The 72,089-nt window shown below is 39.8% G+C and overlaps 1 protein-coding gene across 7 annotated transcripts; it reads right to left on the bottom strand.

Annotated features, from left to right (window-relative positions):
• Positions 1–34,759: 34,759 nt before the first annotated feature.
• PGBD2 (piggyBac transposable element derived 2) lies at positions 34,760–68,632 on the bottom strand. 7 transcript variants are annotated; one of them, XM_070246787.1, is made up of 5 exons: positions 67,765–67,954; positions 64,224–64,418; positions 63,837–63,927; positions 40,465–40,528; positions 34,760–37,224 (listed from the first exon to the last, which is right to left on the bottom strand). In XM_070246787.1, the coding sequence occupies exons 2-5, from the start codon at positions 64,311–64,313 to the stop codon at positions 35,463–35,465; spliced, it is 2,007 nt and encodes a 668-aa protein (XP_070102888.1). In that variant the 5' UTR covers positions 64,314–64,418; positions 67,765–67,954; the 3' UTR covers positions 34,760–35,462. The 7 variants fall into 7 exon arrangements, with proteins under 7 accessions (XP_070102888.1, XP_005604259.2, XP_070102890.1 ...); XM_005604202.4 differs by lacking the exon at positions 64,224–64,418 and having other exon boundaries at positions 67,886–68,632; XM_070246789.1 differs by lacking the exon at positions 64,224–64,418 and having other exon boundaries at positions 40,431–40,528; positions 67,886–68,025.
• Between the last annotated feature and the right edge of the window lie 3,457 nt (positions 68,633–72,089).

Below are 72,089 nucleotides of genomic sequence, written 5' to 3'. Positions count from 1 at the left end.
CCACAAAAGATAAAGTGGAAGTAATCAAAGCATAACATTACTAAAAATCATCATTAACAAAGAAAGACAGCAAAAAAAAGTAACTATAAAACAGTCAGAAAACAATGAAATGAGAATACTTCTTACCTATCAATGATTACTTTAAATGTAAATTGATTTAATTATTCAATCTAAACACACCAAATGCTAAAATGGATAAAAAATAACAGATCCAACAATATACTGATTATAAGAGATGTACTATAGGTTTAAGAATACATTTAGACCAAAGTGAAGGGACAGCAAAAGATATTCCATGTAAATGGTAAGCAAAAGAGCTAGGGGTGACTATGCTTAAACACAGTAGGCTTTAACTAAAATTTTTCAATAGAGAACAACAAGGTAATCATATTATGATACAGAAATCAATCCATCAAAGGATACAACAATTGTAAACATATATGAATGCAACATTAGAGCATATAAATAACATTAACAGAGCTAAAGGGAGACATAGACAGCAATGCAATAATAGTTCAGGACTTCAATACCCCACTTTCAGCAATGGATAGATCATCTAGACTGAAAGTCAATCAGGAAACATTGGACTTAAATAACACTAGAGACCAAATGGATATAATAGAGTTATACAACTTTCCATCCCAAAGCAGCAGAATACACATCCTACTCAAGTGCATATAGAACATCGTCCAGACTAGATCATATTTTAGGGTACAAAATGAGCCTTAAAAAATTTAAGAAGACTAAAATCATACTGATGATTTTTTCAGAAACCAAAACAGGAGGAAAAGTGGAAAATTCACAAATATGTGGAAATTAAACAACCACAAAAAATAGGTCAAAGGAGAAATAAAAAGTGAAATCAAAAAGCATCTTGAGATGAACAAAAATGAAAACACAACATACCCAAACTATGGATGCAGAAATAGCAGTTCCAAAAGAAGTTTATAACAAGCAAAACCTACATAAAAAAAAGAAAATATCAGAGTGATGTCAGCATAGTGGTGGAGTGAGCTCTTCCCTCACACTCTCTTCCAAAGATACAATGAAAAGTCATTCATAAACCAACAGAGGGCATTCAAATAACACAAAAGATGTCTGAGAGACCCACACAGCCATAATTTTGAAGGCATAGGTGCTGGACCCCTGGGAGGAAGTGGAGGGAGGTAAGGGGATCTCCTCTCCCTCCCCAGAGCAACCCAGGGTGTGGGACCTCATGCATCTCTGAGAAAAGATGGGGGAAGGGTGGCTCTCCACGGGAACATTTTCACTCTCCAAGTTCCCTCACAGCCTGAGGGAAAGCCCCACACACAGGTGGCTAAGTTATTGCCAGGATATCTTCATCAACCAGTACCACAGCAGAACAAATAACAAGGGCAGAGCAATAAGGCCCCTGGGATTGCACACAGGAAAGAAAGTGCCCCTCCCCACACCCAGCACTCTAGCTCAGCTGGTCGGCCAGAGTACCTGTACGTAAATTAGAAAAGCAGCAGCAGCAAGAGAGTGAGCTGGAAATTGCAGATGAACCCTGTAAAAATACATTCTAAGGACAGGCAGAGATGCCAGGGATTGTGGTGGGCTCAGAATACACAGCTCTTGACCTGCCCTAGTGCTGGCAGGTGGAAGCTGTGACCCGATACTACCACTATGTGAAAGCACAAATCCACGTCATCAAATAAAATGAAGAAATATATTAATACTCCAGACCAGAAGGAAAATGACAAGCACTCAGAAATAAATCCCAAAGGCACAGAAATATACAATCTAAATGACAGAGAATTCAAAATAGCTATCCTAAAAAAACTCAATGAGTTACCAGAAAATACAGACAATTCAATAAAATCAGAAACTAAATTAAGGAACAGAGGGAATTACTCACAAAAGAAATTGAAACTATAAGGAAAACAAATCAGAAATGTTGGATATGAAAAACACAATTGAAGAGATGAAGAAAAATCAGTAGTCCCTGAATAAAATATCTGATATTATGAAGGACAGAATTAGCAGTCTGGAGGACAGAAATATACAAATGCTTCAGATGGAGAAGGAGAGAGAAATAAGACTAAAAAGAAATGAAGACATTCTCTGAGAAATCTCTGACTCAATTAGGAAATGCAACATAAGGATTATAGGTGTCCCAGAGGGAGAAGAGAGGGAAAATGAGGAAAAAAGCTTGTTCAAAGAAATAATAGCTGAGAACTTCTCAAACCTTGGGAGGAGATGGAAATACAAGTAAAAGAAGCTAATAAAACTCCTAATTATATCAATGCAAAAAGACCTTCTCCAAGACATACAGTAGTAAACCTGGAAAAGTCAATGACAGAGAAAAAAATTAGGGGCAGCAAGACAGAAGAAAATAACTTACAGGCTTTCAGGGTATTTCTTAGCAGAAACCTTACAGGCTAAGAGAGAGTGGAAGGATACCTTCAAAATTTTGAAAGATGAAAACTTTTAGCTGAAAGTACTGTCTCCAGTGAAAATATCCTTCAGACATGATGGAGAAATAAAAAGTTTCCCAGATGAACAAAAGCTAAGGAAGTTCAATGAAACAAGAACCCCCAATAAGAAATGATCAAGAAGGCCCTCACACCAGGGAGAAAAGGGTTTACAAAGCCTTGAGCAAGGAGATAAATAGGCAGACAAAATCAGAAAATTGCATCTCTCTGTCAGAACAGGTTAGCAAACATTTAATTATAACATTAAAGATAAAGGGAAGGAAGGCATCAAAAATAAATATAATCTCATCATTTTAACAACACACTTACAACACAAGCTGGAATGAGTTGCAACAACAACTTAGAAGGGGAAAAGAAAAGGGATGGAATCAGTTTAGACAGAGGATTCTGTCTAAGGGGCTATCAGACAAGGGACTATCTCATCTATGAGACTTTTTATAAAAACCTCATGTTAACTACTAAACAAATAGAAGAGACATAAATGATAAATACAGAGAAAACTGAGAAAATCATCATAGAAAACTACCAAACTGAATTGGTAGTCTGAAATACATGGTATGGGAAACAAGGGAAATAGAGAACAATTGGAAAATGAGTGATAAAGTGGCAGTATTAAGCCCTCATATATCAATAATAACTCTCAATGTAAATGGATTGAGTTCTCCAATCAAAAGACACAGAGTGCTGGGATGGAATGAAAAAACAAGACCCAACAATATGCTGCCTCCAGGAAACACATCTCAGTTGTAAAGATAAACACAGCCTCAGAGTGAAGAGATGAAAGACGACACTCCAAGATAATGGCAAGCAAAAGAAAGCAGGTTTTGCCATACTTATAAGAGACAAAGTGGACTACAAAATTATAAAGACAATGAGAGACAAAGAGGAACAGTGTATAATGATAAAAGGGACATTCCACCAAGAAGACTTAACAGGTATAAATATGTATGCTCCCAACAGGAGCTTCAAAGAACATAAAACAACTATTAACAAACCTACAAGGAGATATTAAGAACACTACAATAATAGTAGGGGGCCTCAACACCCCACTTACAGCAATGGATAGATCATCCAGATAGAAAGTCAACAAGGAAATAATGGATTTAAATGAAAAACTAGACCAGATAGACATAATAGATGTATATATAGAACACTCCAGCCCAAAACAGCAGAATACACATTCTTCTCAAGTACACATGGAATATTCTGAAGGATAGATCATATCTTGGGAAACAAGGCAAGCCTCAATAAATTTGAGAAGACTGAAATCATATCTAGCACTTTTTCTGATCCTAATACAATAAAACTAGAAATCAACTACAAGGAAAAAGCTGAAAATTCACAAATATGTGGAGACTAAACAACATGCTACTGAACCATCAATAGATCACTGGAGAAATTAAAGGAGAAATCAAAAAATATCTGGAGACAAATGAAAATGAAAATACACCATACCAACTCATATGAGATGCAGCAAAAGCAGCCCTAAGAGAGAAATTTATAGCAATACAGGCTCTCCTTAACAAACAAGAAAAATCTCAAATAAGCAAACTTAAACTACACCCAAAAAAATCAGAAAAAGAAGAACAAACTTAGCCCAAAGTCAGCAGAAGGAGGGACATAATAAAAATTAGAGAAGAAACAAATGAAACTGAAACAAACAAACAAAACAGTAGAAAGGATCAATGAAACAAAGAGCTGGTTCTATGAGAAGATAAACAAAATTGGAAAACTCTTAGACTCACTAAGAAAAAAAAGGATGAAGTCTCAAATAAATAAAATTAGAAATGAAATAGGAGAAATTAAAATAGATACCACAGAAATACAAATGATTATAAGAGAATACTATGAAAAATGATATGCCAACGAATTGGATAACCTAGAAGAAATGGATAAATGCTTAGATTCATACAACCTTCCAAAACTGAATCAAGAAGAAATAAAGAATCTGAATAGATCAATCACAAGTTAAGAGATTGAAACAGTAATCAAAAACCTCCCAAAAAACAAAAGTCCAGGACCAGATGGCTTCACTAGAGAATTCTACCAGCATTCAAGGAAGATTTAATACTTATCCTTCTCAAACTATTCTTAAAAGTTTAAGAAGACAGATCACTTACTAACACATTTTATGAGGCCAACATCACCCTGATCCAAAAGCCAGACAAGGACAAGACAAAGAAGGAACATTACAGGCCAATATCACTAATGAACACTGATGCAAAGATCCTCAACAAAATCTTGGCAAACCAAATACAGCAATACATTAAAAAGATCATACACCATGATCAAGAAGGATTCATACCAGGGACACAGGGATGGTTCAACATCCACACATCAATCAATGTGATACACCACATTAACAAAATGAATAAAAATCACATGATCATCTCAATAGATGCAGAGAAAGCATCTGACAAGATTCAGCATCCATTTGTGATAACACTCTCAATAAAATGGTATAGAGAAAAATACCTCAACTTAATAAGGGCCATATGTGACAAACCCACAGCTAACATCATACTCAATGGTGAAAACCTGAAAGCTATCCCCCTAAAAACAGAAACAAGACAAGGATACCCACTTTTCCACTCTCTCTTAGTCAACATAGTATTTCAAGTCATAGTCAGAGCAATTAGGTAAGAAAAAGAAATTTAAAATATCCAAATTGGAAAGAAAGAAGTAAAACTGTCACTATTGGTAGATGACATGATTTCATACATAAAACAATCCTAAAGAATCCACCAAAAAGTATTAGAAATAATAAAGAAATATTATAAAACTGCAGGATACAAAAATTAGTTGCATTTCAATACACTAACAAAAAACTAGCAGAAAGAGAAATCAAGAATACAATCCCATTTACAATCGCAACAAAAAGAATAAAATACCTAGGAATAAACTTAACCAAGGAGGTGAAAGACCTGTACACTGAAAACTATAATATATTGTTGAAAGAAATCGAAGAAGACACAAAGAAATGAAATGATATTCCATGATAATGGATTGGAAGAACTAATGTGGTTAAAATGTCAATATTACTTAAAGCAATCTACATATTCAATGCAATCCCTATCAAAATCTCCACAACATTTTTCACAAAAATAGAAGAAAGAATCCAAAAACTTATATGGAACAAAAAAGACCCCAGTGGCCAAAGTAATCATGAGAAAAAAGAACAAAGCTTGAGGTATCATACTCCCTGATTACAAAATATACTACAAAGCTATAGTAACCAAAATAGCATGGTACTGGCACAAAAACAGATGCACAGATCAATGGAACAGAATTGAGAGCCCAGAAATAAAACCACACATCTATGGACAGCTATTTCTTGACAAAGGAGCCAAAAACATACAACAGAGAAAGGAAATTCTCTTCAATAAATGGTATTGGGAAAACCAGACAGCCACATGCAAAAGAGTGAAAGTAGGCAGTTATCTTACACCATACACAAAAATTAACTCAAAATGGATTAAAGACTTGAATGTAAGACCTAAAACCATTAAACTCCTAGAAGAAAACATAGGCAATACGCTCTTTGACATCAGTCTTACCAGTATCTTTTGGAATATGGCTCCTCAGGAAAGGGAAACAAAAAATAATAATAAACAAATAAAGCTACATCAAATTACAAATCTTCTGCACAGCAAAGGAAACCATCAATAAAACAAAAAGACAACCTAGTTATTGGGAGAAGATATTTGCAAATCATATATCTGATAAGAAGTTAATACCTAAAATATATAAAGTGTTCATACAATTCAACAAAAAAACCCCAAACAACCCAATTAAAAATGGGCAGAGGATCTGAACAAACATTTTTCCAAAGAAGAAATACAGATGGCTAAGAGACACATGAAAATATGTTCAATATCACTAATTATTAGGGAAATGCAAATCAAAACCACAATGAGATGTCATCTCACACCCGTCAGAATGGCTATTATTAAAAAGACAAGAAATAACAAGTGTTGGAGAGGCTATGGAGGAAGTGGAAACCTCATACACAGCTGATGGGAATGTAAATTAGTGTAGCCATTATGGAAAACAGTATGGAGATTCCTCAAAAAATTAAAAATAGAACTACCATATGATCCAGCTATTCTACTTCTGGATATTTAGCCAAAGAACACAAAAACACTAATTCATGCATCACTATGTTCATTGCGGCATCATTCACAATAGCCACCTATGTGCCCATTGACAGATGAAAGGATAAAGATGTGGTATATAAATACATATATATACACACACACATATACATATATATATATATATATATACACATACATAGACACACACACAGAGCAATACTACTCAGCCATTAAAAAGATGAAATATTGCCAGTTGTGACAACATGGGGTGAACCTTGAGGGTATTTGCTAAGCGAAATAAGTTAGAGAAAGGCAAATATCATATGATTTCACACATATGTGGAAGATAAACAAAGAAACACACACATAAATACAGAGAACAGATTGGTGGTTACCATCAGGGAAGGGAGATGGGAGTAGCAAAGGGGCACACATGTAAGGTAACAGACAACTAGACATTTGGTGTGAACAAGATGTAGTCTATACAGAAGGTGAAATATAAGGATGTACACCTGAAATTTATATAATGTTATAAATCAATGTTACCTCAATGAAAAGAAAGAAATGAAGGAAGGAAGGAAGCAGGTGAAGAATTTATACTACCTAAGGATGTACTCTTTAGGATGTACTCTTGGCATAGGTGCAGACTTTTTACATCAAGGCAACACAGCAGAGAGCACAGAAATATATCCACATATATGGTCAATTGAATTTTGACAAAGATGCCAAGATAATTCTTTGGGAAAAGGAATGTCTTTTCAACAATGACACTGGAAAACCTGGATATACACTTTGAGAAAAGTGAACCTCAAACTATAACTCACAGCACACACAGAAATTAACTCCAAGTGGATTACAGACCTAAACATAAAAGGCCAAGCCATATATCTTCTAGAAGAAAACGTAAGAGAAAATTTTCACAACTTTGAGACAGGCAAAGATTACTTAGACTGAAAACAAAAATCACAACTCATAAAAGAAAAAAATAGTAAAAATTGATTTTAAAACGTTATCAAATTGAAACTTCTGCTCTTTAAGAGACTATTAAATACATAAAAATACATGACACAAATTGGGAGAAAATATTCACAATACATAAAGAGAGAGAGAGAGAGAGAGATCGATCTAAGGGTGTATATCCAAACAATAAAGCACTTACAACAATCATTTATAAGAAGACAAAATAAAACTAAAAGTAGGCAAAATATTTTAACAGGAACTTCACTACAAAAGACATAAAAACGTCTAATAAACATAGAAAAAGATGTTCAACATCTTTAGTTTCAAGGAAATGCAAATTAAAACCACAATAAGATATTACCAATGCTCATGAAACATTTGCAGTAGAGGGAAATTATATCTTCAAAGTACTCTCAAAAGGGTCAGAACAACAAAACAGGAGGAGACAGGGTAAAGGATAAAGGAAATGTGATAAAATGTTAACATTTGTAGAATCTGCATAAAGGATAAATGAGAATTATTTGCATTATTCTTGAAACTTCTCTAAGACTGCAATTGTGTCAAAACAAAAAGTTTCCAAGAATTAAAAAATACATAGGGCAATGGAAAAAATAAAATTTAAGAGGAAATATTCAATTGCTAACATGGGATTGGAAATAGAAAGGCTCCAGGGATTATAACGGCTACAGAGGAAGATTTGAAAGTCATATATGAGCATGCATGAAGGTAATTGGTTGAGTGATTCCTTTCATCCATTCACTCAGAAAAATATTTTCCATTATTTAGAACCTCTTAGAAAATACAGACCTTAGTGATAGAAAATATTAGAGCTTAGTGATACCTTTCTTTTTCCACAGAGATGAAAAATAAATGGTCAAAAAAAAAAAAAAGATATCACTATGCACTCACCAGAATGGCCACAATTTAAGAAACTAATAATACTTAGTGCTGGTGATGATATCATCAACTCAATCATTAATACGATAACTACTCAGAAAATTGCCCGTGTAGATAAACGTAGCCCAGACTACAGAATACAGTTTAAAACAGTGACAGCACCTACAAACACCTTGCTGAGCTTTATCTTCTTCCTATAATTCCCTTTAGCGCTTCTCCTCCATTTCTGGGTTTGGATAATGAATATTTTCTCAGTTTTATGTTATACACACTGCAAACACAGCCTCTAGATGAGTCCCTCCAGCCTCCCTTCACCCTTTGCCACAATAATGAGTCCTGGGCTGGGATAGAGGAGAGGCAGAGCTAAGTAAAAATGTTGGGTAGATTGTGGTAACCTGAGGAAAAGACAGTGATCTCATGAATGGTGTCTGATTTTCTTTGGAAAATAACTGTAAAGATTCAGACCTGATGATACAAAGTCATGCTAATTAAAGGATGAGGACAAGATGCTGCCAAGACATTTTCCCTTGAGGTCCTCAATTAGCAAAGAGTCTGAATTATGTCCATTCAGTTATGTGCTGCCTCTGACCAGCAACCTTAACTTATAGTCGCTCCTCATATTAATGATATGATGCAACCTGATCTGGGAAGATAAAATGAGCCTCTATCTGCCAATTCTTATCCCCTAAACCAATTCTTAGTCTAAGTTCTGACACAGGAAAGGAGAACCTAGCACTTTTCACCCGGGGCACAGCACTGATGACACCCAGGTTTCCAGGTGGCAACGACAAAGGGGAATGACAGAAGTTGTGAGGTAGCCAACTTTAGCATTTACTCTGGTATAAAACAACAGAAGAGTCGCCTAAATATTTCTGAAAAGAAATTAATCATATCGATACTTTAACAGTTGATTTGCATTAATGATAATCATGGGATATTGAATATAATTTTAATTATCTAGTATGTATTAACTCTGATGGGTCAAGCAAGTAAAATAGTCAAATCATACTGAGAATGTAGAGACACAGGGATGCCTGTATGGGTGGTTAATAAACAATGCCAATCTTCACATTCTGTATAATGGTTTTTATTTCATGGTATTTAGACTTGATTTTGATTTTCCATCTCTAGAACAGTTTGTCCTCATAAGTTAGATAATAGAGAAAGTTAAGTGTATCCTTAGGTACAAAATCTTATATTAATGATGGTGAATCTTATGAGCTCCAGAGCCTGATAAAATTAGGTTAAAGGTTCATCCCCACCACCTATCTACTCTGCAACCTTGGACAAAGAGTTAACTTTTCTACACTTTGCTTTTGACATCTCTACACTGGATGTATCAAGGGCTCCCCTCTCTGAGGACTGTCATTGTACTGAATGCAGCAATATGTGTGAAGAGCTGAGCACACTACCTGGCATCACTAGTATTCAATAAAGGAAGGCTAAGGATCGTCATTTTCTCTAGTCAACAAAATATGTACTGACACAGTGGGATCTACATAACTTTCTTCTAGTTTTTCCCCAAGTTTTATATTTTGGTTGATTTTTCATAGTGAGGTGAAAACATTAAAAATAGAATTCATTAAAAATTCTACCCAATAAAAATAAATATTACAACATAAATCAAAGTAAATTATCACCATATCATCCAAAATGTTAAAAAAAAAAAGTTGATTTATGAAAGCATAGTTGTGTAAGAATCACACCAGTAGGTCCCTTAGAGTTTATGCCATCTAGTCCAACAGTTCCTTTCTGAGAGAAAACATTTGGAAAGTCATGAGAAGTCCAAAGACATCATGGATGGGGCCATGATATGATTTGAATTCTTTCTGTCCCTGCCTCATCCAGGGTGAAGAGAAATGACAGACAGGTGTTCCTCCTATCAGTGAGCTTTTCTGACATCAAGGAGGGGGACAGCATTGTGCCCATGGATGGAGTTGTGCTCATGGATAACACCGGCAGGACTGCTTTGAAGCTGAGCACAGGCAAAGCTGATATCTAAGGAGGCAAGAACTGTACAGCCAGAAAGCCATTGCAGAGTGTGGAGCGTCCAATCCCTCTCCATTCTGCTGGGTTCCTGAGGAAAAGGCCGCAATAGATGGAGAAGTCTCATGAGGGTTTCTGGACACCATAACAAACAGCATTTCATTGGCAGGTGGGCCAAAAGGTGCCAGGACATGTTAGTTGTCAATTCTAAAACAGATGGTACAATAGAGACATGCTTCCTTCTACCTGGCTTTTTGATCTGACACACTCAAGGGACAAGTACCTAGAAGGAAGTACAGATAAAAAGGAGAGATTCAATACATGAATTGTGGTAACTGAAGAGGTAAACGTATTCTCTGAGATCAAACATGTATTAGACGGCATTGAAGCATTGTGGTTCCCTGATGAATTTCTACTCATCTGATCTTGAGACTCAACTAAGGCCTTTGTTAATACCCCAGGCTCTCTCCCAGCAGGTTTTGGTTGTACTTCAGAAATCTGTACTTTTCAGAAGTCGTCTTTGATTCTAATGAGCAGGTAACTTTGGGAAACATTATTCAGTAGGTAGAGTGCAGTATTGAATCAGATTGCCAGGGTTCCTTTATGGCTCCTCTGCCTTTGGAAAATTACCACGTGGAAATTACCATGTTGGGTTCATATATATTAATAAATGTTATGTTTTATTAATGGATTTTCCCCTTTATCATTATATAATGTTCATCTTTGTCTCTTGTTATCTTTTCTGCCTTGAAGTCTATTTTGTCTGATATAAATATGGCTACCCCCTCTTCCTTTGGTTGCTGTTTGCTTGGAGTATCATTTTCCATCCCTTCACTTTGAGCTTATGGTTTTTTTGAGTTGAGATGGGTCTGCTGGAGGCAGCATATTGTTGGGTCTTGTCTTTTAATCCATCCACCCACTCTGTGTCTTTTGATTGGTGAATTCAATCCATTTACATTTAGGATGATTATTGACATGTAAGGACTTAGTACTGCCATTTTATGTTTTGTTTCCTGGTTGCTCTATATTTTCATTGTCTCTTTTTCCTTGTGTTTCTGTCTGTCATATCAGTTTGGTGGTTTTCTGTGGTGCGTTTTCTCAGTTTGCTCTTCTTTTATGTTTCGTGTCTCTGCTCTGAATTTTTGTTTTGTGGTTACCACGAAGTGTGTATAAAAGGTCTCAGATAAATTAGTTCTTTTTCTGCTGAAAACATCTTCATTTTCCTATAAATGTTCTTTTTCCTCTTCCCTTTCTATGTTTTTATCATCGCAGATTATCCCTTTTCATGTTGTCAGTTCATTACCAAAGTGATTATAGTTATTTTTAATGCTTCCTGTTCCTTTAACCTTTGTTATAATTAAGTATTTACCAACCTATTCTGGTACAGAGTTGCAATTTTCTTGTTCTATTTATCACCTTCCTCAAAGTATTCTATACCTTTGCCTTTTTGTTTTAGGTAAGGAGGGCTGCTTTCAACAGTTCTTACAGGGTAGGTCTAGCAGCCATGAACTCCTGCAGCTTTTGTTTGTCTAGGAAAGCCTTTATTTGTACTTCATATCTGAAGGATGACTTTACTGGTTAGAGTATTCTTGGAAGATAGTTTTTATCTTTAAATATTTTAAATATATGATTCTACTTTCTCTTGGCCTGTAGAGTTTCTGCTGAGAAATCTGCTGATAGCCAAGTAGGGGTTCCCTTGTAGGTTACTGCATTTTTTTCTCCGTGGATGCCTCTAATATTCTTTCTTTGTCATTGACTTTTGGCAGTTTGATTGTCATGTGTCTCAGAGAAGGTCTTTTTGCATTGAGATAACTGAATGTTCTATTAGCTTCATGGATTGATATATCCAGTTCCTTCCCCAGGTTTGGGAAGTTCTAAGCTATTATTTCTTTAAATAAGCTCTCTGCTCACTTCTCTCTTCTCCTTTGGGATACCCATTATCCTTATGTTGCCCTTTCTAATGAAGTCAAATAAATCTTATTAAATATCTACATTTTTTAAAAATCTTAGTTCTCTCTCCTCTTCTACCTGTATCATTTTTACATTTCTATCTTTGAGCTCACTAATTCTCTCTTCCATATGGCCTGCTCTATTTCCAATGTTTTATAATGCATTCTTCCTCTCATTTGTTGAGTACTTCAGCTCCAGAATTTGTTTGGTTCCTTTTTTAGAGTTTCAATCTTTTTGGTAAAGTATTCCTTCTGTTCATTAATTTTATTCCTGAGCTCATTGAACTGCCTTTCTGGGTTTTCTTGTAGCTGAGTTTCTTCTGACAGCTGTTTTGAATTCTTTGTCAGTTAGATCACAATCTTTCATGACCATGTTTGGATTCTGGAAAATTGCTATTTTCCTTTTGTAATGCCATGTTACTATGGGTTTTCCTGGGGTTTGATGAGTTATTCCTCTGCCAGTGCATTTGTTGTAGCAAACGCTTTTCTTAATTAAGTATTGCTTTGTTTGCTTTGATTCTAACTATTCAACTGGTTGGAGATTAGAGGCTTTTCTTTCATTTTTCAGTAGGTGGTGCTATAGCACCAGTTTTCGGTTTTTCTTACCTGAGCTGCACGCACCTCCGGGCATCATTGATGCCTTGCTGTTGCCAGTGTTGCTGCAGTTGCTGGTTTTGCTGCCAAGGGCACAGTACTGTGGTGGGGGAAGGGGAAGGATGGGGAAGAAGGTGGGTTGATAGGGCACTGCCTCCACCATTGTCCAATTCCATGCAGACACTGGTGCTGCTGTGGATGGGAAGCCAAGTCAAGTGTATGCCTCCACTGCTGCTGTCAAGCTCTGAGCCACAGTAGGGCTTTAGGATTGTGGAGTTCCACCTCTGCTATTTGTCCATTCCCTTTAGTCAAAGGCACCGCTGCAGCCAGGAGGCTGGAGTCATGTGCATGCCTCTGCTGCTGCCACCAGGTTCTCTGAGGCTGAGAACAACTGGATTAGCCGCCATGACTGGCAGGGCAAGGATTGTGGGCACTGCCTCCACTGTACCTCCAGTTTGCCTTCTCTATGTGTTCCAGTTAACCCACGTTCAGATGTACTGATGTATGAATCTCTCCAGTGCCCTGGTGTATTGATCAATGTGGCCTTTGTTGAATTATGGATGTTTTACCTGTTGTAGACTGAAAGACAGAGACCAAGGGAGCATCTCACACCACCATGACAATGACATCACCTTGAGTAAAGTTTTGAGCTCCTTATTCTTTACTCAAAAAATGGAAAACATTTTTTCCTATTCTAATGCAAACATCTAAATGTAGTTGTTTAAGTGAGTGCTGGTTTCTTTAGTTGTTGTTGGTTGTCTTGTCATTTATCCATATTAGAACATGGAATTTACCTCTTTAGAACAATTCGTCCCAGCATGAAAATGTAAAAACACTGACAGAGAAAACTGAATCAGAAATGAAATATTACCATTTAATTAAGAACTTCTGTTTACATGTCAGGGACTGGACAAGGTTGGGGCACTCTTGAAACTGGCCCCCTTCTTCCTATGTCCAATTCAGCATTTCCCAAACAGTGTTCCATGCACCCTCTGGTCCAGGAGGATGTGAATAAACATAATAGAGGAAATCGGTTGAGAGGATAAATAAGCATGAAGAATTCTAGGTTTAAAAACTAAATAGTTTTATTTTAAATGGCAGAAATTCCCAAATTATTTAATATCAAAGGAAGAGATCAGAAATTGGTTTTAAAGTCTCTTCCCTAGGATCTGTGTTCTGAAGATGATCCTCTAGAAAATACTTAATTACTCTTGCTTTGTTATTTTAAAAATGGAGCAGTAGAAACATTAACAGCAAAATCTCTTCTGATTCTTGGCATTTTTTTCTTGATGCCTCAAATCTGAATGATTCCACCTACACAGCTGTTAGAAAGTATGTTCAAAAAAGTCCAGAAAATTGAATGCTTTTTTTCTAGAAATTTACCAGATATCCTGTTACATGTGCATGCTGACTGGCCAAGATAAAATTCACCCAGTTGCAAAAAAATGAGCATTTCAATTTAGGTTTATTAACTTTATTATTTTTTTCAGTTCTAAACCAAAACTCTTCTTTGCCCTCATTTTTTCTTGCCTCATTCAAATTCAGAGAGACGGTACATTTGATTTAAGACTTACAAGGACGACATTTTAGAATATCCTACAAAGAATATTTTGGAAGTATTTCCTTAAAAAGATGTGGCTTTCTAACACAATAGTGACAAACAGAGAATAGGGAGGGTATGGGAACCCTGAACAGACTGGTTGGACTAATAAGCACTAGTCCCAGACACCCACAGGCAGATTTGGCTAGTTTAGGCAGAGTTGTGAAATCCACAGCCACACTGATCACACCATTTCCACAGGCAGCCAGGCCTCTAGGTTGCCTCTAGATAGTGACTCCATCTAGAAGCAAGAGGCATGCAGGTCTTCCAGACCATGGCAGTTGTTGCTCATGAGGAACCCTTTCTTTAATGGAACACAAATACACGCTGTCTGACCAGAGATGGATCATGGTTTTCATATTGACTGAAAATTATAGCTGTCATCCACATGGAAGGATGCAGGCATTATTCCAAGCAGTTCAGTACAGTGGTAGCCCAAGTGTTATTCTCAATTTCTGTTGAACACCATTGTAGGTGGATAATTAACAGTGGATCACAAACCATGAATAGTCATCCACTCCAACTATCTTGCCACATATTTGGATTCAAACAATGAACCTCCTGAAATTCAGAGAGAGATTTGGTTTGGCTATTCATTTACACTTCAAAAGATAAAATATAAAACTAAGTAAAGAGTAGGAGTAAGGAGATTGGGAAACTAACCCTTCTTTTTTCTTAGATTAGAATTTCTTTGGAAGGGAAACTATAAATGGTCTCTAAAATAAACTTGAGCCTCCCTGAAACAAAAACTACTCTGTGTAGATGACTGAAACTGCCACTGCCCTTATCGCCCTCTTTCTCTGAAATGAGCAATTAGATGACCAGCACCCTCACTATCCAACCAAATCTCATCACTGAATATGGTAATTAAGTCACTGCTAAATTCTAAAAGTTCTAACACAACAATTTCAGTTCCTTTAACGGAATTTTTTTCTCCATGAATTATTAGGATTCCACCTCTATTTTTTATTATGATTTTCCCTCCTCTAACCCACAAGAAGTTTTGCCTTATTTTTTTAAGATGTTATTCCAACACCCCATTTGATTGCCTTGGTTTGGGTTCCCATTATTATTCCTATGGGTTTGAAGATTCTAGAAATATTTTCATCATAATGATTCCTCTTTTTCCTAATTGTCAGGAAAGTGGCTCCTGCTCTCTTATGTGAGATCGGCCAAATCACACTCAAATCTAAGGTAGAACTGGAATAAGCCTATCCCAGTCTTTAAATAAAAATACTGTACAATCATCTAGGCTAGAGCTGAGAAAATCCTGGTCTTCACATATTAACACTGAGGATTCCTGAGTATTTATAGCTAAGGGAATTTGAAGAGCTAAAATCAGTGTCTATATAGCTTTCTCAACTTCAAAGAAAACCTATGTGAAGCCCAAAGTCAAAGAAAGCAAGAGTATGCATTTTATAGTCTCAATACCAACCTCATCCCTACCTCTCTTTTCTTCCTCTGTCCCTCCCTATTCGTCCTCTTTCTTCATCCATCTCTTAATATCTCTGTCTCTATGTGTAGTTACCCCTCCATCTCAGGTCTCCCATGTCTTTCAGCATCCCTGAGCCCTTTCTCTCGCCACCTATTCTTCCCCTTCTCTCCATCCTCTCCTGTGTCTCTCACTGACCCTTCTCAATTATTTTGCTGTGTGTATCCTTTGCATTCCTTTCTCCAAATATTTTTGCAATTTTACTTTGCAACCCAAGTCTCACTTCTGTTTTAAAGTGTTGCAAATACAAAACCTAAAAATGTTTATGCTCATTGAATAAAGTTTTACATTTTTTATTCATTTTATAAGAGCAATATAATTGAGTCTTTTATATTTCTCACTTTAAGGAAAATAATAGCGTTTTAGTTTGGGGCTCTTTATCATTTTTTACTTTATCTTCTGGCATTTGGTAGTTAGAGAATTATTTTCTCATGCCTAATCTTAATCCATTCCCATGTCAACAGTTAAGAATGCCAACAATCCAAGCAATTTATCCTTTCACTGGAATCTCGGAACTGAAATCACATTCTTTACTTCTAGAAAGCTCTTATGTCCTGTCCTATCTCTGTTCTCATTAGGCAATATAAATGCTAAGAACTTTCTAATGCTGCACATTTACGGCACTCCAAGCATGAATGATTCCAGCTATGTAAATATTTGCTATGATGCAAACAAAATAGCCAGTCAATTGAATGAATCTTTCAAGCTTCATCATTACTTTCAAGTATTGTACAGCTAGAGCTGCTCAGTGATGGAACAAGCACAAAATCATCTGGGGAAAGGAGGATAAATAGTCCCTCGGAACTGCATGATAACTCAGACTTTCTATGAGCAACCGTTACACTTTCTCCCCAATTTTTCTTGCAGCATCTTTAATTTTGAAGGTTTCCTACAATTCCAGAGATGCAGTGACATAATTTTAGACAAGAAAAACAAACCCATCAATGTCAGAAAGGATTTGAACCAAGAAGTTAATTTAAAACTAGGAGGAAAGTCAAAGACTCAGAGTGAGGGAAACAGAGAAAGAGAGACTGAAGGAAGGAAGAAGGTTAGGGAGGTTGCAGATGTTTCCTCTAATTTAATGTAACACCAGATAACTTTCTTCTAAAGATCTGACACTGGAATTTCTCAGATTTAATATGTATGACACCAGCAACAAGAATGTAAATCAAAGCCCCTAGAGTTATAGTGACATAGCAACCAAGTTGCTGTCATAGCTAATTCTGCACACTCAGGCACCCACAGAGGATGCACCCAGGTGTAGACTGGCACATCCAGTCTTCTATACTCTTTGTTAACTCAGTCCCACCACATGTTGGATTACCAGAGTACCTGACATGCCTGAATAATGGCTGGAGCATTATCACAAAGATCAAAGCTGTTATTACATTCTTGGGGTTTTCCAAGCATTGTGCCAAGAACAGAGCTTCCCTATCCTAGGTTCCTGTGTTCACCAAACCAAGCAGCTATTTAATAAGAAGTGAAATGGACTCATCCACATATTCAAAATGTTGCCACACATTTGAATATACCTTATGAATATATATAATAGTGTCACAAGTAAAATGTATATATTAACAAAGCAAAAGTTTTGCAAGAATTTATAAAAGTACAGACTCTGGTTTTCTTTCCCTAAGCAAAGGATCTTGTTTTCCTTTCCATAATTTTTCAGGTGAAATTAACTAAGGCTAAAACCTGGGTCAAGGAAACAGAAGTTAACACAGACTTCATTTTCCAGAATTATCTTCTAAGGACTTCTTTGCTCTCCCACTACCACTCATCTTTGCAGGCTGTTTGAGTCACTAGAAACACGGTTCTGATCCTCCTACATGCAACCTGCACCTCCTCCCCTGCCCTAGCTTCATCCTCCACCATCTACAAGACAGCCTCCAACTTCTCAAGAAAGAAGAAGCACTCACAAAAGGACCGTGGAGCACATATTTTCTTTCATTTGGCATCTTACCAGCTAAACATTTCCTCTTGGCTCCTGTGTCTTCTGATTGATCTATGGCTAACTGTCACCCTTCCAAGGGTATGAGTGAAACACCGGCCAAGTGCTAGGTTAGAAGTGGCTTGTTTTCCCAAAGCTCATGCTTTGTGCCATATATTCCACTACCAGTCCTGCGGAGCTGGCTCATACTGACTCACAAGAACCAATTGTTAAATTTTCAATAATTTTGCAAGTTGGTTGTTTAACCACTGGTAGCTAAAAATTCACCATGGTGGAAGTATTTAGACCATGGGAACTGGTAAAAACTACCAATCAGGGCTTTTTTGTTTGTTTGTTTTGTTTGGGGATTTTTTTGAGAGCTAATTTACCAGCACATCATTGTCTCTATCTGTGCCTTGAAGGAGATTTATCATTCTGAAATTCACATCTGAATATACCCCTACTAGATACAGCTATGAATTTCAGGCTTTATTTTTCTTTTATAACTCAGATTCCTCCCACACTGAGAAGCACTCCCCTAAATGCAGGAACATAACTGGCTAACCCTTTCTGCCCTGCAGTGTGCTGAGCCCCTCTTGTCCAGCCACTGTTAAATCTCCAACCACAGAGACCAGCCATCTCCCGAGTGGAAACCACCACCTTTTTCTCTTTGATGCTATATTCACCCCCAGGTCAATATCCCTCATCTATCAACCAAGAAACAAGGAGCTGCTGACAGTTCTGAAGAGAGTATTAAACAAAACGTTTAATGAAAACTATAAACGCACATACTCAAGAAACTCAAATAACCTCAACCAACAGGAAGAAAGATGAAAACCATAAGGGTCATTATAATAAAATTTCTTAAAACCAGTGATAAACAGAAATCTTAAAGCACCCAGAGAGAAAAAGACACATTATGTACAGAACCAACAGAATAAGAATTGCAAGAGACTTCTCATCAAAAAACAATGCAATCCAGGAGAAAATGGGCAGATAACTTTAGAGTACAGAAAGAAAAACTTGCCAACTTAGAGTTCTATATACAGCAAAAACAACTTTTCCATAAAAAAGGTGACATAATGTTAACAAAATTGGCAAAGTAAGTACTCTTGAAAATAAGTTTTACATCCATAAAAGCAACGAAAACACTGGATATTTTTTGTCAGAATTGTGGAAATTAAATAAAGCCTTTCAGCAATCTGGGGAGCATTTATTTGAGAAAAAATGGCTGAATCTTAGTAAAAAAATTGGTGAGATTTCTGTCTTTTTAACTTGTTTACTCCTATCTTCCCTTCTGTTCTGCTGTAGCCTTAAAAACCAACAGCCTGTAATGAAGGTGAAAAATAGGAGCTGGGCAGTGAAGGAGCAGGACAGGATAGGATTTCCTTCAAAGCCCCATGCCCAGAGAATTACCATTATTTGTTCGTTGATTGCATGGAAGAGCCCACTAGCGATACTGTCTACATGATCTGACTCTGTGCTCATCCAGTACCAATAGGCCCCAGAAGAATTTGAAAAAAAAAAATCAAAGGCAATTGTAGAACATCACAGCTGCCAATGGTAATAGATAATAGTTGGGGGAAAACTGGCTGACCAAAAAGCTTAAAAAGAAAACATGAAGAATGAGATGTCCATGGCAGATTTGAAAAGTTCAAACATATTCCTGGGACTCTTGAAAGCCACGTGCATTCACAGGACTCTGTACATCCCCTGAGGTGTGTGCTTGCTCAGAAATGACCGGAGAAAGCCCTAAGCATGCACTTCTGGCTAACACTGAGGCTCAACACAAGCAGGAAGTGAACGCTGAAGTAGAGTTGTACACTGCCGGCCTGAAAGTTGAAGGACTGTCCCAATATGCAAACTGAGGCCCACAAAGAAGACTGGAAGTATTGGTTACAGGCACTTAAAGAAAACTCTCCAAAACATTAGCTGACCAATAAGCTACCTAAACAGACTTCAGTGGTGACTTATGAAAAAGAATACAGACTTTTCAAAGTCAGTTCAAGACAGTCACTAAAAACTAACAACAATAAGAAACAACTACAACAACAAACCCAGTGGACAAAGAAAAATCTGATGTCCCAATATTCTAAGCTGTATTATTTAAAGTGTCCAGTTTTCAACCAAAAATATTAAGTATGCAAAGAAATAAGGAAGTCAGACATATTCACAGGGCAAAAAAAACCCCACTCTACAGATCTATCTGTGAGGAAGCCCTCATGTTGGGCTTACTGGACAAAGAATTTAAATAAGCTCTTCTAAATAGATGTTCAAAGACCTAAAGGATATTATGTCTAAAAACTACAGAACAGTATGAGAATGATATCTAACCAAAGAGAAGATCAGTAAAGAGACAGAAATTATTAAATAAAAAATGAACCAAATAAAAATTCTAGAAATGAAAAGTACCATATCTGAAATGAAAAACTTACTCAAGGAGCTAAACAGCAGTTGATGAAACAGAAGAGTGAGCAAACTTGAAGGCAGATCAATTGGACTGTACAGTCTGAAGAATACAAAGAATAAAGAAAAATGAACAGAGACCTGTGGAATATCATCAAGTATACTCATATATGCATATGGGAGTCCTCGCAGAGAGGAGAAAGAGAAAGGGGCAGAAAGAATACTTGAAAAAATAATAGCCAAACACTTCCCAAATTTGATAAAAAACATAAATCAATACATCCAGGAAGTTCAATAAGCTCCAAGTTGAATAAACTCAAAGAGATCTACATGTAAACACATCATAACCTAACTATCAAAAGACAAAGAAACAATCTTGAAAGCAGGAAGAAGTGATTCAGCAGGTATAAGGGACTCTGGATATGATTAACAGCTGATTTCACATCATAAAAAATGGAGACCAGAGACATCATAATTATAGTGGTGTGAGAGAATCACTTTATCTCTCCCCTTCAGTCTACACTGAGTAAAATATCCATAACCCAACAAAGGCTGTGTTGTTCAACACACCAGGATGCCAGAGATATCTACACATCTGTACATAAAAAAGTCTGACGATGGGAGCACATACAGGAGGCTAAATGGGGGAAGAGTAGAGGTGATATCCAGGACCCTGGAACCCCAGCAGTGGCAGCTGACCCAGCTGCTCCTAGGCCCAGGGAAACTGACAGGCAGTGGCAAAGTCATGTGTGTGACTCCAGCCAGCTGGCTGCAGTGGCACCTGTGGTCACGGGGAGCAGAGCAGCAGCAAAGGTGGAGCCCCATGATCCTAGGCCCCTGGACACAGTTTAGACCCTGTAGCAGCAGCAGAAGCACACACAGAACTCCAACAACCCAAATTCAGTGACGCCTGTGACCACAAAGTAACGGGCAATAGCAGAAGCAATGTCTCATGAACCCAGCTCCCTCCATCCCCTTCCCTTCCCACCTCCATGGCAGTGAAACTTCCAACCCAAAAGCGGTGGAGCTGTTAGCCGTCCCTGTACCCCCAGTAGTGAACTCAGAGACCACAGTGACTCTGGCAACAGAAAGCCATCAGTGACCCCCCAGGGGCACAGGTGGAAATGATGAGTACTGGAGACACCACAAAAACAGGTGGTGGAAGGTGGAACGTGAAGATCCTCAAATATAGGCAGAAGGAGCTTAGTCAAGAGAATCAAAAAACTAGTAATATAGTGCCACCTACTGAAAAACAAACGAACAAAAAAGCCCCTAGTAAGTTTGACTCAAAACAAACAAAGCTGTGCTAAACAAGAAAAGTGTTTGCTACAACAAATGCACCAGCACAAGAATAACTCAGCAAGCACCACAGCAGCCATGGTAACATAGTATCAAAAAAGAAACTAATTCTCTAGAAACCAAACATAAAGTCATGGAAGGCTGTGATCCAACAGTAAAGAATTCAAATAGCTGTCTTGAAGGAATCCAACAGGCTACAAAAAAACGTCAGACAGGCAGTTTCAGGAGCTCAGGAATAAAACCAATGAACAAAAGGAACATTTTACCCAAAAGACTTAAACTGTAAAAAAAAAAAAAGAAAGAAATTCTGGAGCTCAAAAAATGAGATGAAGAATGCACTAGAAAGCATTGGAAGCAAGCAGACCATAGGGAAGAGAAAATTAGAAAGCTCAAAGATACAAACCTACAAATGATGCAGGGGGAGAACTAAGATTTTTTTTTAAATGTATACATTCAATGAAATTTATTTGACTCCATTAGAAAGAGTAACATAAGGGTAAAGAATATCCTAGAAGGAGAAGAGAGAAAGAAGGGAGCAGAGAGCTTATTTAAAGAAATAGTAGCTGAGAACTTAACCTTGGTAAGGAAATGGATATACAATCTATGAAGCTAACAGAAAATCCAGTTATCTCAATGCAAAAATTTTCTCCAAAACACATGAAAATAAAACTGTCAAAAGTCAATGACAAAGAAATAATGTTAAAGGCAGCCAGGGGGAAAAAACCCAATAACCTACAAGAGAACCCCTATTAGGCTATTAGCAGATTTCTCAGCAGAAACTCCACAGGCCAGAAAAGAGTGGAATGATATATTCAAAAGATTTAAAGATAAAAACTGTCAGCCAAGAACACTGTATCCAGCTAAATTACTGTTCAGATATGAAAAAGAAATAAAGCTTTCCTAGACAAAAAAAAAAAAAAAAAGAGGGAGCTCATTGCCACTACCTATCTTACAAGAAATATTGAAAAAAGAAGCTCTCCTACATGAAACAAAAAGGCAAAGGTATCAAAAGATTTGAGGAAGGTGACAAATGGACACAGAAGCATAAAACTGTGAGATTGCTGGGCAGGTGGCAGCATATGAGGACACTGAACTCAGCCTCCTCCCACGGACGCAACAAACTTACAACTACCCTTGGAACAATTACCCCTGAAAGAGAACAAAAAACTGGACACAAGAACCCTCACAACAATTTACAGCACTGACTGACGTGGAAGAGGGAGAAATACACTTCTAGAGAGGAAAAAGTCACATTCTAGCCACAGCACTTCATGGCTATGAGCAATCTTCAGGTACAAAGCTTTCCTGGAGGGGCAGGGGATCTGAATGGGAGAGCTTTACCACAATAAGCAGCTTTTGAACTCTGCACAACCAAGACAAGTGTCATAATATCTGGCTTTGTTGGCTATTAAAAACAATGGGGAACACCCCCAGTAAAGCCATCAAAAACAAGGAAAAGAAAATCCTTCTTTTAAAGGGCCCACACACAAATTCACCCATTCTGGAAAACAACACAAAATCACCAGAAAGAAAGGGACACAGTCCTTTGGCGAAAGACTCACTTGACAGGCTCTGGGTGTATCTCAGGGAGGCAGGAGTCAGCTGGAGCCACCTCCCCAGGGACTGAGGCATCAGCAGCAGCCATTATTGTGACCTAGAACAGGCGTGCTGACAAAGATGATGGCAGACGCCATTGGAGTCCTTCCCCTGACCTGTTAGCACAGGGGTTTGCCCCAACCACTAGAGCACAAATTTAATCCAGCTTAGCCAGGGCAAGCAGCCCATCCAAGGAACTGGCCACATCCACCAGAAAGTCCTCAGGCAACCTGTGGACCTGCATAGGCAGGGTGTCTGAGACCCCTACAGCAGGACAAGTGGGCCCACCTCTGTGAGGCAGGGCATACACAAGGGGCAGGTCTGCATTGGGGATCGTGTGGGGCCCTTGCAGAAAGGCGACTGGATCTGCTTCAGCAGAGAAGGGCATGCAAATGGGGCAGGACTATGTTGATGGGGTGCATGGGCCTACAAATAGTGGGGCTTGTCAGCTGCAGCACACTTATGCTTCTCAAGCAGCCACATAGGGATCTGTTCCACCTTCCAACTACTCCTGAAACAACTCTGCTGCCACACATGGGGCTGGCCCAACCCAGGTGCACTTTTAAAAGAGCTGACAAAACCATCCATACTTGTGAGCCCATGAGCATAGCAACCAGCCATTCTGGGGACCTAGTCATTTAACAGACAAACTGCAGAAGAAATGTGCTATTTAGACCTTGCACGCAACTGTGCTGGGGCTCCCCTCACCCAATAGTGACTGAAGGGAAAATAGCAGTCACATGCAGCTGAGCATTACAAACAGCTGGCCGGGGGATAGCCTAGCTTCCCTGGCACCTGCAGCAAAAGCAACCCCATCACAATAGAAGAACACACAGTGGACACTCTTGGAACAAGTGAACTGAGAAGAGGGAAGCACACTGCTCGTCCTCATAAGACATCTCATAAGGCCACATCTCCAAGATCGGGAGACATAGCTGATCTACCTCACACATAGATATAAGCAGACAGAAACAGGTAAAATGAGGAAACAAAAGAATATGTTCCAAATATGGGAACAAGAAGAACTCTCAGAAAAAGAATTAAACAAAACAGAGATAAACAATCTACCTGGTAAAGAGTACAAACTAATAGTCACAATGATGCTCACTGATCTGGGGAGAAGAAGAAATGAACACACTGAGAACTTCAACAAAGAATTGGAAAATATAAAAACAATCAATCAGAACTGAAGAATACAACAAGAGAAATGAAAAGTTCACTAAAGGAAATCAATAACAGAGCAAATGATACAGAAGAACAGATCAGTGAGCTGGATGAAAGACTAGAGGAAATCATCCAACCTGAACGGAAAAAAGAAAAAAGAATTAAAAAGAATGAGGACAGTCTAAGGGACCTCTAGGATAACATCAAGCATACTATCTAATACCTGTATTATAGGTGTCCTAGAAGGAGAAGCGACAAAGGGGCAGAGAATCTATTTGAAGAAATAATAGCTGAAAACTTTCCTACCATAAGGAAAGACACAGACATCCAGGTACAGGAGGCACAGACAGCACCAAACAAGATAAACCCAAAAAGGCCCACACGAAGACACATTATAATTAAAATGTCAAGAATTAAAGATAAAGAGAGAATCCTGAAAGCTGCAAGAGAAAGGCAGCAAGTTATATCCAAAGGAAACCCCAGAATGCTATGAGCTGACTTCCCAGCAAAAACCTTACAGGATAGAAGGGAGTGGCATGATATACTTAAAGTGCTGAAAGGAAAACACCTACGGCCAAGAATACTCTACCCAGCTAGGTTGCCACTCAGAATGGAAGGAGAGATAAAGGGTTTTCCAGCACAGTGTCAAGAGGGGGGCTTAGGCAGACTCTGAACCCACCTCCTCCCATGGAGACAACAAATTTACAACTACTCTTCGAACAATTACCCCTGAGAGAGAACTGAAAACTGGATAAAAAGAACCCCCACCACAAGGGCAGTGCTGACTGAGGTGGAAGAGGCAGAAATTACTTTCTGGTAAGAAAAAGTCACCTTTGCAAGATGCAGCACTTCATGGCCAGCTGGGATCAATCCTAAGGTATGAAGATTTCTTTGGGGGAGGGGGGGCCTGAGCAGAGGAGCATTATTGCTATAAATAGCCTTTTGACTCAGCATAATCAAGATGATTGTCCCGATATCTGGCTTTGCTGGCTACAAACAACAATGGGGAATACCCCCAGAAAAGCTATTGGACATAAGGGTAAAAAAGCCTGCTCTTAAAGGGCCCATGCACAAGAACATACAATGGAGAAAGGGAAGTCTCATCAATAGTGTTGGAAAAACTGGACAGCCACATGCAAAAGAATTTAAGTAGACCATTGTACTACACCATACACAAAAAATAAATCAAATGGATTAAAGACTTGAATGTAAGACCTCAAATCATAAAACTTCTAGAAAGAAACACAGGCCGTATGCTCTTTGACATTGGTCTTAACAGCATATTTTTGAATACCTGGCTGACCAGGCAAGGGAAACAAAAAGAAAAATAAACAAATGGGCCTACATAAAACTAAAAAGCTTCTGTATGGAAAAGGAAACCATCAATAAAGTGAAAAAACAACCTAACAATTGAGAGAAGATATTTGCAAACCATATATCAGACAAGGGGTTAATATCCAAAAAATATAAAGAACTCATACATCTCAACACCAAAAAATTAACAACCCAATTAAAAACTGGGCAAAAGATATGAACAGACATTTCTCCAAAGAAGATATACAGATGGCCAACAGGCACATGAAAAGATGTTCAATATCGCTAGTTATTAGGAAAATGCAAATCAAAACTACAATGCGATATCACCTCACACCAGTCAGAATAGCTATAATTAAGAAGAGAAGAAATAACAACTGTTGCAGAAGATGTGGAGAGAGGAAACTCTCATACACTGATGGTGGGAATGAAACCAGTCACTATGGAAAACAGTACAGAGATTCCTCAAAAAATTAAGAATAGCACTACATATGATCCAGCTATTCAACTGCTAGGTATTTATCCAAAGAACATGAAAACACAAATGCAGAAAGATAAATGTGTCCCTATGTTCATTACAGCATTATTCACAACAGCCAAGGCTTGAAAATAATCTAAGTGTCCATCAAGGGATGGAAGGAGAAAGAAGATGTGGTATATATTCAGAATGGAATACTAGTCAGCTATAAAAAGGTGGAAATCTTGCCATTTGAAAAAACAGGGATGGACTTTGAGTGTATTACACTAAGTGAAATAATACAGATAGAGGGAGTCAAAGACCATATGATCTCACTCATAAACAGAAGATAAAAACAATAACAACAGTAACAACAAACACATAGATACAGAGATTAGATTATGGTTACCAGAGATGAAGGAGGGAGGAGGATGAAAGGGGTCACTGAGCACATGTGTATGGTGATGGACAGTAATTAGTCTTTGGGTGGTGAACATGATATAGTCTAAACTTAAATTGAAACATAAAGATGTACACCTGAAATTTATATAATGTTATTAACCAATGTAAGCTCAAAAAAAAGTAATAATATTTTTTAAAAAGACAAACTAAAAAAAGGAATCAGAAAATTGCAACTCTATATCAGAAGAGGTTAGTAAACACTTTATTATAACATAAAGGCTAAAGGGAAAGAAAGTATCAAAAATAACTGTAACTCCTTCCACTTAGTAACAAACTCACACTACATAAAGGAATAATTTGTGTCAACAAACTCATAGATGGAAAAGAAGAAAAGGATGGACTCTGTAAAGGCAAATGAAGATAAGATGCTATCAGCAAAAAAAGGACTATCGCATCTAGGAGATCTTTTACACAACTTAAGGGTAACCACAAAACAAAACAAAGAGAGACAGAGCACAGGCACAAACATGAGAAAAGAGAAAAGTGAGAAACACATCACAGAAAACCACCAAACTGATATGACAGACAGAAACACAAGGAAAAAGAAACAATGGAAATAAAGAACAACCTGAAAAGAAGAGATAAAATGGCAGTATCAAGCCCTCATATATCAAAAGTCACTCTAAATGTAAATGGATTGAATTCACCAATCAAAAGACACAGAGTAGTTGGATGGATTAAAAAACATGACCCAAAAATATGCTGCTTCCAAGAGACTCATCTCAGCTCCAAAGAGAAACAGAAAGAATGGATGAAAGATGACTCTCCAAGAAAATGGCAATCAAAAGAAGGTGTAGCCATACTCATATTAGACAAAATAGACTTCCAGTCAAAAAAGATAAGAGCCAAAGATGGACATTATATAACAATAAAAGGGATATTCCACCAGGAAGAAAGAACATTTATAATACATACACACGTAAGACAGGAATATCAAAGTATATAAAAGAACTGTTAATAGATGCAATGGGAGAAACTGACAGCAAGACAAAAATAGTAGGGGACCTTAACATCCCATTAATATCAATGAATAGATCATCCAGAGTCAACAAGGAAACACTGGCCTTAAATGAAACACTAGACCAGATGGACTTAATAGATATACATTCAAAAGAATCAGAATACATACTCTTCTCAAGAGTACACGGAACATTCTTAAAGATAAAGTATATGGTGGCAAACAAAACAAGCCTCAATAAATTTAAGATTGAAATTGTATCAATCATCTTTTTCGACCACAATGGTATGAAACTAGAAATCAACTACAAGAAAGCTGGAAAAGTCACAAATAAGTGCAGAATAAACAAAATGCTACTGGACAACTACTGAATCAATGAAAACTTCAAATAAGCAATCAAAAGATACCTGGAGACAAATGAAAATATGTCATAGCAAAATCTATGGGATGCAACAAAAGCAGTACTAAGAGGGAAGTATTTAGCAATACAGGCCTACTTTGAGCAACAGGAAAAACTTCAATCTAACACTATGCATTAAAAAATTAGAGAAAGAAGAAGAAAAAAGCCCAAAGCCAGTATAAGGAAGGAAATTTTAAAAGATAGAGACTAAAAAGACATGAGAAAGGATCAATGAAACTAAGAGCTGGTTCTTTGAAAAGATAAACAAAATTGACAAACCCTTAGCTAGACTTGCTAAGACAAAAAGAGAGAAGGCTCAAATAAATAAAAACAGAAATGAAAGAGGAGCCACTGCAACAAATACCAAAGAAATACAAAGGAGTGTAAGAGAATACTGTGAAAAGCTACACACTGACAAATTAGATAACCCAGAAGAAATGGATAAATCCCTAGAATCAGACAACCTCCCAAAACTGAATCAAAAAGAAATAGAGAATCTGAATAGATCAATCACAAGTAAAGAGATTGAAAGAGTAATGAAAAACCTCTGAAAAAACAGGAGTCCAGGACCAGAAAACTTCTCTGGTGAATTCTATCAAATATTCAAAGGAGATTTGATAATAATCCTTCTCAAATTCTTCCAAAAAATTGAAGAGGACAGGACACCTCCTAACTCATTTTACAAGGCCAACAGTACCCTGCTACCAAAACCAGACAAGGACAACAAAAAAAGGGAAAACTACAGACCACTATCGTTAATGAACATAGATGCGAAAATCCTCAAAAAATAAGCAAATTAAACACTACATTACATTAAAAGGATCATACATGACAATCAAGTGGGATTTATTCCGGAGATGCAGGGATGGTCCATGTTTGCAAATCAACTAATGTGATATACCTCATAAACAAAAAGATTAAAAAACACAAGATCATCTCAATAGATGCAGAGAAAGCATGTCACAAGATTCAACATCCATTTATGATAAAGACTCTGAATAAAATGGGTATAGAGGGAATGTATGTCAACATAATAAAGGCCATATATGACAAATCCATAACAAACATCACACTCAGTGATGAAACTGAGAGCTATTCCTCTAAGAACAGGAACAAAACATGGATGTGCACTCTCAGTACCCTTATTCAACAAGATTGGAAGTCCTAGTTAGAGTAATTACACAAGGAAAAAGAAATAAAAGGGATACAAATGGGAAACGAAGAAGTGAAATTGTCACTATTTGCAGACGACATGATCCCATATATAAAAAACTCTAAAGAATCCACCAAAATCTATCAGAAATAATTACCAGTAAATAACAGTAAAGTTGGAGGGTACGAAATCAACGTACAAAAAGCAGTTGCACTTCTATACACTACTAACAAAGTAACAGAAACAGAAATCAAGAATACAAACTCATTTACAATCCCAACAAAAGAATAAAATACCAAGAGTAAATTTAACCAAGGAGGCGAAAGATCTAAACACTGAAAACTATCAGACATTATTGAAAGAAATTAAAGACAAAATAAAGAAATGGAAAGATACTGTCCTCAGGGATTGGAAGAACTAACATAGTTAAAATGTCCATATTACCTAAAGCAACTTACAGATTCAATGCAATCCCAATCAGAATCCCAATGACATTTTTCATAGAAATAGAACACAGAATTCTAAAATTTATATGGAACTAAAGATCCTGAATAGCCAAAGATATTCTGAGAAAAAAGATGAAAGTTGGAGGTATCAAATTCCCTGATTTCAAAATACACTACCAAGCTATAGTAATCAAAAGAGCATGGTAATGGCACAAAAATAGACACATACTTCTATGGAACAGATTGGGAGCCCAGAAATAAACCCACACATCTATGGACAGCTAATTTTCGACAAAGCAGCCAAGAACAAACAATGGAAAAAAGAAAGTCTCTTCAATAAATGGTGCTAGGAAAACTGGACGGCCGCATGCAAAAGAATCAAAGTAGACCATTATCTCACACTATACACAAAAATTAACTTTAAATGGATTAAAGACTTGAATGTAAGACCTGAAACCATATAACTCCTAGAAGAGAATACAGGCAGTATGCTCTTTGACGTTAGTGTTAAAAGTATCTTTTTGAATATCATGTCTCCTCAGGCAAGGAAAAAAAAAATAAACAAGTGGGACTACAACAAACTGAAAAGCTTCTGCATGGCAAAGGAAACCTCAATAAAATGAAGAGACAATCCAGCAACTGGGCGAAGATATTTGCAAATTATAATGTTATACAGGGTTAATATCCAAAAGATATTAAAAAAAAAAACTTATGCAACTCAACAACAACAAAATACCCCCATCAAAAAATGGGCAGAGGATATAAAGACATTTTTCCAAAGAAGATATACAGATGGCCATCAGGCATAGGAAAAGATGTTCAACACCACTAATTATTAGAAAAATGCAAATTAAAACTACAATGAGATATCACCTTACACCCATCAGAATGGCTAATATTAAAAAGACAAGAAATAACAAGTGTTGGAGAGGATGAGGAGCAAAAGGAATCCTTATACACTCCTGATAGGAATGTAAATTAGTGCAGCCTCTACAGAAAAAAGTATGGAGATTTCTCAAAAAACTAAAAATAGAAGTACCATATGATCCAGCTCTTCCACTGCTGGGTATTTATCCAAAGAACACTAATTTGAAAAGATATATTCACCCTTATGTTCACCGCAGCATCATTCACAATAGCCAAGACTTGGAAGCAGCCCAAATGCCTATCAACGGACGAATGGATAAAGATATGTTTTACATATACAATGGAATACTACTCAGCCATACAAGGAAGACAAAATTAGGCCATTTGCAACAATATGGATGGACCCTGAGTCTATTATGCTAAGTGGAATAAGTCAGAGAAAGACCTGACTTATTTCCTGTCTGACATATAAATACCTATGACTTCACTCATATGTAGCTAATAAACACAGAAACAAGCACATACATAAGGAGAACACATTGGTGTTTACCAGTGGGGAAGGGGGTGAGGGGAGGCCAAAAGGGGTACAAGGTCATATATGTATGGTGACGGATGGAAACTAGACTTTTGGTGATGAACATGATGCAGTCTACACAGAAGTTGAAACTTGAAATTTACATAATGTTATAAACCAATATGACCTCAATGAAAAAGAGTAGTAAGAATAACTATAACAACAAACTTGTTAATGGAAACACATTAGAGAAAGCAGTAAAATCTGATTTCAATTACAGAAGGTGAGTGGGGAGATTAAAGTGTACAATATCTGTATGTGATTGAAGTTGTCATCCATTTAAAATAGACTGCTATGACTACAAAATATTCAATGCAAACCCCATGGTAACCACAAAAAAAAAATACAGTAGATACACAAAGAAACAAACAGAAAAGAATCAAAGCAGTCCACACAAATTAAAAAAATCATCAAACCACAAAGAAAGTCAACCACAGAAGGGACGAACAAGAGATCTACAAAGCAGACAGAAAAGAACTTACAAAATGGCGAGAGTAGGGGCTGGCCCCATGGCCGAGAGGTTAAATTCTCGCACTCCGCTTCGGCGCCCAGGGTTTCACCAGTTTGGATCCTGGGCGCGGACATGGTACTGTTCATCACACCACATTGAGGCCACGTCCCACACGCCACAACAAGAAGGACCCACAACTAAAAAAAAATACAACTATATACTGGGGGGATTTGGGGAGAAAAAGCAGAAAAAAAAAAGATTGGCAACAGTTGTTAGCTCAGGTGCCAATCTTTAAAAAAAATGGCAAGGGTAAGTACTTACCTATCCATAATTACTTTAAATATAAGTGGACTCAACTCGTTAATCCAAAGACATGGGGTGGCTAAATGGAATAAAAAGAAAAAACCTACTATATGCCTTCTTCAATTAGATCTCTTGTGCACTGTTGGAGGGGATGTCAAATGGTGCAGCTACTATGGAAAACAGGATGGAGGCTCCTCAAAATTTAAGACGTATGTCAAATTTGACATATGATCCAACAATCCCACTTCTGGCTATATACCCAAAAGAATGGAAAGCAGAATTTCGAACAGGTATTTGCACACCTCTGTCCACTGCAGCATTATTCACAATAGCCAACAGATGAAAGCAATTCAAGTGTCCATCAACAGATGAGTAGATAAGAAGGTTGTTGTATACATACAATGGAAGGTTATTCAGCCTTAAAAAAGAAGGAAATCCTGTCAGATGCTACAACATGGATGAAACCTGAAGACATGCTAAGTGAGATAAACCTGTCACAAAAAGACAAATTCTACCTATATGAGGTCTCTAAAGAAGTCAAACTCATAGAATCGAAAGAAGAATAGTAATTGCCATGGGCTGGGGGAAGGGGAAAACGAGGAGCTGTTTAATAGGTATAGAGCTTCAGTTTTGCAAGATGAGAAATTTCTAGAGATCTTTTGCAGAACAACATGAATATACTTAACACTACTGACGCATACACTTAAAAATGGTAAAGATGGTAAATTCTATGTTATGTGTTTTACCACAATTCTTTTTAAAGACAACTCTCTGGCAATCGCTAAGTCCTGTAGACACATTCATGGTTTTGAAGAGCTTCAGAGTCATCCAGGCTTCACATATACTAAGTTTTTTTATTGTGTCTAGTTTCTTAGCAAAAGAAAAATACTTTAAACACCATCTAGAATAAGCAGGACAACTTTCATATTGTTTCCAGTTAAAAGATTCATAAATGGTTCCGTGGTACTTAGTAGACAAGGCAGATAATCTGTACAAGTGTTTCCCCGCTTGTAGGGTTAGTGACCGCCCATAGTTTCATTTGGTACCTTAAAATCTTCCTCTGAGAATATGCCAGCATGGAATGTCATCTGGCCTTGACAGCCAGCTATGATCCTTGATACTGTCTACACAGTCTTCTACCGAATGTTAGTTTTGGCTTGAGTTAGTGGCCTGGGGAAAACTGCACAGTCCCGCATCTGTTTTTACAACCTGTAACTATATATCTTTCCCAGTGGCAGTATTTTCTTTAGCTCTTAAGGCAGGAGTCACAATTGGCCATTCTGTAGTTTCTGGAAGCTTTACAGACTGTTTTCACAATCATTTCAACTAATTCCTTTGGACTATCAGTAAGGTAAAAAATAGCTGGTAAGTATCTAATATTTACGGATCATCATGATGCAGGGGATGAAAACTGAAAAGCAGAAAGAAATTTGCTCAACAATTTCTTCTTAGAACAAACATTTTAAAGTGACCAGGCTAGATTTCTAAAGATGGAAATGATGTACCAAAAGTATGAACACTTTTTTAACGTACATTTGGAAAATATTTTGGACCTACAAAAAGGTTGTAACAGTACGCACCGTTCCTTTTATCCATCTTCCCCAAATGCTGACATTTTGCATAACCACAGAACAGTTGTCGAACGCAGAAAATTAATATTTATAAAATAAAATTAATAAACCTACAGACCTTATTCAAGTTTCATCAGTTGCACCATTAATGTCCTTTTTTGAAATCTTTTTTGTGGAACCCGGGCCAGGATCACACATTGCATTTTGTCATACTCCTTGGTCTCATCTAATCTTGGATAGTTCCTCATTCTTATTGCCTTCTACAGCCTTAACACTTTCAAAGGGTATTAGCCAACTGTTTTTGTGGAACGTCCCTCAATTTGGATCTCTCATGTTTTCCCATGATTTGGAATTCAGATTGCATCTTCTGGGCAGGAACACCACGGTGCACCATACTTGGGGTTGGGATGAACATCTGTCGTCTATAGGTCTCGTCATTGGTGATATTCACTTTGATTGCTTGGTTGAGGTGGTGTCTGCCTGATTTATCCAGAGGAGTTACTGTTTATTCCTTTTGTAACTGAGGGGTATCTTGAGGAAATGCTTTGCCCCACTAAGTTTAGCAGCCACTGATACTTCTTGCTGCAAAATTACTACTGTGGTGTTTTCCAAAAGTATTTTATTTCCATCCTTCCTTCTACATTTATTAATTGGGATTCTACTGAAGGGAGGATCTACCCCTTCTCCCCTTTTATATATTTATATCACTATGGACTAAACATTTGCTTTATTCTCTGGATATGAACATTTTTTAAGATTTTGGATGGACCTTAAATTGTCAGAAAGGTTGCACAGATTTACACTGCTTCAGGTAATGCATGATTCTGCCACCTTTCTACACCCACACCAACAGTAATAAGTACAAATAACAAATTAGTTTGATTAAAAAAGGGGATCTAGTAATTGCTTCTCTTGGCATCTTACTACCACCAGAGAGGAGCCTCTTACACATGTTCACTGTTCATTTGTTTTTTATCTTCCATCTTTCGTCTTTTCATATAACATTGTACATTTTACCCCAACCATCCATGTGTTTATGAGATCTTTATTCACTGAGGATACTATTACAAATGTAATAATGTGGAATATAGCTTCTCAAATTCTTTGCATTTTAACTTTAATAATGACTATCAATTTTACACTTTATATAGTTAAATATATTGTTGTGGTCCTCTTTAATAGTGCTGTACTAGAAAGTTCTTTCCCAAATAAAGAGAAGATATTCAACATATTGTCTTAGATTTCTGATAGGTCCAAATTTTTACATGTTTTTCTTTTATTCTGGATTATATTCCACTAGCCTTTCCAAAATAAAATTTTTTCTTTGTTTCAATACTTTCCCCCAAAGTTCAGGAATTTATAGAGACAAAATCTAAATCAGTGGGAAAATACATATAACTTTTAATACAAAATGCTGACCTATCCATTTGGAGGAAAAACCAGATCCTTACACCACACTCTTTATAAAAATGGATTCCACATGGATACACGGGTATTAGGAAAATATTTTTATCAAGAAAATACAAACTCTACAAATCCAGTTGTCTGGATAAACACAAGGCAGATTATCTGTTCCTGGACAATTTGCTAACATTGGATTAAACTGAAGTAAATGATTAAGATACTTTCATCATACTGATACAACATTTATATACTAATGCCTATGTCTTAGATTACAATTGATAACATACAACTGTAAAATCTCTTTACTGTTCACCAAAGTTTCCTAAAGTTTCTGGTTACACTTGATTGTCCTTACTAGGACTCAGCTATACCTCAAAGCAAGATTTTTATTTGAGTAAAAAGGGGCTATAAGTTGAAACAAATAACAGAATAAAATACAGATTTACAAACATTTACAATTACTAATATAAATATTATATTAACTTGTCGTAACAGAAGACAATAAAAAGATAATTGTAACGGAGTTGGGGAGAAAATACAAGATCGAATCATCAGGGATTCAGGTCTCTTTTTTCCAACACAACAAAATTCAAGTGCTCCAACTACTATATGTAATTAGCTGTAAATATCTCATTATAAACCAAACATTCACAGGGCTCCCTCTGCCCAGTGGGAATCACCGGATGTGGTACTCCCTGAAGCACTTAGCATGGACGCCCTTCTGGCACTTCTCACAGCGGGTGTTGGTCTGCGAGTGGCAGAGGGCACACCGGGTCCTCTTGTCTTGGTGGACGATCCAGTGCCCAATCATGTCAAAGCGACTCTCGGTTTCCAGCCTCCTGCTTCGCCTCCCTTGGGATGACGTGTCAGCATTGCTCTCCAGGTACACACAGGCTACATACCTCCGGAAGGCCAGAAGGTCCACCTGGGCATCGTGGCTGCAGATCCTGTGCAGCTGCCACGCGTTGTTAAGGGCAGCGTCAATGACGTAGCCAATGAAGCTTGAGTACCACTTCATGCCACGGATCTTCACCTTGTACTTGGCAATGTTCTGGTCCATCCGGCCAACACCCCCCACCTTCTCCTGGTACAGTCTCACCAGGGACGGCTGATGGACCTGGGTCCGTGTTTTGGCTGCTCCTGAGTGATGACTGGTCAGCCCCACCGGCTCTATGCCTATGGCATTGGAGCAGATGTTGACCACACTGCTATCATGCCAGCGGCACACGATGATCTCCTCTCTCTCGTCAACTTTGTAATCAAATGAACCCCTTTTCATTTTCTTCAGTTCTTTGGGATCTTTGAGGGGACAGCGCTCAGTCCTGTACTCACAAACAGTTCCCGTGGCCTTCACCCCCTTTTTCCTCAAAACAGACATCAGTTTGACACTTGTAAAAGCCTTGTCAAAAAATATGTGGTATGGCAGACAGCCACGCTCCTGCAGCGCATCCACAAACTTTACCACCATGCTGCCTCCTAGGTCCAGGCCCCTGTCTGGCTTAGTGAACAGCGTGCCTTGCGAGGGCTCGAACCATACCAAATATCCCCTGCTGGTCGTCCCACACCAGATCTTATAGCCCAGCCGCAAAGCCTTCCCCACAGGCAGCTGCTTGGACCCCCGGTGTCCAAAGTACTCACACATGGACTCGCCAAAGCTGTAGAACTCCTCCAAGGGCGCGTGCTTCTGGAAATTGCGGTTCAGCCGCACAATGAGAGGCCTGACCTTGGCAAACCTATCGCTTTCATCCAGCTTGCTGTTATCTGCAAAATGCAGGTATGAGAAGATCAGTTCGAATCTGTCCCTTCTAATTGCATCGGCCACAAGATGATGATGTGAATCAGGAGATGTTTCCCAAAACATCCTTCTCCTCGGATAGGAGATATACCCACTTAAAATCAAAATGCCCAAAACACACTTCAATTCCTGGGCTGTGAGACCCAGGTTGACGTTTTTCTGCCAAGCGTAACGATTGGTTTCATTAACAATGAAAGTAATTGTTCCTTCATCAAAAAACAATTCAAAGAGGCCTACAGGACTCAGTTCTTGGCTTTTGAGATCCTCCATATGAGGATCTGATGCTGTCCAATTGCTGAAGTCTGGTCGGATATCTCTTTTGGTCCAGACACGCTGAGGTGCCACTCCTGCTTTCCACCTCTTCGTGGCTGGCTGCAGCTGCAGGTCATCCTCCTCCTCCTCAGTGCTGGAGTCCTCAGGCACAACAGAGGCATGCAGCACAGTGCCGGGAAGGTGGGCCCCTCGCTGGCCATCTTCATCACCTGAGTCCTCATCAGTGAAGTCACCTGCAGCATTATCAGGCGGTACAATGAAGATCTCCTCCTTGCTGCAACCGGACTCCTCCTCCTCCAGAGCATTCAGAACCTCAAGCAGCTTCATGGACTTCAGATTCGAGCCGGCACATCTCCTGGCAGTGAGGACGCTGCAATGACAAGAAACGGAATGGGGAGAGGCCATGAAAGAGAGCCAGTGATTCAGCAGAAAACCCCGTTAAAACACTGCCTGAGAGGCAGGGACTCCCGCTGCAAAAGCATCTCAGACCCGGCCTCATTAGGCACAGTGCAAGATAAGTGAATTTTTCAGACAAACACAAATGCAGATGTATTTTAATGTTGGGAGGCATTCTAAAGAGGCATTCCATTCTTCCTTTCCCGCTTAAATAAAGTATTCTGAATAGAGGATCCCCTCTAGTGATGAATCCAGGTGCCACTGTCATCACCCAGATAACGGTAACTACTGATGACCTAAGACCAACAAATAGCCAGTTATTTTGCCAGCAGGATGGGTTTCTACAGGAACAGCAAAGAACTGCAATTTGGGACATGCAGTCTGTGGCAAACCACATGCAAGTCCAGCAAAACAATGGAGAAAAACGTTCTTTTATGAATTGGGAGGGGTTGCTGTAAATGAAGAGTCCACTGGAACAGACTGGGAGTTCAAAGTGTAGCGTCTTTTCATTGGCTGAGTTACGGCAGTCTCCCACTGGCTGAGCTGTTGCTGGGCAAGAAGGAATTTCTTCCTTCCTTCTGCCAGGGTAGTAAGTAGTATCAGTCCCTACTGGAGACACAAGGCACAGTCTCTTCCTGTTGGGGTCTGTAGCATGCATTGAGTGGCTCGTACATAAGAGTTCTCTCTTCTGGCCTCCTGACTCCAATTTATTTATTTATTACTTTTTCTCCCCAAATCCCCCCAGTACATAGTTGTGTACTTTAGCTGTGGGTCCTTCTAGTTGTGGCATGTGGGACCACCTCAACATGGCCTGATGAGCAGTGCCATGTCTGCGCCCAGGATCTGAACCAGCGAATCCCTGGGCTGCTGAAGCGGAGCGCATGAACTTACCACTCGGCCACAGGGCTGGGCCCCCGACTCCATTTTAAATGAGGTTTCTGTTTATTAATTTTCACACCACTGATAGGAAGTCTGGGCCACTCGAGTACACCTACCGATGTCCCCTGACTCAGGGGCTCCAGCTCTGTTTTCATGCTTCTGACCTACTTATCTTTTCCCTTTCTCTTATTCATTTGGCAAATATAAGTTTCCTCACTTCTCAAATTTTCAAACTCTCCCTACTTGAACTCACTACCCAAATTCAGGACCTGAAGAGATTCAGACAGATTTTCAGATGGCTCCATCAATATCTGATATCTTATTGCATACCAAGTGCAATTCAGGAGGCAAACAGATTTGGAAACATGGAAACCCTACTATTACAACTTTCCCTGTCCACATGGCAACCAAATGGATGGCAAGAGATACTTGTATTTAATGAGCACCAACCACGAGCAGGGGAGGCCCAGGGAATGCCCAGGGGCTGGCACTGGGCACACTCCACTCCCTACCTGCACAGCACTTCTTCTAACTGCAGGAGACAGACGATAGATCAAAAAACAAGTAGCTAGGCAGGACAGCATCAGATAGCGAGGAGGGCCACCCTGGACAAGGGACAGAGACTGCAGTGAAGGCGCAGGACTAGGGTGCTGTTTCAGATGATGATGAGCGAAGGCTCACAGGGCAGACAGCCCGAAAGTGAGGGAACGAACCCTGCAGACAGCTGGAGACAGTGTGCCCCAAGCAAAGAGAAAAAACTACAGGCACAAGGGCCTGAGCCTGAAGGGACTTGGTATCTGTGAACAGTAAGGATGCCAGTAAAGCTGCAGATGCAGTGGGGGAGCAGAGCAGAGCAGAGCAGAAGTGGCCGAGATTGGGCCCCAGAGGGCTCCAGACGCCTTGATGAGGACTTCTGGTTGTGTTCAGCTATCACAGGAAGTCCTCCAGGGAGATGGAGCAGGGCAGTGAAGGGTCAGATACGTCACTCTGATTGTCAGAACGGACCGGACGGGGAAAGCAGGCACTACTACTGCTCTGTGCCCCTCTCTGAGCCCGACCTGTATGTCAGAAGAGCCCCAGCCAGGGAGGACACAGGTCTTACCACAGAGACTACTGCCTGTGGACCTAGCCTTAGACTCTGGAGTTCAGGTTGCATTCGAGGTTCACTCCAACCTCACCTCCTGGACACTGACTCTGCCAGCCCTGTGCTAGAGGCTAAGGTGGAGGAGGTCTGATTCTGGAGAGGTAAGGTACTCCTCAGGCTCTGCATGGGCCAGGAAGAGAGCCCAGCCTTTGAGAGAGAGGAAACCCAAAGCCCTCCCCATGGACCTTGGACTAAGACAGGTTCTTAGAGGACAGCAGCCATTTTCACGGCTCCCCCAGCCTTGCTTGGTTCATATCCAGGCCTGCCAAGCCAGGGTCTCTGCTAGCCTCACCACTCGAGCTGCTCTTCATCAGCAGGCCTTCACGCCTTCTGTACGTTGCTGTGCAATCCCTTGTCATGAGAAAGCCTGCAGGGACTGAGGCAGCCCTAGGGGCAACTGTCTTGTGTCTTAAAAATGAAGAAAGTGGGGCCAGCCCAGTATCACAGGTTTAAGTTCGCATGTTCTGCTTTGGTGGCCTGGGGTTCACCAGTTCGGATCCTGGGTGCGGACCTAAGCACTGCTTGTCAAGCCATGCTGTGGCAGGCGTCCCACATATAAAGTAGAGGAAGATGGGCATGGATGTCAGCTCAGGGCCAGTTTTACCCAGCAAAACGAGGGGGACTGGTGGCAGATGTTAGCTCAGGGCTAATCTTCCTCAAAAAATAAAACAAAGGGGCTGGCCCCGTGGCCGAGTGGTTAAGTTCGCGCGCTCCGCTGCAGGCGGCCCGGTGTTTCGTCGGTTCGTATCCTGGGCGCGGACATGGCACTGCTCGTCAGACCACGCTGAGGCGGCGTCCCACATGCCACAACTAGAGGAACCCACAACGAAGAATGCACAACTATGTACCGGGGGTGCTTTGGGGAGAAAAAGGAAAAAATAAAAAAAAAATCTTTAAAAAAAAAAAATAAAAAAAAGAAATAAAACAAAGGAGGAAAGTAAATCACATTTTTAGATGAAGTGTAGACACTGAAGCTACACAGCTATACCCACACCACACATACTCCCTTGTCTGCCTCACCTTTTCTCTAATTTTCTCCTTTGTCTCCTTGCTCTTTCTCCTTTTTGCTTCCTAGACACCAAGTGCTTACTGAGACCAGCAAGACTAAGAGAAAAAGTGTCCTGGCTTGGCCTTCCAAAAACAGAAGAGTAATTTACCTGCAGAAAGCCTGTCATCAAACAGCACCCCTACCTTGAGGTGGAAGCCATGATGAACTGGGGACATGGGGTTGTCTCTAAGCGCAGAGTCGGAGAATCTGTAAGACAATGGGAGTCAATTTTAAAAAGGATCTTCTCTACCATTTACAGGGAAAACATCTCTGGCTTATGGTTCACCAGCAGCCAGAGGGAAATGGATTGAACACACACAGGAAATGGTTATCAAGTTGACCGGCTGGTCAGAGAGAAAAAGAACAAGCTCCCCATCCCACACCTCGCAACAAACTTCATCACAGGCACAGTCGCCTACCCTCAGAACCACTGGCAGTTTGGGTTGGCTGAGTCTTTGTTGTGTGGGGCTGTCCTGTGTATCATGGGATGTTTAACAGCTCCCAGGCCTCTGCCCACTAGATACTAGTAGAACACCCACCCCTAGTTGTGAAAGCCAAAAATGTTTCCAGACATTGCAAAGTGCCCACAGGAGGCAAGTCATCCTCTGTTGACAGCTACTGTTTAAGATCAGTGCTACCAACAGAACTTACTCTGAATATTTTGTACCAACACTGTCTAATATGGTAGCCATGAGCCACGTGTAGTTATCAAGCATTCGCTATTTGGCTAGTGTGACAGAGAAACTGACTTTGTAATTTTGTATAATTTTAATTAATTTTAACTTAAATAGTCACATGTGGCTGGCTGATGGCTACTGTCTGAGATGGTTACATCCTAGACATATTAAGAACTAATTGAGAAAAAGCAAAACTTTTAAAGTATATTAAGGACCACAGAATAGGGAAGCCTTCTGTGTAGACAACACAGACTTAAAGGAAAATGAATAAATTTAACCATATCAAACTTCTAACAAATCTATAGTAGGCAGCTTCTCTGATAGCCCCCAAAGATCCCTACCTCCTGGTAGTCATGCCCTGTGTGCAATCTTCTCCCCTTGAGTGGGGTGGACCTTGTGACTTACTTCTAACAAACAAAATATGGTGAAAGTGATGAGATGTCTCTTCTGAGATTACACTACAAACAGACTAGGACTTCCATCTTGTGCACGCTCTCTCTGTTGCTCTCTCATTCACTGACTCCAAAGAAAGCCAGCTACAATATTCTCAGTTATCCAAGGGAAAGGCCCATGAGGCAAGGAACTCAGGGAGTTCCCTGGCCCACCACCAGAGGGAACTGAGCCCTGAGTCCAACCACCCACAATGAACTGAATCCTGAGGAACACCCCTCGCAGTCAAGCCGTCTGATGAGACCACAGCCCCTGCTGACAGTCTGACTGCAACATAAGACCCTACGCCACAGGAAGTCAGCTAAATCATAGCTGGGTTCCTAACTGGCAGAAAACTTAAAGATAATAAATGTCTGTCATTTTAAGCTTCTTTGTTGTGGGATAATTTGTGATGCAGTAACAGATAACTAATGTAATATTTACACAACAAAGCACCAAAATCAAAAGTCAAAGCCATAGCGGTCAGAAGATACTCACAATGCCTATAGCTAGCAAAGAGCCGGTATCCAGAATATATAAAGAACGCCCACAAAACAATGAGAAAAAGATAAACAATCCTAATAGGCAAATTAATTTGTTAGCTACCTTTTGCCCTGAGGAGCTCTCATGAACCCTAGTGATACTGAGCTTCTATTTCTGAGGATTACATGGAATTTAAAGTCTAGAGGAGAGTAGAAACAGACTTAAATAAAGGGTTAATGAAACAGGACTACATTAAGACCCTGCCAAAGAGCTACACTTAGGATATAAAGATAAATGATAAATAATCCCATTGTGAGGGCCCACCCCGCGGCCTAGTGGTTGAACTTGGTGTGCTCTGCTTCGGTGGCCCAGGTTCAGTTTCCAGGCACAGACCTATAATAGTCGTCGGTGGCCATGCTGTGGTGGCGACCCACATACAAAATTGAAGAAGACTGGCACAGGTGTTAGCTCAGGGTAAATCTTCCTCGAGCAAAAAGAGAATGATTGGCAACAGATCTTAGCTCAGGGTGACTCTTCCTCAGGAGGAAAAAAAAAACAAAAGATAATCCCATTCTGTAGAAGTGGTCACACAGTAAACATGCTGACTTAACTTTAGCACTGCATAGAGAGGTGAGGGGGGCCAGATCTCCTAAGAATTTGTAACCAGGAACATTTATGAGGTCAATTCACATTTCTTAGTAGTCCCAATAACCTCAAGTGAAAATGTGAACTGAAAATGACCACTGGTAATGCCCTCCAGGGGAATAGTGGAGACAAACAAAACCTCTCAAGAGGACTATATCCTAAACAAAACTTCAAGGAACTCCACTGATAACAGTTCCAAAGAACATGAACTGACAACCTTGAAAAAAAATCACAAAATAACCAAGGGAACAAAGCACCATGAATAGGAGCCAGCAGAAACAAGACACAGCAGAATCAGACTCACGGACTCTAGATACTGTAAATACCAGAAAAATAATACAAAATAAGCACACTTAATAAGTTGAAAGAAACAGATGAACAAGAAACAAGGAATTTTAAATGAAATAAAAGATCTACTAGAATTAAAAAGGACAAAATAAAAATTTAAAAAGGAAAAAGCCAAAAACAAATAAAAACAATACAGCAAAAATGAAAATAAACAAAAAAGACCTCCCCCAAGAAATGAAAAGGAAATAAAAACCAAATAACAAAAAAACACCAAAATACCAAATAATCAATACCAAACAAACAAAAAAGAGAAACCAATAAAAACAAAAGCCAAATCAAAATTTAAAAATACATAACAGCATATTGGGGCTGGCCCCGTGGCCGAGTGGTTAAGTTCGCGCGCTCCGCTGCAGGCGGCCCAGTGTTTCGTTGGTTCGAATCCTGGGCGCGAACATGGCACTGCTCATCAAACCACACTGAGGCAGCGTCCCACATGCCACAACTAGAAGGACCCACAACGAAGAACACACAACTATGTACTGGGGGGCTTTGGGAAGAAAAAGGAAAAATAATAAAAAATTAAAAAATCTTTAAAAAAAATACATAACAGCATATTAAAAAATCAAAAACAAGAGTGACATGGGCAAAACAAAGGACTAGAAAGTTCCAAGCTCTCACCCCCACATCAAACTGAAAAAACCACCATAAACTGTCTAAACCAAACTTGTAGGAGCTCTGAAAACAGTCAGAGGTTTATAGCAACCAGCAAACGCTCAATCAATAAAAAGCCATCTTGGCACTTACCGGGCAGGAAAACTACTTTGTAGCCCACCCACTGCTGACTACAGCCTTCAGCCTCCAGGACCAGGAAATCTAACCAGAGCACAGGCACACTTACAGTGACACAAGAGCAGAAAGCACAACTCTGTCTACATAGCAAAACTGGTAGCCGCATCTGGCCAAGTAATTCAGTGCATGGTTCTACCTGATTTGGGTCCCCAGACAATGAGCTATGATTGGGCCCATTCTGCTGCCTCACTCAAGTAGGAAAGCTAATTCATACCCCTGCTTATTGTCAAGTACAGGACCCACTCCCAACTATCTAAGAAGCCTGACTGGAGAACCCAGGAAACCATGGAGCCCATCTACAGCCTCACTTGGACCAAGAACCAGGCCAGCAGTCCTATCCAACTGTCCTCAGCCAGCAGTACTCCCCATCTCCTGACCTCAGAGCTCAGGCAGTGGCCTTACCCAAAAATAGACCCTGATAGCCAGCCCCAGCTGCCCAAGGATGCTACCAGCTAACATGTCCATAACCCCAAGATGACCTAAGTGTAAAGGGCAGATGCTGTCAAAGTAAACTGGTAATGTGTGGAAGAGGAGACCACATACTCAAATGCATAGACATCAACTTAGGGAAGCAAGGATGACAAAGAATCAGATAAACACAATATCACCAGAGGAAACTAATAATGCTACAATAACACTCCCTAAACAAATGTAAATCTATGAGTTGTCAGACAAAAAATTCAGAATAATCCCCTTAAAGAAGTTTAATGAATTACAAGAACACAAAGACAGACAAATAAACAAAATTAGGAAAACAACACATGAATAAAATGAGAAGCTGGACAAAGAAATAGGAACCATCAAACAAACAAACAAACAAAAATCCCACAGCTGAAGAATACAATAAATGAACTGAAGAATTCAACAGAAAGCTTCAACAGCAGCCTTAACCATGAAGAAGAAAGAAACAACTACCTAGAAGACAGGCATTGACATTATCCAATCAGAGAAGTAACAAGAAAAAGGAATGAAAAAGAGTGAAGAAAGTCTACAGGATTTACAAGACACCATCTTATGGGAACCCCAAAAGGAGAAGAGAAAGAGAAAAGGGAGAGAAAGTACATTTACAGCAATAAAGGCAGAAACCTTTCCAAACCTGTGGAGAGAAATAGATATCCAGATCTAAGAAGCCCAAAGGACCTCTAATAGGTTGAGCCTGAATAGGACTACACCAAGACACATAATAATTAAATTATCAAAAGTCAAAGTCAAAGAGAATTTTGAAATCAGCAAGAGAAAAGAGAGAAGTTACCTACAAGGGAGCCTTCATAAGACTAAAGGCAGATTTCTCTACAGAAACGATTCAGGCCAGAAGAGAATGGGATATATTTAAAATATTCAATGAAAAAACTGTCAACCAAAAATACTATACCTGGCAAAACTGTCCTTCAGAAATGAAGGAGATATAAAGACTTTATCAAACAAGCAAAAGCTACGGGGGTTCATCACCACTAGATCTGCCTGACAAGAGATGTTAAAGGTAGTTCTTCAAGTAGAAGTAAAAGCATACTAAGTAACATCACAAAAACATATGAAGATAATGTAAAACTCACCATAATGGTGATTATATAGTCAAAGGTCAGATTCTCTAATATGTTAATTGTAGTACATAATTCACTTACAACTCCAGTTTAAGAGTTAAATAAACAAATGTACTGGGGACCAGCCCCATGGCCTAGTGGTTAAGTTTGGCACCCTCCGCTTTGGTGGTCCGGGTTGGAACCTAAACCATTCATCAGTGGCTATGCTGTGGCAGCAACCCACATACAAAATAGAGGAAGACTGGCACAGATGTTAGCTCAGAGTGAATCTTCCTCAAGCAAAAAGAGGAAGATTGGCAACAGATATTAGCTCATTGCAAATCTTCCTCACCAAAAAAAATAGTATTAAAATAACCCATAACTACAATAATCTGTTCATTGGATACACACATAACAAATAAGTAAACTGTAACATCAATAATCTAAAATGTGAGGAGAGGAGAAATAAAAATGTAAAGTTTAGGAATGCTATCAAACTTAAATTGTTAGTTTAAAATAAGGAGTTATAAGTTTAAGATATTTTATGTAAGCCTCATGGTAACAACAAAGAAAAACCTACAGTAGTTACACAAAAGAGCATGATGAAGTCAAAGCTTAAGAATACAAAAAGTCATCAAATTGCAAAAGAAGACAGCAGGATAAGGAGAAAGGAACAAAGGACCTACAAACAGACATAAAACAATTAACAAAATGGAAATAGTTGGTTCTCATCTATCAATAATTACTTGAAATGTAAATGGATTAAATTCTCCAATCAAAAGACAAAGAATGTGCGAATGGATAAAAATGCTACCTACTCACTTTGACTTTTAAACACACACATAGACTGACAGTAAAGGTGTGGAAAAAGATTTTTCAAGCAAATGGTAACCAAAAAAAAGCTGGGATAGTAATACTTGGACATAACCACCTTTTAACTCAAAATGGTAAAAAGAGAAAAAAAGGCCATTATGTGATGATAAAGAGGCCAAGACATCAAAAGACATAACAACTGTAAATATTTATGCACACAAGAACACCTAAATATATGAAGCAAATACTAACCAAACAAAAATGAGAAATAAACAGCAATACAATAATAACAGAGACTTTAACACTCTCAACAGAGCATCCAGACATACAATTAATAAGAAAACATTGTATTTAAACACTATAGACTGAAAGGAGCAAACAGATAAAGAACATTTCATTCGACAATAGCAGAATAAACACTCTTCTCAAGCACACATGGAATATTTTCTAAAATAGATAATGTTTGGCCACAAAACAAGTCTTACCATACTCAAAAAGACTAAAATCATACCAATTATCTTCTCTGGCCACAACAGTATGAAAGAGAAATCAACAACAGGAGGAAAATTCAGGAATATATAGAAATTAAACAACACTCTCCTGAACAACCAATGGACCAAAGAAACTGAGGGGGAAATAAAAACATATCTTGAAAGGAATAAAAATAGAAACACAATATACTAAAACATATGGGATACAGCAAAAGGAGCTCTTAGAACGAAGTTTATAGCTAAAAACACATACATAAAGAAATAGAAAGATCTCAAATTTATAAAACTAACTTTATACCTCAGGGAACTAGAAAAAGAAGAATAAACTAAGCCCAAAGTTAGCAGAAGGAAGGAAATGAAAGATTACAGCAAAAATAGAGAACCGAGAAACAATAAAAAAAAGACAAATTGGTACTTTGAAAAGATGAACAAAATTGACAAACCTCTAGCCAGACTAGTCAAGAAAAAAAGAGAGAGGACCCAAATCAACAAAATTATAAATGAGAGAGGAGACATTATAACTGATACTACAAAAACACAAAGGATCATAGAGGCTACTATGAGCGATTATACGCCAACAAACTAGACAACCTAGAAGAAATGGATAAATTCTTAGAACATACAACTTACCAAGACTGAATCAGGAGAAACTGAAAATTTGAACAGTCAAATTACTCATAAGGATATTGAATCAGTAATCAAAAATCTCCCAATAAAAAAAAAAAAGGCCTAGGATGACATGGATACACTAGTAAATTTTATCAAACATGTAAAGAAGAATTAATGTCAATCCTTCTCAAACTCTTCCAAAGAATCAAAGAGAAAAGCACATCATCGAACTCATTTTACAAGATCAGCATTACCCTGATACCAAAGTCAAATAAGCACATTACAAGAATATCCCTGATGAATATAGACGCAAAAATTCTCAATAAAAACTAGCAAACCAAATTTGACAGCACATTAGAAAGACCATACTGCATGATCAAGTGGGACCCATCACTGGGATGCAAGGATGGGTCAACATATGTAAATCAGTAAGAGTGATAAATCACATTAATAGAATGAAAGACAAAAATCATATGATCATCTCCATAGATGCAGAAAAAGCATTTGACAAAATTCAACATCCTTCATGATAAAAATTATCAAGAAATTAGGTATTGAAGAAATGTACCTCAACATAATAAAGGCCATATATAACAACTCACAGCTAGCATGACTCTCAATCGTGAAGACAGAAAGCTTTTCCTCTAAGATCAGGAACAAGACAAGGATACCCACTTGCAACACTCCTATTCAACACAGTATTGAAAGTCCTAGTCAGAGCAATAGGTCAAGAAAAATAAAAAGCATCAGAATTAGAATGAAAGAAGTAAAACTATCTCTATTTGCAGAAAACATGATTTTAAATATAGAAAACTCTATAAAGAGATTATAAAAACTGTCATAACTAACTAATGAATTCAGTAAAGTTACAGGATACAAAGTCAACATTAAAAAATCAGTACTGTTTCTACACACTAACAAGTTATCTGAAAAATAAAGATAATTATCCCATTTGCAATAGCATCAAACAATAAAATACTTAGGAGTAATTTAATCAAGGAGGTAGAAGAGCTCCATATTGAAAACTATGAGATATTGATGGAAAAAATTGGAGAAGACTAATAAACTGAAAGATATCCCATGTTCATGGACTTGAAAAACTAGTATCACTACAATGTCCGTGCTACCCAAAGCCATCTGTAGATTCAATGCAATCTCTATCAAGATTCCAATGGTATTATTTATAGAAGTAATAAAAACAGTCCTAAAATTCAGATGGAGCCACAAAAGATGCTTAACAGCCAAAGCAATCATGAGGAAATAAAAAAAAGCCCGAGACATCAGAATTATTGATTTCAAACTAATTATAAAGTTATACTAGTCAAAACAGTATGGTACTGGCACATGGACCACTGGAACAGAACTGAAAGACCAGAAAAAAATCCATGCATAAACAGTTAACAAATATTTGACAAGGGAGGTAAGAATATTCAATGGAGAAAAGAAAGTCACTTCAACAAATGGTGCTGAGAAACTTGGATAGTCACATGTAAAAGAATGAAAATAGACCTCTTTCTTACACTACTCACAAAAACTAACTGAATAATTCAAGAGAGATAAAAGACTTAAGTGTAAGACCAGAAATCATAAAACTCCTAGAAGGAAACAGAGGGGAAAAGCTCCTTGGCATGGGTCTAGGCAATTATTTTTTGGATAAGACATCTAAGCACCAGCAACAAAAGCAAAAATCAACAAGAGGAACTACATCAAACCAAAATGCTTCTACACAATAAAAGAAACAATCAACAAAATGAAAATGCAAACTACGCAAGAGAAGAAAATATTTGCAAACCACATACTGGATAAAGGGTTAATATCAAAATATATAAAGAAATCATACAACTCAACAGCAAAACAACAAATAAGCCACTTCAAAAATGGTCAAAGGATTCGAATAAACATTTTTCCAAAGAAGATATTTAAACAGCCTACAGGTGCATGAAAGCATGCTCATCACTAATCATTACTGAACTGCAAATCAAAACCACAATGAGATTTCATTTCACGCCTATTAGAATGACTATCATCAAAAAGACAAGAGATAACAAATGATGGCAAGGACGTAGAGAAAAGGTAAGTCTGGCACACTGTTGGTAGAACTGTAAACTGGTACAGCCACTGTAAAAAAACAGCATGGAGTTTCCTCAAAAAATTAAAAATAGAACTATCAGGGGCCAGCCCCACGGCCAAGCAGTTAAGTTCAAATGACTGCTTCAGCAGCCCGGGTTTCAGATCCTGAGCATGGACCTATGCATTGCTCATCAAGCCATGCTGTCAGCATCCCATAAAGAAGAGCCAGAATGACCTACAGCTAGGAAAGAAAACTATATACTGGGGCTTTGGGGAGAAAAGGAAAAAAAAGAGAAAGACTGGCAACAGATGTTAGATCAGAGCCAATCTTCCTCGCCAAAAAAAAAGGGCAGGAGAGGGCATAAAAAAATAGAACTATTATGTGATCCAGTAATTCTCCTTCTGAGAATAGATGTAAAGGAAACAAAAACACTACGTCAAAGAGATAGCTGCACTCCCATGTTAACAGCAGCATTATTTACCATAGCCACAAAGTGGAAACAACCTAAGTGTCCATCAACAGATGAATAGATAAAGAAAGTCTGGTATAAGGGCCAGCCCCATGGCCTAGTGGGTAAGTTAGCTGCAATCTGCTTCAGTAGCCATGGGTCGATTCCTGGGTGAAGACCTACACCACTTGCCAGCAGCCACACTGTGGGAGTGGTGCACATACAAAATAAAGACTGGTACAGATGTTACCCCAAGGTGAATCTTCCTCAACAACAAAAAAGTATGGTATATATACAATGGAATATTATTCAGCCATAAATAAGAAGAAAATCCTTCCATTTCTGACAATATAAATGGACCTTGAGTACATTCTGCTAAGTGAAATAAGTTAGACAGAGAAAAACAAATACAGTAGGATCTCACTTATATGTTGAATCTAAAACAAAAAACAAAAACTCCAAACTCAGAAAAAGAAATTAAAGTTATGGTTACCAGAGGCAGGTAATGGAGAGAGAGGGAATTCGATGAAGGTGGTCAAAAGGGACAAATGTCCACTTATAAGATTTAAGTACTGGGGAAGTACTGGACAACATAATGACTATAATAATACTGCTATATCTAATATTTGAAAGTTGCTAAGAGAGTAAACCCTAAAAGTTCTCATCACAAGGAAAACAGGGTTGTTCTTTGTACCTATATGAGGACACGGATGTTAATTAAACTTACTATAGAAATCAATTCACAATATATGTATTTCAAGTCATTCTGTGGTACACTTCAAACTTATACAGAGCTGTATATCAATTCCCTCTCAATAAAACTGAAAATAAATAAATAAAAAGCCATCTTCAAAATGACAGGAAAGTTTCATAGAGTTCCCACCCTTGACCTACCCGTTCCCCAGCACTGCAGCAATCTTAGTCTTGAGCAGGCAGAAGCCCAGTTCCCAGTTCTCCCCTCAAACCAGAGGGAGCAGACCTTATTTGCAAATTGTGTATTTCTGTTCTAACCTGTCTTGGGGATACCTGAAAGAATCATAAAAGGCACTTGTCTCTGTTTTGCATAACTTGGAACAGATGTAGGAAAAGTGGCAGGTACTACTGATCAAAGGTATGAGGTAGAATACAAATCCACAAACGGAACAAGAGATTACAGGTGCAAACACATAATAGGCCATCTAAGGCCCAAAGGAGAAGCTGGGATGAGACTATTTGGGAATATAGGACATTCAAAAGCAGCCACGTATATGGGAGAATTTAGGAAGCAACACACAAGCCCAGGCAAGACACAGGCTCTCAAAACTCCTGGGAAGACCTTAAACTTTCACCTGGGGCTAATCCCAAGATTAAGAGAATCCTAAAGCAATGTTACCTCAGTAAGAAAAAAATAAACCAAATTTAAAAAAGTACCCTAGCTAAGTGATGAAGGAGTGCCCCAGCAGAGAAAATATGCAAAGGCAGGGAGAGGTGGCTGCTCTTTTCTCTTTTTATCAGTGTTCTGTTTGTTTCAGCTCCTGGGATTCAAGGAAATCTGTCAAAAGATTAGCTGAACATAAACTACAGAAACAGAGTCCTCAGTGATCACACATGACAAGATATAGACTCAGTAAAAATAGTTTGGAAAACTCTCAAAACAAATGGATTACTACTGTCTTCAACCATCCAAAAAAAAAAAGCAAACCCTGAGGAAGGGGAAAATCTAATTTCCAGAGTTACCACATTATAATAGAAATATTTCAAATTTCAACAAAAAAAATCACAAGGCATAAAAAACACAAAGGCATGGCTCATTCAAAGGCACAAAACAGACGGAATCAACTCTGAGGAAGCCTAGACATCAGACTTACCAGACAAAGACTTTAAAATAACTGTCTTAGATATGTTTAGAGAGTTAATGGAAAACACAACCAAAAAACTAAAAGAACTCAGGCAAACAATATATGAACAAAGCTGAAATGAAAAGTTCAACAGCAGAGTTGAGCAGGTAGAGAAAAGAACTGAACATAGGACTATTAAAATTACCAACTCTTATCAACAGTAAGAAAAACATATGAAAAAAAGTGAACAGAGCCTGAGAACCTGGTGGGACACCACCAGCTGTACCAACATACATATTTTTGGAATCTCAGAAGGAAAAGAGAAAAGAGCACACAGATTATTTGAAAAAATAATAGCCAAAAATTTCTCAAATTTGAGGGAAGACACGCATCTACAAATCCAAGAAACTCAATGAAACTGAAGTAGGAGAAACTCAAAGACACCCATTCCAAGACACAGTGTAATCAAACTACCAAACACTCAAGCAAGAATCTTGAAAGCAGGAAGAGAGAACCAACTATACATACCAAGGGATCTGCAATAAGATATCCAGCCAATTTCTTATCAGAAATCTTGACGGCCAGAAAGAAGTAAGATACTCTATTTAAAGTGCTGAAAGAAAAAAACTGTCAACCAAGATTTCTATATTCAGCAATACTGTCCTTCAAAAATGAGGGAGAACTTTAAGACATTCCCAGGCAAACAAAAGTTGAGGTATTTCATTACCACTAGACCTGCAATACCAGAAATGCTAAAGAGAGTCCTTCAAGTTGAAATGAGGGGATACTAAACAGTAACTCAAAGCCATACTTAAGAAAACATAAAGTCCACCAGTAAAAGTAAATATATAGACCAATATAAAAAACAATATTATTGTCATTTTGGTTTGTAACTCCACTTTTTATTTTCTACAGGATTTAAAAAATAAAAGCATAAAAACTATAAATAATGTAATTTGTGGCGTCAGTAATATGAGGGCAGAAATTTCTAAGAGAAGTATTCGTGTATGCAATTGAAATAAAGTTGGTATAAGTTGAAATGAGACAGTTACAACATTAAGATATTCTATGCAATCCCATGGTAAACACAAAAAATACCTAAAGAATATGCATAAAGGAAATCAAAAGATGTCACTACAAAAAAATTAACTATACACAAATGTAGGCAGTAATGGAGGAAATGAGAGGGAAAAAAGCTATAAGACATATAGAAAACAAATAGAAAAGTGGCAAAAATAAGTCTTTCCTTATGAGTAATTATTTTAAATGAAAATAGATTAAACTGTTCAATCAAAAGGCAGATATGGGGAGGTGATGCCAGCCAATGGTGGACTAGGAAGCTCCACCTCCTCATTCCTCATAGAAATGCAAGTTAACAATATATGGACCAGGATACTTTTGTGAGAACTACAGAGACCACTTGAGATGGTGTAGTACCAGGCCAACAGAAAGCCAAAAAGGGATTCCATAGAAAAGGGTAGGAAAGTTCATGGCAATTTTCACACACATCCATCTCCCCCTACTCAGTGTAAGTAGGTACAACTGGGGTAAACCTTCCATATGGGAGCTCCTCCCTCAGGATGGAAACAAGAATGGATCATGTGTCCAACATTCTGGCTTGTCTAGGGGCTTCCTGACAGATTGCTGTCTCACTGGACTCGGAGCACTGATGGAAATGGTGGCAGACTTTGGAAACCACTGAAAATGTAGGTGAGTGCCACAGCGCAGTAGTGCTGCAGAGATTCCGCAGTTCTACAGGCAGACGCCAGAGAGAGCAAGAGGTTACAAGCTCCTGAGAAGAAATGGGGCAAGCAGCTTATGGAAATTGAGACAACTAAAAGTACACTCAATTCCAGAGAAGACACCACCAGAAAATGTTGGAGAGGTCCCAAACTTCTATGTGGACTGACTGGTGAAGGGATTCCCCTGAATGAAGCCAGTCCATAAAGACTGGGAGAGGAAGCTGTTTTTTCAAATGGTCAAATCTCAACAACAGATCACAAAGCATATAATGAAACAGGAAAACATGGCCCAATCAAAGAAACAAAATAAAACTCCAGGCATGGAACCTAAAGAAAAACAGATTGCTGAATTTCTTGACAAAGTATTCAAAACAACTTCTTAAAGATATTCAATGAGCTAAAAGAGAGTACTGATAGACAACTTAATAAAATAAGGAAATGCATGAACAAAAAGAGAGTGTCAACAGACTATAAGAAAGAACAAAACAGAAATTTGGGAGCTGTAAAGTACAATAACTGAGCCAGCATTACCCTGATACCAGAGCCAACCAAAGACACTAGAAGAAAACTAACGACCAATACCCTAGATGAATATTGATGCAAAAATCCAAACACAATATTAGCAAAGTAAATTCAACAGCACATTAAAAGGATTATACACCACAACCAAGTGGGATTTATTACTGGAATGCAAGGATAGTTCGACATATGAAAATTCAACCAATGTAACATGCCACACGAACAGAATGAAAGACAAAAACCATATGTTACTATCAGTTAATGCATAAAAAACATTTAACAAGATTCAACACAGTTTCATGATAAAAACACTTAATAAACTAGGAATAGAAGGAAACCATCTAAAGATAATAAAGAACATAGGATATATATAAAAAAATCACAGCTAACATCATATGAAATAGTGGAAGACTAAAAGCTTTTCCTCTAAGAATAGGATCAAGACAAGGATGCCCACTCTGGCCATTCTATTCAACATAGTGCTAGAAGTCCTACCCAGAGCAATTAGGCAAGAAAAAGAAAGAAAAGGCACCTGGGAGGAGTGATGTCAGCATTATGGCAGAGTGAGCTCTCCCCTTGAACTCTCCTCTCTAAAATACAACCAAAAGGACATTCATACACCAACAGAAGATAATCACACAACACAAAAGGCGTCTGAGAGACCCATGCAGCCATATGTCTGAAGGTAGTGGTGCTGGATCCCCTGGAGGAAATGGAAGGTGGTAAGGGGGACTTGACTTTTCCCCACAGCAGCGACCCCAGGACTGCATGTGGTTCTGAAAGGAAAGGGGGGAGGGGCAGCCCTCCACGAGAACATTGCTCTCTGAGTTCCCTCACAGCCCATGAGATAACCCAACACACAGAGGTGACTTAGCTATTGTGGAAGTGTCTTCATCAAGACGGCACCCTAGGAGAGCAGTTAGTGAAAGCCGAGGGAGAATGCCCCAGGATTGTGCAGGAGAAAGTGCTCCTCCCCCAGCTGAGCACTCCAGCTCTACAATCTGACAGAGCGCTGCACAGAGAGGAAAGCAGCAGCTGGAGGAAGTGCAGGTGAAACAAAGTGCCCCTCTCCTCACCCAGCACTCCAGCTCTGCCATCTGCCAGAGCATCACAGAGATAAAAGGAGTCAGCGGCTGGGGGAAGCATGCACATGAAAGAAAAAGCCCCCTCCCCTACCAGCACTCCAGCTATGCCATCTGCCAGAGTGCAGCACAGACAAAACAGGAGTCAGCAGCTGGAGCCAGGGAGCCACGGACCATGCCGGACCCAGAATACACAGGGCCTGACACCCACCAAGTGGTGGTAGGAGGAAGCTGCAACCAGAAAATATCACTATGCAGAGGGAAAAATCCACACCTCTAAGCAGTATGAAAAAGTATATTAAATTTCCAGACCAGAAAGAAAATGACAAGTACCCAGAAACCAACACTGAAGACACAGGAATTCATAACCTAAACAACAAAGAATTCAAAATAGCTATCATAAAAAAACTCAATGAGTTACAAGAAAATACAGAAACACAATTCAACGAAATCAGGAGTATCTTCACAAAAGAGACTGAAACTATAAAGAAACGATCAAGGGTCAGCCCTGTGGCTGAGTGGTTAAGTTCACACACTCCACTTCAGTGGCCCAGGCTTTTACTGGTTCAGATCCTGGGCAGAGACATGGCACCACTCATCAAGCCACGTTGAGGCGGCATCCTACATAGCACAACCAGAGGCACTCAAACTAGAATACACAACTATGTACTGGCCAGCTTTGGGGAGAAGAAGAAGAAGAAGAAGAAGAAAAAAGATTGGCAACAGATGTTAGCTCAGGTGCCAGCATTAAAAAAAAAAAATCAGAACTGTTGGAGATGATGAACACAGTGGATGAGATTAAAAAAATTTGGATTCCCTAAACAACACAGCTGACATTATAGAGGACTGAATTAGCAATTTAGAGGACAGAAATATACAAATGCTTCAGATGGAAAAAAAGAGAAAACTAAGACCAAAAAGAAATGAAGAAACTCTCAGAGAAATATCTGACTCAATAAGGAAATGCAACGTAAGGATTATAGTTATTCCAGAGGGAGAAGAGGAGGAGAATGGAGAAGAAAGCTTGTTCAAAGAAATAATATCAGAAAACTTCCCACATCTGGGGAAAGAGCTGGAAATACAGGTGAATGAAGCTGACATATCTCCTAACTATATTAATGTTAAAAGACCTACTGCAAGGTATAGAGAACTAAACCTCGCAAAAGTCAATGACAAAGAGAAAATATTAAGAGCAGAAAGTCAGATGAAAATAACTTACAAAGGAATCCTTATCAGGCTTTCAGCAGATTTCTCAACAGAAACCTAGGGGCCAGAAGAGAGTGGAATGACGTATTGAAAATTCTGAAACATGAAAACTTTCAGGCAAGAATACTCTATGCAGCAAAAATATCCTTCAGATATGATGGAGAAATAAAGTTTCCCAAATAAACAAAAGCCAACGGAGTTCATCACCACAAGACCGCCCCTAAAAAAATCCTCAAGAAGGCCCTCATACCTGAAAAAAAACTAGGAAAGGGGCCACAAAGCCCTGAGCAAGGAGATGAATATGTAGGCAATAATCAGAAAATAGAGGCTCTCTATCAGATCAGGTTAGTAAACACTTAACTATAATGTTAAAGATAAAAGAAGCTAAACACCAAAATAAAAATAATCTTGTCATTTTAACCACAAACTCAAAATACAAGATAGAATAAGATATTAATAATAACTTAAAAGGAGATGAAGAAAGGGATGGAATTCCCTTAGTCTAAGGAAATAAGAGGCTATCAGAAAAGGGACAATCTCATCTATGCGATTTTTTATACAAACCTAACGGAAATCACTAAACAAATAATTAGAACAGAGACACAAATGATAAACAAGGACAAAAGTAAGAAAACCTTCAGAGAAAACCACCTAACCAAACTGACAGTCCAAAATACACTGGATGAGAAACAAAGGAAATGCAGAAGAACTGGAAAGTGAGCAATAAGGTGGCAGAATTAGGCCCCCACATTTCAATAATCACTCTAAATGTAAATGGATTGAATTCTCCAGTCAAAAGACAAAGAGTGGCAGGATGGATTAAAGGACAAGACCCAACAATATGCTGCCTCCAGGAAACACATCTCAGCTCCAAAGATAAACAGACGCTCAGAGTGAAGGGATGTAAGATGATACTCCAAGCTAACGGCAAACAAAAGAAAGCAGGTGTTGCCAAACTTATATGAGACAAAGTAGACTTCAAGATAAAACAGGTAAAGAGAGATGGAGAGGGTCAGTATATAATGACAAGGTGGACACTCCACCAAGAAGACTTAACGCTTATAAACACAGATGCACCAACACAGGAGCACCAAAGTACATAAAGCAATTATTAACCAAACTAAAAGGAGATATTAACAACAACAACACAATAACGGTGGGGGATCTCAACACCCAACTTACATCAACAGATAGATCATCCAGACAAAGAGTCAACAAGGAAATAGTGGAATTAAATGAAAAACTAGACCAGATGGACTAACAGATATATATAGAAAACTCCATCCAAAAACAGCAGAATACACATTCTTCTCAAGTACACAAGAAACCTTCGCAAGGACAGACCATAGATTGGGAAACAAGGCAAGCCTCAATAAATTTAAGAAGATTGAAATCACATCTAGCATCTTTTCCAACCATAATGCTATGAACTAGAAATTAACTACAAGAGAAAAGCTGGGAAAAGAACAAAAATGTGCAGACTAAACAACATGCTATTGAACAACCAATGGATCGCTGAATAAATTAAGGGAGAAACAAAAAATATCTGGTGACAAATGAGAACAAAAACACATCATGTCAATTCACATGGGATGCAGGAAAAGTGATCCTAAGAGGGAAATTTATAGCAATATAGGCCTATGTTAACAAAGAAGAAAAATCTCAAATAAGCAATCTTCAACTACATCTAACAGAATTAGAAAAAGTACAAGCAAAGCCCAAATTCAGAAGGACGAGGGAAACAATAAAAATTAGAGCAGAAATAAACGAAACTGAAACAAAAAAAAGACTGTAGAAAGGATGAAACAAGGAGCTTGCTCTTTAAGATAAACTGAACTGACAAACAGACTCACTAAGAAAAAAAGAGAGAAAGCTAAATAAAATTAGAAATGAAAGAGGAGAAATTACTACAGATACCAGAGAAATACAAAAGATTATAAGAGAATACTATGAAATATGCCAACAAACTGGACAATCTAGAAGAAACAGATAAATTTTTAAACTCTTACAACCTCCCAAAACTGAATCAAGAAAAACTAGAGAATCTGAATAGAGCAAACACAAGTAAAGAGACTGAAAGAACAGTCAAAAACTTCCCAAAAAATAAAAGTCCAGGACCAGACGGCTTCTCTGGAGAATTCTACCAAACATTCAAAGAAGATTTATTACCTATCCTTCTCAAACTATTCCAAAAAACTGAGGAAGATGGAACAATTCCTAACACATTCTATAAGGCCAAAATCAACCTGATACCAAAGCCTGACAAGGACAACAGAAAGCAGGAAAATTACAAGCCAATACTGCTAATGAAAATAGATGTAAAAATCCTCAACAAAATATCGGCAAGTCAAATAAATCAATACATTAAAAAGATCATACATTATGATCAAGTAGGATTTATACCAGGAACACACGGATGGTTCAACATCCACAAATCAACGAATGTGACATACCACACTAACAAAATGAGGAACAAAAACCACATGATAATCTCAATAGATGCAAGCTCCAACATCCATTCATGATAAAGACTCTCAATGAAATGGGTATAGAAGGAAAGTACCTCAACACAATAAAGGCCATACATGACAAACCCACGGCCAACATCATACTCAGTGGGGAAAAACTGAAAGCCATCCCTCTGAGAACAGGAACAAGACAAGGGTGCTCACTCTCACCACTCTTTTCAACATAGTACTGGAGGTTTTGGCCCGAGCAATTAGGCAAGAAAAAGAAATAAAAGGAATCCAAATAGGGAGTGAAGAAGTGAAACTCTGTTTGCAGATGACATGATTTTAAAGATAAAAAACTCTAAAGAATCCATCAGAAACCTATTAGAAATAACCAACAACTACAGCAAAACTGTGGGTTACAAAGTCAACTTACAAAAATCAGCAGCATTTCTGTACTCCAATAATGAACTAACAGAAAGATAACTCAAGAATACAATCTCATTTCCAGTCACAACAAAAAGAATAAAATATCTAGCAATAAATTTAACCAAGGAAGTGAAAGACCTATACAAGGAAAATGATAAGACATTACTGAAAGAAATCAATAATGACATAAAGAGATGGAAAGAGATTCCATGCATATTCCATATTCCAAGAATAAACATAGTTAAAATGTCCATACTACCTAAAGCAATCCCAATGCAATCCCAATCAGAATCCCAATGACATTCTTCATGGAAAGAGAAAAAAGAATCTTAAAATTCACATAGGGCAACAAAAGACCCCGAATAGCCAAAGCAAACCTGAGAGAGAACAACAAAGCCGGAGGCATCACACTCTCTGACATCAAAATATACTGCAAAGCTACAGTAATCAAAGCAGCATGGTACTGGTACAAAAACAGACAAACAGATCAAGGGAGCAGAATTGAGAGCCCAGAAATAAAACCACACATCTATGGACAGCTCATCTTTGACAAAGGAGCCAAGAACATACAATGGAGAAAGGAAAGTCTCTTCAATAAATGGTGCTGGGAAAACTGCTCAGCCACGTGCAAAAGAATGAATGTAGACCATTATCTTTCTCCATAAACAAAAATAGGCTCAAAATGAACCAAAGACTTGAAGGTACAACCTGAAACCATAAAACTTCTGGAAGAAAATATAGGCAGTGCGCTCTGTGACATCAGTCTTTAAAGAATTTCAAATACCATGTCTATTTGAACAAGGGAAACAAAAGAAAAAATAAACAAGTGGGACTTAATCAGACTAAAGAGCTTCTGGAAGGCAAAGGAAAGCAGGATCAAAACGAAAAGACAGCTCACCAACTGGGAGAAAATATGTGCAAATCATATACCCAACAAGGGGTTAATCTCCATAATATACAAAGAACTCACATAACTGAACAACAAAAAAAACAAACAACCCAATCACAAAGTGGGCAGAGGATACTAACAGACATTTTTATAAAGAAGATATACACATGGCCAATAGGCACATGAAAAGATGCTCGACATCACTAATCATCAGGGTGATGCAAATCAAAACTACACTTAGATATCACCTTATGCCTGTTAGAATGGCTATAATCACCAAGACAAAAACCAACAAACATTGGAGAGGGTGTGGAGAAAAGGGAACCCTCACACACTGCTGGTGGGAATGCAAACTGGTGCAGCCACAATGGAAACAGTATGGAAATTTCTCAAAAAGTTAAAAATAGAAATATCATATGACCCAGCTATCCCACTACTGGGTATTTATCCAAAGAACCTGAAATCAACAACACAAAAGGACTTATGCACCCTTATGTTCACCACAGCATTATTCACAACAGCCAAGATGTGGAAACAACCCACATGTCCAACTGACTGACAACTGGATAAAGAAGACGTGGTATATATATATGATGGAATACTACCCAGCCATAAAAAAAGACAAAATCGTCCCATTCACAACAACATGGGTGGACCTTGAGGGTATTATGTTAAGTGAAATAAGCCAGACAGACAAAGACAAACACCATATGATTTTACTCATTGGTGGAAGATAAACAAACTTACGGACAAAGAGAACAGTTTAGTGGTTACCAGGGAAAGAGGGATGGGGGTTGGGCACAAGGGGTAGAGGCACATTTATATGGTGACTGACAAGTAATAACGTACAACTGAAATTTCACAATGTTATAAACCACTATGACCTCAATAAAAAGGAAAAAAAGGTGTCCAAATTGGAAAGGAAAAAGTAGAACTATCTGTTTGCAGATGACATAATCTTATACGTAGAAATCGATAAGGATTTTAAAAAAAGAACCATTAGAATAAACAAATTCAGCAAAGTTGCAGAAATCAAAATCAACACATAAAAACCAGTTGTATTTCTATACACTAACAACAAACAATCTGAAGTGGAAATTAAGAAAACAACTCTGTTTACCACAGCATTGAACTGAATAAACTATTTAGAAACAATTCTAACCAAGGAGATGAAAGAGTTGTACACAAAACTACAAAACATTAATAAAAGCAATTTTTAAAAAACACATGGAAAAGAGGCCAGCCCAGTGATGTAGTGGTTAAGTCTGCACGCTCCGCCTTGGAGGCCTAGGGTTTGAGGGTTCCGATCCCGGTGCAGACCTACACACCACTCATCAAGCCATGCTGTGGTGGCTTCCCATATACGAAATAGAGGAAGACTGGCATAGATGTTGGCTCAGGGCCAATCTTCCTCACCACCTCCCCCCCCCCAAAAAAGTGGTTAAGATGGTAAACTTTATTTTATGTTTTTACAGTTAAAAATAACATAAAATAAGACCAAAAAACAGAAGCATTATCAGAGAGAAACAGGGTCACTTCACAGGGAAAAAAGTTTTGACTCACCAGAAAGACTCAATAATTTTAAACTTTATGCATCTAATAATATAACTTCAAAATACAGTAAAAATTAACAAAACTATAGAAACCAACAAGTCCATAATATTGAGAGAGATTACAACACATCTCTTTCAGTGATTAATGATCAAGCAGACATGTTTGATCCATGCTAAATAAACAAAGACAGGAAATGATGTCAGCAAGGTAGTGGAATAGCAAGTGACCCGCTTGCATCTCCCTACACAAGCAATGATTTGGCAGTCAAAAATGAAGAAAAGTGTCTCTGCAGGAGCTCTGGGATCTGGAAGGAGGTTGCAAAACCCCAGTGAATCTCAAGACCCAGGAGAACTGCTTCAAAAAGCCAGATCTGCACCAAGCTCACCAAACGTGGTTCCATCTGCAAACTGAGAGCAGCCCTGACTCCCGATGGACTCAGCTCCAGGCCTGCTTGGCCATGGTGCTGCAACCAGGCCCACCTGCCAAAGGATCCGGGAGGAGGCATGCTGTCTGTACCCCCGGTAACAGGCCTACCAGCCTTGGACCAGACTACGGATCCTAAAGTAGCCCTGTGACCTGGCTCTAACCCTGCTCTCAGTCCTGCTCAAGCAGGGACCCAGCAACAGCCATCCATGCCCCTGGTAGCAGGCCCACCGACTTCAGTGCTGGCTGCGGAACCTAAGCGGCCCTGAGACTTTGTTTCAGCCCCACTCTGCCACGGCCTAGGGGAAGTCCTGCCTTCCCAGGGAACCAGTGGGAGACATGCCCATCCGAGCCCCCAGTGGCAGGCCTGATGACCTTAGCCCCAGCTGTGGACCCTGAAGCAGCCCCGTGACCAGGTCCAGCCCTGCTCGAGTGCAGTCCCAGAGGCAGACTGGTCCACCTGGGATCCGGCAGGAACATCTACCCACAAAACATTCACCATAAAGAAACTGATTGATAAATTCTACCACATTTAAATTAAGAACTTTTCTCATCAGAAAAAATTCATAAATAGGAAAAATTATTTGCAACAAATATAAGGGCTTAGCATCTAGAATATATAAAGAATCTACGGCATACAAAGAAATCCCAGAAACAACTAAGAAAAACAAACACCACAACAAGATAACGGGCAAAAGGATATCAGGAGGCACTTCTCAAAAGAAATACAAACAGCAGAGAGACATGAAAAGATGCTCACTCTCATTACTATTCAGGAAATGAAAAGTAAAACTACAGTGAGATATCATTTCACATATACTAGTTGGCAAAAATTTTTTTTAAAGATTGGCACCTGGGCTAACAACTGTTGCCAATCTTTTTTTTTTCCTGCTTTATCTCCCCAAATCCCCCCTGTACGCAGTTGTATATCTTAGTTGCAGGTCCTTCTAGTTGTGGGATGTGGGAGGCCGCCTCAACGTGGCCTGACGATCGGTGCCATGTCCGCGCCCAGGATCCGAACCCTGGGCCGCCGCAGTGGAGCACGCAAACTTAACCACTCAGCCACGGAGCCGGCCCCAGCAAAAATTTTAAAGGCAGGAATTATCAAGTGTTGGACAGGACAATGAGTAACACAAGAGGCCATACACTGCTGACAGAAGTATAAACAGGGCGTTAGTAACTACTAAAGTTGAACTCCCCTCCCACCCAGTGGTCCACCCCAGGTATTTACCCCAGAGCACGAGTTCTCAGTCTCAGCACTGGCATTCGGGATTAGACAAACTAAGGTCTTTGGTGCGTGGGAAGGTTGGAGGAGGAGGTAGGGAGGCTGACCTGCGCACTGTACCATGTTTAGCAGCATCCCGGGCCTCTAGCCACTAAAGACAGTAACACCCCACCTCCCAGTTATGACAACCAAAAGCGTCTCCCTTCCTCCCCTCCCCACAGACCCCCCCAACACCATTTGAGAACTACTATACCTGTGCACCAGGAGACCGGGACCAGAATGTCCACTACAGCACTGTTTATTTTCAACAGCAAAAACTAGAGACTGCCCAAATGGCCATCGATAGAAGGGATGTAATGGAATACAACAGAAAGAGGGAATGAAGAACTTCAGCCACACACCACTGAATAAATCTCAAAACCACACTGAGAGAAGAAACCCAGAAAACTTGCTACACGATTTCATTTTATAAGGACCAAAAGGTTAAACAAAACTAAAAAAAAAAGAAAAAAAAAATAGAGAGACATACATATATATATAATCTAGAGATACATACATATACACACAGTAAAACTATAAAGAAAAGCAAAGAATGATTAACAGGAGCTGCAGCACTGTGGTTACCTTTGAAGAGAAAAGATGCAGTTAGGGCAGACACACAGGGGACTTCTAAGGTTTGATAAGGTTCTATTCTTAAACTGACAGGATATTCAAAGTTGTTTCATTATTCTTTAAACTGTTCCCATGCATTTTCTATATTTTTGAATGCATATTTGGCACACTCACACAGATACAGACTAAGGCACAGGGATACTCGCACACAAATGAGCAAATACTATTAAGCTGACGCACTCACCACCCCTTGGGCAGACCGCCGTCTGCAGACGGGGAATGGCAGGCAGAAGGCGTTCGTCTGTGGTGTTCCAGAGCACACATATCTTACACCACTAAAGGAAGAAAATTAGGACACGGTCATCTCTCCACTCTACAGTCTCAGGAAAAATCTCCTTATAAAATCCTTGTGAAATTGTTTACCCAAATTTCTTCAAAGCCCAGCCAGCCTGCATCCTAGCTTGTTCCCTTGACATTGCACTTAAATTCCTCTACAGCTTGTGAGAAAACCTCATTGCCCAACCAGACCACAAGATGCAGGCATCACGGAAATGCGTCCCCACAGGCCCTCAGTAAATCAGAGTACGTGACCGTGACCTCTATGCGGCTCCCATCTCCCTTCTCTTCTGACCTTCCTTGCACTCAGGCAGGCTGGCTGCAGAGGCGAGGTGTCTGAAACGTGGGAGAAAGACCTCGGTTCTCCAACAACCTCCCCTCGCATTCACGAGTCTGCCGTCTGGTAAGAATGTGGACTCTGGAGCCATAAGTGACGAGCTATGCGAGTCTGGGCAAGTCACTTACGTTCTCTGTGCCCTCATCTCCTCACCTGTAAAATAGGATCTTCAGGGTAGTGACTCTGACAGTTGTTGTCGTGAGGACAAAAGTCAATGCACGGGAAACACATACAACAGCCCTGGCTCTACAAGTGTTAGCTACCATTTCAGATCCACTATCCCATACCCACAATTTTCAGAAGTCAAAAACGTTGTGAAAAATGAACAATTTCTTAAAACTTGGTGACAAACTCTGGCAGCAAAATCTGAAATGATCTGAGGCTCTTTATGATCTGTTTATATTACTTACTGTAGACATCCATACATCTGGCTGCGAAAATTCTGTTTGATTAAAGGGTGCTTCAGTGTAACTCTGACAAAATTCAAACATTCTTTTTCCCATGTCCGGCCGGGTTTGGGTCAGAGACCTGTGTCGCCACTTCACAGTCACTCTTACCCTCAGCAGCTCATTTCGTCACCTTTTCCTCTGTTGTGCCCTAAGCTGTCCCTCATCCACTTGATAACTTTCAGTGACAGTCTTCAACCGGTCATTCTGACACCAGCCTATCCTCACAGCCTGGGCAGACCAGACCCTCCCTGGGCCATAACCCCACAGGCCCTGAAATAAGGTCAAGGCCACTCACAGCCTGGTCCCCAGCCTCCCCCTAACCAGTCCCTGCCTCAGCTCTGGCCACCTCACGCCCTGCAATGTCCTTCTCCAAGTCAAGGCTTCCTCTGTCACAGCTTCACCTTGATTACTGCATGCTGACTCCCACCACACGCCCTATGATGGCAGGATAGGTGCAGAATTTATTCAGTTGTATCCCCAGAAGCCAATATGGCTCCAGGGATGCAAGAGACACCCAATAAATGCTTGCTGAACTGACAAGTCATGCTGCAGAGCAAATGGCCACAGTCCAGGCAAACCCATCTACCTCATCCTGCAGGGCTTCATTTTCATCTCCACGTTTTGGCTTTAAGGCAGCTATTTAGAACAGAACTAGGAACTCTTGATATACGATTGATACTAAGCAAAACATATTCCTAAAGATTCTCTGAAACCCTGCACAGGAAATGTCTGTCAATGGAGAGTCAACTAATACAGCAGACTCGACCAGGGTAAAAGGAGTAGCTAGGCTGGACGGGCGGCAGCAGCCATCTCTCCCTTTCAGTGGTCCTTGGGCTGTGCTCCCCAGGCCCTCCATCCTTCTTGCCCTGCCTAACAGAACCAAGAGAGGAATGGGACAAGAGCAAGCAGGTCCCCTGCGGGCTAAGCAAATTCCCAAAGGGAATGATGTCCAGATAGAGACTGTTGGGCAGCTATATTAAGTACCCCATCATTTCTTCACTTATTTGGCAAACATCAAAAGCGTCTACTAGGTCCCAAGCACATATGTATAAAACTGCCACTATAATAGGGGTAGCAAAGAGAGGAGAGATCAGGACCTGGACCTAGTCAGGGAGGTCACAGAATGCTTCCCTAAGGAAGGGATGACTAGACAGAGATCTGTGGGAAGAGTAAGAATTCCCTGGGTAGGCAGGGAACAGAATCCCAGGGAGAGGAAACAGCAAATGAGGGGGAAAGCAAAGCCAGTCATGCTAGAGCAGGGAATGCAAGGGAGAAGGGGTACAAGAAGAGGCTGGACCAGCCGTGCAGGGCCTTGAAGGCACCTTTAAGGAGACTTGCCTTTATCCTAAAGCAAAAAGAAATTTAAAAAGATTACAAGCAGAGCATGACACAATCAGGTTTGTATTTTAACAAGCTTAGTCTGATCGTGGTGTGGACAACTGAGTAAGAGCACCAAAAGGGACACAGGGAGACAGACAGCAAGGCAGGATGGTGGTGCCTATAGAGGAAAGTGGGCATGCCCAAGGGGGAGGCAAACAGTAAACCCCCAAGTCTGAATTGATTGGGGAGGAGGGGAAGGGCTTATCCTGGGGTTCCTGCTGAGTGATTGGGATAGGGTGGTGCCATTCACAGAGGCTGGGAGCACAAGAAGGGGACCAGATGTGGGTGAGCTCGAGCTATGTCCTGCAAGTACTGAGAGGGAAATGCTTTCGAGATAACGCAGAAATACATCAGTAGGCCAGAGATTCTGCGAGTCTGGAACAGACAAATGGCCTGGGCTGGAGTCATAAAAGAGTGAGTTTCCTGAGTATTCATGGAACGCTCAAAGCTGCAAGAACCCTAGAAACCACAAGACATGACCAAGAAGGAAGCCTAGACTGAAAGAGAAAATGGCCAAGGAAGATGCCTTCAGAAATCTAAGGGCAGAAAGAGACAGGCCTGAGAGGTAGGATACCAAGGAGAGGCTGAGCAAGTGGCCTGAGACAGATGGGTTAAGGCGCAAAAAGTAACCTCCTGTGCCAAAGCTGCCCAGAGGCCCCAGCTGGACATTCTAAACAGGCCCTGGCACCCAGGAAGAAAAGGTTCTTTGATTGGAGACCTGGTGCTCCCAGAACCAATCCGAAGGGTTTGGGGGGCGAGGTGGGGGAGGGGGACCTCTACTGTTTCAAACGGAAATTTTTCCAGTGAGACACTACAACTAAATGCAGCTAAATCCTAACTTGGATCCTATACCACAGAAAGGAAATGGGTGGCACTAGCAGACAAATCTAAGTGAAACTTGTATATGTCAGTGTCCTGTTTTTGCTAATTATTATGTTAAATAAAATATTAACATTTGGGGAAGCAGGTGAATAGGATGTGGGAATTCTTTGACTAATTTTTTAACATTTTTTTAATTCTGAAATTATTTCAAAATGATTTTGTTTCAAATAAGACACTTTACAAGTGTGAACATCTCAAAACTGAGCATGGTGTAAAACTGCTCAAGAAAGGCCTCTGTGATAAATAGGCCCCCTCCCTTTTTCTCTTCTCTATCTCAATACCAAATGACACAGACGAAAAGCGGAAAACCAAGACCCTCCGCAACCTCGGCGATGCCAGGATCCCAGAAGAAGGCAGAAAAGCCAGAAATGCCCTGCACCCAGCGCGTCCCCCGCGGAGCCTCTCCCAAGGGGGCGCGGCGGGGAATGTGCGCGCCCACTCAGCCCGCCCCGGCCCCGCCCACAGGCGTCCGCCCACTCCGCCCTTAGCCCATCGCGCGGCAGCCCGCCTCGGCCCCAACCCCGCCCACAGTTCGTCCTCTCAACCGGCCCCGCCCCCGACTAGGCTAACGGGTCCCGCCCATAGGGCTGTGAGCGCCTGCCTCAGCCTGGCCCCCTGGCCCCGTCCCCTACCCTACCCGAAGTCCCACCCCATCCACGCTAGCCCCGGGCTGAGCCCGCCTCGGCCCCCGCCTCGCCTCCCCGTCCCGCAGCAGAAGCGCCCCGGTGCGGCCCTCGGAGCTCGGCGTCCAGAGGCCCATTGTCCCCGTCCCGGTCCCGCCTGCCTACCGTCCGCGCACAGCTTTGAGGGCCAGTGCCTGGGACGCCGTTGAGAAAACGCAACGCCAGGCCTCGCCGCTCCCGCACCCATGCTGGGCCCGGTCGGTGGCGCAAGCTGAACAACGCCTACCTGCTCTGGCCGGGCGGAGCCTTGCGGTGCCGCACCGGACACCAGGCGCAGGGCTGAGTCTGGAACCCCGCGTCCGCGCCGGCGTCGGACGTCGCGGCCGCGCAACGTCCGGCACGAGAGCGCTTGGCTTGCTTTGGTCCGCCCACCGCGCCCCGGCCAGGCCACGCCCCCGACCCGAGCGACCATCGAGACGCAAGGACCTCCACGGAGCCTAGAGGGAACCCAGAAGTGCCTCTGGGCACGGACCGGGACGGCCAAAGTGCGCCTCGGTCTTCCCGCCACGTCTGCTCACCCTGCTACCGTCCATGCTAGCCCACACGCTTTACTCGCTCCTACTTAGGGAGGCGCGAAGCGTTTTCTGTCTCTAGGGTAGTGGTTCTCCAGTGTGGCCTCAGATCAATAGCAGCTCCACCTGGGAACTTGATAGAAACGCAAATCCTGGGTCCTCACCCCAGAGCTACTAAATTCCCGGCCCAGGGTTTCACCGGTTTGGATCCTGGGCACGGATCTAGGACCGCTCATCAAGCCATGCTGAGGGGACATCCCACTTGCCACAACTAGAAGGACCCACAGCTAAACATATACAACTATGTGGGGCGGCGGTGGCGGGGGAGGGAGCACTTTGGGGAGAAAAAGGAAAAAAATCTTCAAAAGAAACCAAAACAAAAAGAAACTGAGGGCAGGCCCAACAATAGAGGTGATTGTGGCGCAAACTAAGGTTAGAAAACCGTCTGTCCTGTGGCAGAGTTTGTTAGCTTGCGCACTCGACTCTTTGGCCTGGATAATTCTTTGTTGTGGGGGCCTATCTTGTTACGGCACAAAGGGCACAGTGCTCACCAGGAGACTGAAGCCAATCATCAAGAGGCAAGATGGTGGCAGAGAAAGGGCATTTTAATACAGCTTACTAGTAAGAAGGAAGATGGCCCACTCACGTCTGAAAGAACCATCTTAAGGGAGGCACAGAATCTTGAAGCAGTTGTATAAGCGGGTAGGTTATAGGGGAGGGAGTTAGGAATGTCAACCCAGGAGTCGCCACACCAGATCTTTACTTTTCATCAATGATGGCTATCTCCATACACTCTCTGTTTGGTGGTTATCATTTTGCTAAGGAACTCAAAAAAATGAAGTTATCCTTTTACCGCAGCTAGGAGGTATATGCATAAGCAGGGTGTCATAAAATCTAGAGAGCAGATGGATCTCCTGAAGGGTGCAAATCCAGCTGGGTTAGTAGAGTTCATTCGAGGTTACAATATGGTCTATTTTCTACAATATGGCTTCACTTATGTCAACCTTGTGTTAAGCTAGTTTCAGTCCTATGCGTTGTAGGTGCACAAAATAAAATACAGGGCAAGCAGTTAAATTTGACTTTCAGATAAACAGTGATGTTAAAGTAAGATTAAAATTTAACTGGTAGTCATGTATTTCATCCGGAGACCCTACCCACAGGTGTTTTTATTTGCTAAATCTGGCAGCCCTCATCATAGGCTATTAAGCATCCCTGGTGTGAAAGATAACATAAGTGGAGCCATGTTAAAACAGAGATGAGCAGCCATTTCGGAGGGATTCCTCTGCACATCTTATCTTCCAAACTGAACCAAACTGCCAACATTACAAGACGTCAGTAAGAATGAGAATATCCTGTTTGACCTCATCTGTCAACCTTCAAAAACAAAACCAGTTTAAGAGGCAAATCGTTTATTTGGGATCAAAGAATTGCAATTCAGGGAGCACAGATTCAGGTAGAAACCTAAACAGTGTCTCGATGAAGGGTTCAGGGTTTTTGTGGGGAAAAGGGAGGAGCATGAGGTGAGTTGTATTAAAGAAGAGTTCATTGGTGCTGGATGAGGTAAGGCTAGGTTTGTACTACATAGATTGGCTTGAGATTCAATCATCAGGCAAAAGGCTAGACTAGTACTTCATTGTTTGGTTAGTGATTCATTCATCAGGAAAGTCCAATTTCATCAGTCCTTACAAACAGGTATAGGGGAGGAAGACAATTCCTCTATCCACTGTAGGTTCTTCTGGCTGGGATACGAATTAAATTGACATGAGACAGAATAACAGGAGAAAAATTAAAGAAGTTTAATAACATGTATATATGGGGGAAACCCAGGAATACTGAGCAATTTGGCCATCTGGCCAAAGCTACCATCTTAAATATTATCTTCAGTTAAAGGCAAAGGAGGATGTTGGATGTAGTGGTTTTGGATTTCCGGGGGGAGGAAGACAGTTTACATGGAGATAGAAATAGAAATGTTTGTTAAACAAGTTCTGCTGGACCAAAAATGGGCTTGTTGGTGCCTTTCTGTCACACCTGTTTTACATCATACTATAGCTGTCTCACGGTATTAGCTCCTTCCTGGAACTGGCCTTATACGTTAAATTCTTTCAGGCAGTTTGGGAGAAGGTTAAATGTTCTTCCTGAGTCTTCTGAACCTTTATTGTGACAAGACATTTTCACATATTGAGGCGTATAGGGTAACTATTCGAGTTCAAAACTGACTCAGCTTGAACTAAAAAGCCTGACTTATAGCCTGTCAAACATACATTGTACATCTGCTTAACCATTAAAGTAAAGAATGTACTCTCTTAAGATAAGAATGCATACTTCCCCTCCTATGCCCTATTGATAACACTCTATCGGTAATACTCAGATTAGTCCCTTTCCTGGCATCTTGGTCAAGCTGACCTGCTAATTTGCAACCAAATACCTCTTTGAAAATGTATCCTGGGTGTGTTTAATGTATCTTCTTTTTTCTAAAAAGATATAAGACTGTACTGAAACCCATGCTTCTCTGGAATGCCTTCTAAAGCCTTCCTGGGTTATAATCCTCACTCTGGCTTATAATAAACTCATCCCAATTTTGATTTATAGGTTGGTTATATATTATTTGTGTCAACAATTGTCTTCAGCTCAAAATAATCTGCACCAGAGTGGGGATTCTTGGGGCAGCCTGTCCTAAACGCCGTCACAGGATACTCTTGTCCGTACTGACTTGGAATGTTGGTGGTTTGGTCCAGTTTGGAAGATGAAGAAAACAAGACATGCAAGGCAATTGCTCTGAAATGGCTGCTCTGGCTCTATTTTATGGCCCCACTCATGTCATCTTTTGTGTGTAACTGCAGGCCCTCCAGGATCAGTTCAACCAACACCATCTCTTATCAACAGAGTGATTAAGAATTGCCTTTCAGAAATTCTGAGAAGTCAGAGCATGCGTAAAAGAAGAAATTGTGACCTGAAACAATCTCAGAACTAAATATCCTCCTCCCCATGGAACTCAAGGACCAGGACGCGACCGGAATTTGAAAGTTGGATTCTTATCAGAAGCAAGGGGTCCTTCAGAAAGAACTAGAGTTAAAATTTCTCCCCCTCTTCATCAAAAATGTGTAGAACCCCATCATAAATGTATAACCCTGTCATAAATGTTGAAAACCTTACCATAAATTCTTGAAGCCCACCAATCAAACCTTGTCCCACCAGCATTTCCACATGCCAGCCTGTTCTCTCTAACCTCTTAAAGTTCATCCCAAATCCTGAATTGGGTAGACGGATCTGAAGGCACATGCCCCCTGTCTTCCTGCAGATTGATCTCGCAGAATAAAAGCTCATTTCTCCCCCAAAGGCAGATGCCATAATTAGTAGGCTTGTTTATGTGCATTGGGCAGAGAATCCCGATTTTGTGTGGTAGCTTGCATACCAATGAACCCTTCTTAAAACTTCTTACTTCATCTTCCTCCTTTTTCCCATAAAAACCCTGAGTCCCTGTCCTGTGATTGGGACAGTGTTTGGGTTTCTACATGAATCTGTGTATGTTGAATTGTAATTCTTTGATTCTAAGTAAATGCTTGCCTCTCAAACTGGTTTCTGACTTTTATAAGTTGACACTGGCCTCTACCTACTAGGTGCCAGTAGCACACCACACCCCCACCCCTCCAGTTATGACAACTAAAAGTGTCACCAGACAATGTCCCCTGGGGGGCAAAATCTCCTTTACACTCTAGCCCACCCATACCCTTTCCTCCCACACACACAATGAGAGTCGTTGCTCTATCAGGTATATAGGACAGAGTACTTCACAGAAAAGGATGCCTTGAATTCCAAGGGTTTGCCTAAACGCAAAAATTCCTGGGACCAAACCATAAAACATCCAAGAACAGGGTCAAGTAGTGAAGGCTTCATATTTGCTTCTCCACCCCGGCACTT

This window comes from Equus caballus, chromosome 21 (genome assembly GCF_041296265.1).
Source record: "Equus caballus isolate H_3958 breed thoroughbred chromosome 21, TB-T2T, whole genome shotgun sequence".
Lineage (NCBI taxonomy): Eukaryota > Metazoa > Chordata > Mammalia > Perissodactyla > Equidae > Equus > Equus caballus.
The sequence above is the reverse complement of the archived record's forward strand: the minus strand, read 5'-3'. Positions and strand labels throughout refer to the sequence as shown.

Coding starts and splice junctions, on each gene's coding strand:
- PGBD2 (XM_005604202.4), bottom strand. CDS start 68,071: ATGGTCGCTCGGGTCGGGGGCGTGGCCTGGCCGGGGCGCGGTGGGCGG. Junction 63,928..67,885: donor GCTCCGCCCGGCCAGAGCAG/GTAGGCGTTGTT, acceptor TTCTTCCTTTAG/TGGTGTAAGATATGTGTGCT. Junction 37,225..40,464: donor ATCATGGCTTCCACCTCAAG/GTAGGGGTGCTG, acceptor TTGTCATTGCAG/CGTCCTCACTGCCAGGAGAT.